Source organism: Impatiens glandulifera, chromosome 7 (genome assembly GCF_907164915.1).
Source record: "Impatiens glandulifera chromosome 7, dImpGla2.1, whole genome shotgun sequence".
Lineage (NCBI taxonomy): Eukaryota > Viridiplantae > Streptophyta > Magnoliopsida > Ericales > Balsaminaceae > Impatiens > Impatiens glandulifera.
In genome coordinates, this window is record NC_061868.1 from 47,322,869 (window position 1) to 47,393,234 (window position 70,366).

The 70,366-nt window shown below is 30.6% G+C and overlaps 13 protein-coding genes and 1 non-coding gene across 15 annotated transcripts; 7 read left to right on the forward strand and 7 right to left on the reverse strand.

Annotated features, from left to right (window-relative positions):
* The first annotated feature begins 10,157 nt into the window (after positions 1–10,157).
* On the forward strand, positions 10,158–14,055 carry LOC124945232 (BTB/POZ domain-containing protein NPY1). The gene is made up of 4 exons (XM_047485627.1): positions 10,158–10,792; positions 11,448–11,517; positions 11,731–12,909; positions 13,344–14,055. Exons 1-4 carry the CDS (start codon positions 10,731–10,733, stop codon positions 13,863–13,865), a joined length of 1,833 nt encoding a protein of 610 aa, XP_047341583.1. The 5' UTR covers positions 10,158–10,730; the 3' UTR covers positions 13,866–14,055.
* TRNAL-UAA lies at positions 11,284–11,366 on the reverse strand. Its single transcript has one exon. It is a non-coding gene; the product is annotated as a tRNA-Leu (tRNA).
* An 855-nt stretch (positions 14,056–14,910) lies between the features above and the next one.
* Positions 14,911–18,542, forward strand: LOC124910483. 2 transcript variants are annotated; one of them, XM_047451125.1, is made up of 4 exons: positions 14,911–15,215; positions 16,307–16,522; positions 16,647–16,751; positions 17,675–18,542. In XM_047451125.1, the coding sequence occupies exons 2-4, from the start codon at positions 16,363–16,365 to the stop codon at positions 18,355–18,357; spliced, it is 948 nt and encodes a 315-aa protein (XP_047307081.1). In that variant the 5' UTR covers positions 14,911–15,215; positions 16,307–16,362; the 3' UTR covers positions 18,358–18,542. The 2 variants fall into 2 exon arrangements, with proteins under 2 accessions (XP_047307081.1, XP_047307080.1); XM_047451124.1 differs by having other exon boundaries at positions 14,912–15,215; positions 16,326–16,522.
* Positions 18,543–18,615: 73 nt separating this feature from the next.
* LOC124910270 (protein POLAR LOCALIZATION DURING ASYMMETRIC DIVISION AND REDISTRIBUTION-like) lies at positions 18,616–20,022 on the reverse strand. Its single transcript, XM_047450897.1, has 3 exons — positions 19,627–20,022; positions 19,126–19,469; positions 18,616–19,055 (listed from the first exon to the last, which is right to left on the reverse strand). The coding sequence occupies exons 1-3, from the start codon at positions 19,970–19,972 to the stop codon at positions 18,756–18,758; spliced, it is 990 nt and encodes a 329-aa protein (XP_047306853.1). The 5' UTR covers positions 19,973–20,022; the 3' UTR covers positions 18,616–18,755.
* Positions 20,023–25,400: 5,378 nt separating this feature from the next.
* Positions 25,401–26,730, forward strand: LOC124945812 (zinc finger protein CONSTANS-LIKE 4-like). The gene is made up of 2 exons (XM_047486311.1): positions 25,401–26,227; positions 26,334–26,730. Exons 1-2 carry the CDS (start codon positions 25,442–25,444, stop codon positions 26,631–26,633), a joined length of 1,086 nt encoding a protein of 361 aa, XP_047342267.1. The 5' UTR covers positions 25,401–25,441; the 3' UTR covers positions 26,634–26,730.
* A 420-nt stretch (positions 26,731–27,150) lies between these two features.
* LOC124945573 (2-hydroxy-6-oxo-2,4-heptadienoate hydrolase) lies at positions 27,151–28,908 on the reverse strand. The gene is made up of 5 exons (XM_047486029.1): positions 28,382–28,908; positions 28,193–28,304; positions 27,839–28,122; positions 27,678–27,747; positions 27,151–27,612 (listed from the first exon to the last, which is right to left on the reverse strand). The coding sequence occupies exons 1-5, from the start codon at positions 28,891–28,893 to the stop codon at positions 27,301–27,303; spliced, it is 1,290 nt and encodes a 429-aa protein (XP_047341985.1). The 5' UTR covers positions 28,894–28,908; the 3' UTR covers positions 27,151–27,300.
* A 50-nt stretch (positions 28,909–28,958) lies between these two features.
* LOC124945574 (probable glycosyltransferase At5g03795) lies at positions 28,959–31,922 on the reverse strand. The gene is made up of 2 exons (XM_047486030.1): positions 31,037–31,922; positions 28,959–29,436 (listed from the first exon to the last, which is right to left on the reverse strand). Exons 1-2 carry the CDS (start codon positions 31,795–31,797, stop codon positions 28,959–28,961), a joined length of 1,239 nt encoding a protein of 412 aa, XP_047341986.1. The 5' UTR covers positions 31,798–31,922.
* Positions 31,923–33,367: 1,445 nt separating this feature from the next.
* On the forward strand, positions 33,368–35,927 carry LOC124944878. Its single transcript, XM_047485225.1, has 3 exons — positions 33,368–33,640; positions 34,080–34,964; positions 35,577–35,927. Exons 2-3 carry the CDS (start codon positions 34,108–34,110, stop codon positions 35,614–35,616), a joined length of 897 nt encoding a protein of 298 aa, XP_047341181.1. The 5' UTR covers positions 33,368–33,640; positions 34,080–34,107; the 3' UTR covers positions 35,617–35,927.
* Positions 35,928–38,120: 2,193 nt separating this feature from the next.
* LOC124910079 (protein starmaker-like) lies at positions 38,121–39,997 on the reverse strand. The gene is made up of 2 exons (XM_047450702.1): positions 39,626–39,997; positions 38,121–39,545 (listed from the first exon to the last, which is right to left on the reverse strand). The coding sequence occupies exons 1-2, from the start codon at positions 39,995–39,997 to the stop codon at positions 38,121–38,123; spliced, it is 1,797 nt and encodes a 598-aa protein (XP_047306658.1).
* A 3,762-nt stretch (positions 39,998–43,759) lies between these two features.
* Positions 43,760–44,157, forward strand: LOC124910488. The gene has a single exon (XM_047451133.1). The coding sequence runs from the start codon at positions 43,889–43,891 to the stop codon at positions 44,090–44,092; it is 204 nt and encodes a 67-aa protein (XP_047307089.1). The 5' UTR covers positions 43,760–43,888; the 3' UTR covers positions 44,093–44,157.
* Positions 44,158–44,852: 695 nt separating this feature from the next.
* LOC124910081 (NAC domain-containing protein 92-like) lies at positions 44,853–46,023 on the reverse strand. The gene is made up of 4 exons (XM_047450703.1): positions 45,843–46,023; positions 45,498–45,772; positions 45,206–45,412; positions 44,853–45,113 (listed from the first exon to the last, which is right to left on the reverse strand). The coding sequence occupies exons 1-4, from the start codon at positions 46,021–46,023 to the stop codon at positions 44,853–44,855; spliced, it is 924 nt and encodes a 307-aa protein (XP_047306659.1).
* A 5,001-nt stretch (positions 46,024–51,024) lies between these two features.
* Positions 51,025–51,390, forward strand: LOC124910737 (flowering-promoting factor 1-like protein 2). Its single transcript, XM_047451418.1, has one exon. It carries the CDS (start codon positions 51,025–51,027, stop codon positions 51,388–51,390), a length of 366 nt encoding a protein of 121 aa, XP_047307374.1.
* Positions 51,391–57,704: 6,314 nt separating this feature from the next.
* Positions 57,705–58,058, forward strand: LOC124910810 (flowering-promoting factor 1-like protein 2). Its single transcript, XM_047451489.1, has one exon. It carries the CDS (start codon positions 57,705–57,707, stop codon positions 58,056–58,058), a length of 354 nt encoding a protein of 117 aa, XP_047307445.1.
* A 3,996-nt stretch (positions 58,059–62,054) lies between these two features.
* On the reverse strand, positions 62,055–67,148 carry LOC124945174 (probable protein kinase UbiB). The gene is given in 26 exon segments (XM_047485562.1): positions 62,055–63,147; positions 63,217–63,310; positions 63,388–63,513; positions 63,516–63,575; positions 63,657–63,729; positions 63,819–63,850; positions 63,852–63,977; positions 64,072–64,204; positions 64,265–64,331; positions 64,409–64,466; positions 64,549–64,596; positions 64,694–64,822; positions 64,922–64,962; positions 64,965–65,042; positions 65,174–65,342; positions 65,501–65,560; positions 65,562–65,602; positions 65,669–65,814; positions 65,880–65,917; positions 65,919–65,969; positions 66,140–66,184; positions 66,186–66,227; positions 66,298–66,338; positions 66,341–66,524; positions 66,609–66,698; positions 66,988–67,148. Coding segments are annotated over 25 exon segments (2,625 nt in total). The 5' UTR covers positions 66,690–66,698; positions 66,988–67,148; the 3' UTR covers positions 62,055–62,485.
* Between the last annotated feature and the right edge of the window lie 3,218 nt (positions 67,149–70,366).

A 70,366-nucleotide genomic window follows, 5' to 3' on the forward strand; every position in this document is an offset into this window, starting at 1 on the left:
CTCCGTACTCTGTTCATAGCAAACCTACGCTAAACATTACAAACTAGGGGAAATTGGACTAAATGACCCTAAAGATAGGGGTATTTACCTCTGTGGTCACCATATAATTAAAATTGATCTGGTGACCACTTTATTTTTTTTAGACGAAATTACCCTTTTCGCGTAACGCGAAGGGACTTCGCGAAACGCGAAGTGACTTCGCGAAACGCGAAGTGAATTAGGTTAATATAAATACTTAAAATTTTCATTTCCTTCATTTTGTTTCTCTCTCTTCTCTTTCTTCTCTCTCTTCTCTCTCTTCTTTCTTTGTTCTTGTTCGGCGACGGCGACTACGACTATTCCCCATTAATCTACAAAGATAAGAAACCTTAACCTGAATCGATGTTTATAATACAGATTTATGTTCTTATTTCCATATTTCCATTTCAAACCCTAACCCTAACCCAAATCGATTTATGTTCATATTTCCAGTATCTCAATCTGAAAACCCTAAATCAATTTATGTTTTTATTGTCTATTATCTTCATTTCAAACGATTTATGTTGTTCTTAATCAAACTCTAACTCTTAATCAATGAAATATGTTCATATTAGTTTATATTGGTTTATATTGGTTCATATTTGTTCATATTGGTTCATGTTGGTTCATACTGGTTCATATTGATTCATATTGGTTCATTTTTTTGTTCATCTTATTGTTCTTATGTCGATGATGATATTTGCAGATCATATAGGTTCTGTTTTGCGAAGGGCTTCTCGTTACGCGAAGGGCTTCTCGTTACGCGAAGGGCTTCTCGTTACGCGAAGGGCTTCTCGTTTCGCGAAGGGTTGGAGGTGAAGATGTAAATAAAAAACAATTGGGGAGGTAATTGATTAGGATGTCTTTTACTTTCACAAGCCTCTTTAGAAACTCTATGTGAATTTTTTCTTTATATGTTACCTTCTCAATGTATTTGCTGAACAACTTGAGTTAAATTTTGAAGAGGAAAGAATGCAATGATGGTTGTATATCTAATAGAGCTTGCATCCACTACCTATAACAAGTAGACAATATGAGATCTTTTAATCTGCATAATTTTTATAATTTTCTTCACTTTCATTTCCCATCATGTGTAGGGAAAAATCCCGTGAAAATGGAAGAGATAGAGAGGGTGATAGGGAGAAATCTCGTGAGCGATCTTATGAGAAGCCAACGGATCGTGATGAACCGGAGGATGAAGTGGAGGGATTGTATGAACATGAATGTCGTCAACGACACCATTTCCTCCATTTTTTGTTTTTTTATAGCTATATGTATGATAACTCTCTAGTCTAGTTTGAAACTTCTTGGTGAGTATGAATGATAAAAACATTCCATTTTGGTGAGTTTTATCTTAAATTTCTATCCCAAATTGTAAATAACAAAAATATGTTTATCATTTAATTTCTTTAGGTGACAGGATGAAAGTATAATATTACATTAATAATTAGAAAAGTTTCATATATATCTGATTATAAAAATAAAACAGACAAAAGAAATGAAGCTTCCTTTTAATTAGAGTATCTAAGGAAATGAAGCTTATTTTAATTTCCATTAGGATTAGGTTTAATAATGCAAATTGGATTAAAGTCCCTTAATATGAAGGGAAGTTTATCCAAGTCCAATCTCAATTTCTCTATGTCTCCCCCTATCAAAATGCAATTCTACAAACAAATCCTTTAACATATAATTATAGAACACCTAAATGAAAACAACTCAATTGTATTGACTATTGAGAAAACCCTTCATCCATAACGTCGGCACTTAGCCAGTTTTCGTCTTGCTGTAAGTACTTCTTCACTGAATTCCGACCCATTTCTTTCAATATCTTCGCCCAAGATTAGATTCGTGAAGCCTTCGCGAAACGAGAAGCCTTCGCGTAACGAGAAGCCCTTCGCGTAACGAGAAGCCCTTCGCGTAACGAGAAGCCCTTCGCGTAACGAGAAGCCCTTCGCGTAACGAGAAGCCCTTCGCGTAACGAGAAGCCCTTCGTGAAACGGAACCCATATGATCTGCAAATATCATCATCGACATAAGAACAATAAGATGAACAAAAAATGAACCAATATGAACCAATATGAACCAGTATGAACCAATATTAACAAATATGAACAAATATGAACCAATATTAACAGATTTAATTGATTTAGGGTTAGGGTTTCATTAAAAAGAACATAAATCGTTTGAAATAAAGATAATAGACAATAAGAACATAAATTGATTTAGGGTTTTAGATAAAGATACTGGAAACATGAAAATAAAACCATTTGGGTTAGGGTTAGGGTTTGAAATTAAGATATGGAAATAAGAGCATAAATCTGTATTATAAACATCGATTCAGGGTTAAGGTTTCTTATCTTTGTAGATTCAAGGCATAGCCGAAGTCGCTGTCGCCGAAGTTTCGCCGCCGCCGCTGTTCGCCGCCGCCGACGAACAAGAGCAGAGAGAGAAGAGAGAGAAACGAAATGAAGAAAATGAAAAAATTTGAGTATATATATTCACACTATTTCACTTCGCGTTTCGCGAAATCCCTTCGCGTTACGCGAAAAGGGTAATTTCGTCTAAAAAAAATAAAGTGGTCACCAGGTCAATTTTATTATTGGGTGACCACGGAGGCAAATAACTCCATTTTTAGGGTCATTTCGTCTAATTTCCCACAAACTAGTTGCCAGCCATTAATGAAAATTGCACAAGCTCAAATCAGGAAAATGAAAAGATAAAAGAAGAATCAACACATGAGAATTTTAGTTCGAACTTCATTGGTAAATTTATCTTGTCATAACTATCTATACATCTATTGATACAGTCTCCAAAATAAACAATATATAATATATAGAAAGATTAATTGCACAATATATACCATTTTTAATAGTTTTTCATTTAAATGAAGAAGAAGATGATTTCTTAATATGATAAGTTAATTAGTGATCAATCAAACTATGAGCAACTCATAAGTTGTCATTTGCACCAATAACATTGATTAGAATTTGTTGTGTCCTTATGTTTATTTGTTTATTAATATGTGGTCTAAGATTTTTAGTTTATTTTTAATATCAAAATTATTTCATATAACTTATGCTTTTGGGGAAGGATTATTTGAATAACTTATTGAGTTATTTAAATATTTTAACATCATTTTACCTATTTTTATTTGTTTAATTAATATTAGAAGTTAGAATGAACTTACATTCATACTACTCATATTACTCATATTTTTCAATTAAATATAAACGTGTTTTAATTGAAAATCAATAGAAAGATTCAATCTCTTAATTAAAAACTACTTTTTTATATTTGAACTATCGGTTCATCTCACATATATTTTAATTGCACCAATAACATTGACTAGAATTTGTTGTGTCCTTATGTTTATTTGTTTATTGATTTGTTGTCTAAGATTTTTAGTTTATTTTTAATATCAAAATTATTTCATATAACTTATGCTTTTTTGGGAAGAATTATTTGAATCTTATTGGGTTATTTAAATATTTTATAACATCATTTTACCTACTTTTTATTTGTTTAATTAATATTAGAAGTTAGAATGAACTTACATTCATAATACTCATATTTTTCAATTAAATATAAACGTTTTAATTGGGAATCAATATTAAGATTTAATCTCTTAAAAACTACTTTTTGATATTTGAATTACCGATTCATCTCACTTATACTTTTATTAACTAATTTATCAATCAAAATACTAAATATCATTTACTTGTTTTTTTTTATAACAAATATTTTTTAATTTTCTTTACTAAATAACCCAAATTTTCATAATTTAATATTAATCAGGATTTATAGTTTCTTCAACTATGTAAAGTCTTCCAGAGTCTATTTGATCTTAGGTTTTCTAAGATCCCTATAAATTTATAAAATATAAATAAATTATTTTATACAAAATAAAATAGAGGGTTATTTGAGTGATTGAAATCAATTATTAATTATTTTTTAGAATTAAAATTTAATAAAAATATTTATAAGAGTTAAATGTTGAATAGTCCTTAAAGGTTTGAATATTAGACTACTTGGTCCCTGAACTAAAATAATAGAACCCGTTAGTCCCTGCCGTCCAAAACTGCTAGTTAAAAGCCTTTTGACTGTTAAATAATGACCATTTTGCCCTTACCTTTTTTTAAATTAAAAACAAATTAAATTAAATTAAAATCTAACCTAACCTAAATCTAATCTAACCTAACCACAATGCAAGCGATCGGGATTTAAAATCAAACAAACCAAAGAGATCTCCCGTCGAAGCCAGTCGAACCCCTTCTCCCAAATCGGGATTTGAAGACGAATCCACAGTGCAAGCGATTGACGACGACCTGGGCGACCTCGACTGAGCGACTGAGGCAAGAGAACGATTGGTGTTAATATGAAAGAATGCAAGATCTGTAAGTAATCCAAGCTCGTTCGGTAGATAACCGGCAATGTCACCATGGTTGAGATCGATTTCGGTGACTGTTCTTATGGAAGGATTGTCTGAAGGCGATGCACAGTACACATCGGTGTATGTACAGACGTTAGATCCAACCCAGTTGGCTGTGAGATTGAGAGGATCTGAGAGAATGGTGAGCTTCAAAGCTTGCAAAGCAATGTACGCATTTCGGAGTCGAGGATTCTCGAAGGAGAGAGATGGGTCTACTGATGTTACATTCTCAGCTTGAACGTAGGTGGTGATGAAGAAAAAGAAGAAAAAAGTAATGGAGCTGGTTTTCTTCATCTCAGATTAGACATCCGACGCTCCTACGAACCACCAGCGACTGAAGGGCTCCTCTCCGGCGGAGGGGATATTGATTGAAGAAGGTAGCTTTCTTTGTGCGATCTCGACTGGGCGACTGTGGATTTAGGTTAGATTAGATTTATGTTAGATTAGGTTTTAATTTAATTTAATTTGTTTTTAATTTAAAAAAAAAATAAGGGCAAAATGATCATTATTTAACAGTCAAAAGGCTTTTGACTAATAATTTTGGACGGCAGGAACTAACGGGTTCTATTATTTTGGTTCAGAGACCAAGTAGTCTAATATCCAAACCTTTAAGGACTATTCAGCATTTAACTCAAAATATTTTAATATTTTTATTGATAAATTAAATAATTAGAATAATATTATACTATATTATTCTAATTATTTTTACATAATTCCATAAAAATGTCTAAGAAACGAAGATGAGTTATTTTCATTTTTTATAAAAGTGATTAATAAAATAATATAAATCAAGCAGGTCACACCTTAATTGAACTGAAAAGTGAAAAAAAGTAATATATATAAAAGTTGGGAGTATTCTATAAATTAAAATATGAGCCGTCAGTTGAAAATGACTATGGCCTGCACCGGCCCAACCAACCCACTTACGGTAACCCAAGAAGGTTGGCCCACCAGTCCGCTGCTATTTGGCTAGATCTCAAGCTAAGCTTACAGAATCGGCTCGGCTCATTCCTTCACCATTTTCTTCTTGATAATTTTGGATAAACAATGATCATTAAAAATATTTTTTATTTTTACTTTTATTATAGACAATTAAGACAGTTACAATTACTTGTATCTAATAGACCTGATAAGAACCTAACAAATAATAGTTTTAGTTTTATTTTTTTAATTAAAAAAAACAGTATAATACTATTCCAAAATCTTAACACTAATATATTATATTATATTTTAACAATTAAATCTTCACAAACTAAACAACTCATACACACAAATAAGTAATAAATTATTATAATTAAGATTTCAACTCATCATCATCTACTTAGACATTAGTTATTCTGTTTTAACACTAAGAATTTATTTGATGAAAGTGTTTTTGGATTTTTTTTTTAAAGTTACAAAATCTTTGTATATTATTATATTTAATAATTGTGCTGATTTGACTAATTATAGTAAAAATATAATAAAAAAATAAAAAAATGGGAGGATTGTCATGCATAAAATGAGGCATTTTTATGATATGATGGAGGTTTGAACGACATCTATGGACATGATGAGACGTGATGGTATCTTATTAGCTCTTCCCTTTTTTTTGTTATCATATCATATTGGACTCCTTTTCATATATATTATTATTATTATTAATAATATTCCAACTTTTATTTACAGGGGTTTGTTTGATTTGAAACATAATTAAATTGTAATGGGAGGAGTTGGTAGGGAATAAAAACTTTAGAAGAACGTAAAACCTGGAGAGAATCTAGAAACTTATGCCGTCTCACATCCAAACGTCACCTTCCTTTCCTTTCCTTTCATTTCTACTTATAATTTATTTTTTAACAATATCAAACTTAAATATGTCAAAATATAAATAAATTTGTCACTCACTGCCACTTAATTATAAAAAAAACAGTTCAAATAAAAATACATGATTTCTCATAAGTTTATCAAAATAACTCAAACAATAATGAAAAAGATAATAAAAAGAAACTTAAAACTAAAAAAAATAAATCAATCGCCGTACTACAGGCTTATAAACTTTCAAAGACATAAGTACACAAGATTGATATTGTTTTTTTTAATTGGTTTATTATTAAAATATATTTTTATATTTAATAAAAATAAAGTAAGAGTGTTTTAATTGATGAAAATAGTAATTTGATGGTTACAAATTAATATAATATTTTTTTTAAACTTGAAAAAAATACAAAAAGAAAAACACATATCAAACTAGCTCTAAATTAGACCGGCAAAATAACAATGAGTTGTAACATTATGAAGGGTCACATATGAAAGGTCACAAATGAAGCAAGCCACTTTTGGACCCAAATGAAAGTTCACCTCTTCTCTATTGCCTATGATAAACCACATTTTCTTATATATTTTCAATTAACAAAATTATTAAGACAACAAATAATAAAGAAAATAATTATCCCTCTAATTAAATTGAAAATCTTCATCAACTAGCTAGTAACATTCACCAACAAGTGAGGACTTGCCAACAACTAATAAAATTACAAAAGTGCCTTCCGAAAAGATGATTGAGAGATTATAAATTAATTTTTAGATGTTTTTCTGAAAAAAAAAAGGACAACAAATTAAGTATGCAGCCTGCAAACATATTTAACCAAGCGTAGAATTTATCGCATGACGGGCTTAAACCCAGGAACTTAGAGTTAGTATCCACCTCTAATTGTCGCTAGGCTAGAAGAGAAGATTAATTTTTAGAGGTTAGAGCTAAGTTAAACGAGTGAACAAATTTAGTTTTTATCAATGTATTTAAAATAATTCTATATAATCAAATATTATTTTATTTATTATCAGTTAATCAAATCACTATATTTATCAAATAATATATTAAAATATATTTTATTATTAAATATTAATCTTTTAAGTATTTCTTTTTGAAAATCAACACCAATCAATTTTTTTTTAAATAATTTAAAATTTATTAAAATAAATTCAAACCAAATAATTGGTTTTGATAAATATGAACATTTTTATAAATAAGTTGAAACCCATCGTTCTACAAATAATAATATATATATAATAATTTAGAAATAAATAAATATTAAATGGAGAAGAGAGGAGAAGAGAGGAGAGGAGAAGAGAGGAGAGGAGAGGAGAGGAGGGACCATTTATTATATAGAGTCTCCCTTTCATCATTTATTTGTTGATGGAATTATTGTACCCACGCCTATAAGGCCACCATTGACCTAATTCCCCTATCTATCTCTTCTATATAGACCACACCTTCTTACCAAATAATGGCTATAGGATATAAATATATACATTTAATACAATAATATCTTATATTAGTTTGATTATAACTATCAAAAATATTATAAAAATACTTTAAAAAACAAGTTAAAAATATTATCAACGAACAAACATGTTACATGAAATATAATGTTAACAAGCCTGGAGATCATCGAGAATATCAATGAGTTCAATGACCTCCATCGATTTTCCAGAAAATATCTCCGCATCGTTATAATAATAACGTTATAGAGTAAATGAATTAGTCGATCACGATCATTTAACGTTGTAGGTTCATTTTGAGTCAAATAGTTCACTAACAAATAATTGAGATATAGATTAATCGACTCAATCCAAATGAGTTTGCAATTTTTATCCAAACATTTCAACAACCGACAATTGACTCATTCATCACTCATTTAATATCAATAATGCTTCAAATTGAACTAATCACTCATTTACAATGCAAAACAAATGATGTGTCGTTCGCAACACATTCTGCAACGACTAATTATAATACACATTTTCAGTCTAACATCTTTACATAAAATACATGACATTTAATAATAATAAAATGAGATTTTAAATGATATTAATAATATTAGTTTTTATTGACAATAGGATATGATAATATTTTGATCTTACCTTTTCATTAATACAATAAACTTAATCCCCGTGGTGTTGTCTTAAGATTAAATTAAATTAAATGATATATATATATATTTCACTATCTTTCTCTATTATAATTGGAGGGTTAGTGGGCATCATACTAGTTCCATAAATTAAGAAAATAATAATAATAATAATAATAATTAAATGAATTTAATTGTACATACACTATTTATAATTTACACAATGCACAATATATATTGTAATGACCATGAGTGGACATTCCTAATGAAAAAAAAAGTTAAATAGTTTTTGAAAAATGAGACTAAATAAAAATATATATAGATAGATATATATATTTGAGTGGATATTAAAATTTGAAGGGATTATTATTTATGAATATTTCCTAAAGTCATAAATGTGCATGCTAAAAAGCATTGATATGCTGATAATAATTTGGATAAAATAGTGCACCGAAGTTTGATATTAAAACTATTATTGCCATTTTCGTCGTGCCTATGATTACATGGAGATTGCCACCACCAAATCTATTAATAATATAAACCACTTTACTAATATTATTCACAATTCATTTATCTTTTTATAATTTTAATAAAAAAAATATTAAATGTTGTACGTGATTTGTAAATTTCAGACCCACTAGAATATATATTTTTTAATCTATATAATAAAATATTAAATTTTCATCATTTACATTATTATTTTTATTAACTAAAAAAATATTAATCAAAATTTTGAAATGGAAGGTTTATTCAAACTAACTCAAACCCAAAAAAAGAAGAAGTTCAATAACAATTATTTTAATTAACAAATGTTAGAAGATATGAAGATATTCTTTTTTTATATTAGTATAAATATTAATGTTATTATTACCATGATAAACAAATATAAAATATATATCTAAGAGTATTAAAACATCTTAAAATATATATGATGATTTTTATTAATAATTAAAATATATAGATTATAAACTTATAATCAAATTTCAGTTGAGTTTTTATTTATTTGCAAGTTATTCATACAATTAAAATCAAGGAAATTAGTTTATCTTTCCTTCATCAAAGACCAAGCTCAATATCAAGTCAACAGTCAACGAGGGCAAAACACAAAATGCAACAAAGATGAGATTGAAAGAGATAATGTCTAGTTTGGTTCAGCTTAAATCGTTTAAATAAATTATGTCAACAAATATAAACTATCGTAAATAAATAAAATCAAAATACTTGAACGTCTAACTAATAAGCCTAATAATTTAAAGTAAATAAGAAGAATAGACCAAAATATTAAACCTATCAAATAGCTTAACATTTCAAATAACATAATACGAACATTTAACTATAAATGATTATAAATTTTATTCAAGTGTAATTTTAAAATTCAATAGTTTCATATCTACTAAAACAAATTCATAAGTCTAAATGTGATTTTTTACTTGAAAGAATATCTCAATCATGCTTAATCTAACCATTTATATAAACTATTTAAAAATAACACAATTTCAATAATAAATTAAAATATAAAAAACCTTTAATTTAAAATTTTTAATTATACAAAATCACCAAAATAATAAAATTATTTGATAAGAATACAAGATGAAACCAATAATGACATTTCGGTTAAAAGGAAAAAAAAGACCAAAAAGTGCATACGCTCGAAAATGATCGCGTGGGATGAGTGAAGAAACGTCGTCGTCATCCTCCTCCACGTAAGAAAAGGGCAATTAGGGTAATAAAAGAATAGGAAGGGACAAAAATGTCCTTGCAAAGGGTGGCGTGCTTTAACGGCATAAAGGTTCCTTAAAAGTCTCTGTGGCCACCCTGTAAAATTACAGTCCCCTACTCTGTTTAGTGTTTCATCTTCTTCTTCATTCTCTCTTTCTCTCTCTAATTCTGCGTTCTTCAGAGGGAGCTATAGAGAGACAAATGCAGCAGAAGAAGATACAGGCTACCATCATTGATACGTATGTACATTGAATTGAAGATAGAGATAGAGATAGAGATAGAGAGAGAAAGAGAAAGAGAAGCAGATATCTCGAGATGTGCTCCCTGACCTGACCTGACCTGGGAGAGATCTTCGCGGATCAGTGGCGATTAAAAGCAAAGGCGGCGAAGAAGTTAAGTAGAGAGAGAAACGAACAAATATATTGAATTCGTACAGACATAATTTGGTTGTTGAATCATAGCATCTTGAAATAAATGAGAGAGAGAAGAACAGCAGTCATTATTATTATTATTATGCTCGCTCCTTCCTCCATTTCTGTCCCGTTGTGTTTGTATTTGAGCTATTAGCAATGCCTGTTCCTTTCGATACAGACTTTTACTACTAGTGTTATTATTTATCCTATTTCCAACAACTGCATCGATCGCTCTTTCCTTCTCTGCAATTTCTCACGAAGATGAAGTTCATGAAACTCGGTTCCAAACCTGATGCCTTCCACACAGAAGGAAACTGTATAAGGTACTCTTGCTTATTACTCTTTCCTTTCTTGTGTAAATGTTTACTTATCTGTTTCTTCTTCCTCTGCTAAGAATTATTAGGTTAGGTTATTTGAATTCCTTTCATGTTTGTGCTTGAATTGTGTAACTGCTTTTTATCATTTGATAGTTGGATGAAACTTGAAGAAGATAGGAAGGAGGAGGATATTTTCTTATCTATTCAAATTGGTTATGATTTTATTGTTTGTTTTGATTGAAAGCCATCACACTCTTTGTGTGGTCAAGTTTGTTATTTGTGTGGTCAAGTTTGTTATAACTGTTCATAGATTTGGACCACCTAAAAGAAGAAGTTAACCATTTTTTTATTTTCTTTAACCTAGATCTTTTTAATAACATATTTTAATGTATAATTTTGTTCAAGATATTTTTATGGTTACATATTTGGAGTTAATGGGACCACACCACCATTGTTAAACTTAATTTTTAGCCCTGGTTGAGCTAAAAAAAATAAATTGCTGGCTATGGGGTTCGAACCCATGCGCACTGATGTGCAGAAGATCTTAAGTCTTCCCCCTTAACCTCTCGGGCAAACCAGCTTATTGGTTGTCAATTGTCATGTTTAATTGCTAATCTTGAACTGAGTTATTGAGTTGACTAGGAAAGTTATATTCTTGCAGGTTTGTTTCAACCGATCTGATATCAGATGTGATAATAATTGTTGGCGAGGTCAAGTTTCACCTTCATAAGGTAATTCTTAGTTACTCTGTAAATTGTTTTTTTTATAATGTATGGACTAGTAAAAAATTAGATTTAGCGCTTAACATAATATTATGAAATACAATTTTCTATGAAACAATATAATTGGGAAGAATTGAACTCATGTTAGAATAGTCTATTATAAATTTTGAATAGATAAAGGTTTAATAAGTGAGTATATCAATCTTCTTGATTTAATTGCAGTTTCCACTTATTTCGAAGTGCAATCGCTTACAAAAACTCATACACAAAGCGAATGAGGAGAATTCAAACGAGATATGTTTAGTCGACTTCCCAGGTGGTCCCAAATCATTTGAGATTTGTGCAAAATTCTGCTACGGGATGACGGTTACTCTCAGCGCATACAATGTCGTGGCTGCACGATGTGCGGCAGAGTATCTAGAAATGACGGAAGAAGTTGACAAAGGGAACTTAGTTTTCAAAATTGAAGTATTTCTCAACTCGACCATATTTCGAACGTGGAAAGATTCCATTATCGTCCTACAAACGACCAAGCCTCTTCTCCCGTGGTCGGAAGAACTAAAGGTGGTGGGACGATGCATAGATTCCATTGCCTCGAAAACGTCTGTTGACCCATCGAATGTTACGTGGTCGTATACTTATAACCGCAAGTTACAGGAGACGCCTGATAAAATAACAGAGATCAGGCTGAAACAACAGCTAAATGATAAGATTGATTCAATTCCTCCTAAAGATTGGTGGGTTGAAGATATATGCGATCTGGATATCGATCTCTATCGGAGGTTTATGGTTGCGGTTCGATCAAAGGGGAGAATGGACGGTAACATGATAGGCGAGGCCTTGAAAACGTACTTAACACGTTGGTTGCCGAATTCTGTTGAAGTTTTGGTTTCCGAGTCTCAGCGGAAGAGACAACGAGGTTTGATAGATATGATTGTTGGCCTATTGCCTTCTGATAAGTCGGCTTGTTCCTGTGGTTTCTTGTTGAAGTTATTGAAATATGCTGTTCAAGTTGGAGTAGAGGATACTGCCATGGAGGATTTGATGAAGAGAATTAGTATGAAATTGGATGAGGCTTCAGTTAATGATCTTTTGATGATGACCCCTCCTGGGGCGTCGAGAAGTATGAAATACGATGTTGAACTTGTCCATAGCCTAGTTAGTCGTTTTATGACTAACGATTATGTTGAAGACGAAACGGAGAGGAATGCGGGTGGTGGTTTTGGTTTGGGATGCGGATCTATATTGGATGTGGGTAAACTGATTGACGACTATCTTGCGGGAATTGCTTATGATCCTAACCTTCCTCTTTCCGTTTTCGTCGAATTGGCTCGTTTGATTCCATCGTCGGCTAGGCCAATTCATGATGGTTTGTACAAAGCCATTGACATCTATTTGAAGGTACAATTCATGTTGGTTTATACAACTTGTTTGAAGTAGGTTTTTCTTTTTGGTTGAAATAATCAGATTTTTTTAAAAAAAAATTACTTTATTGGAAAATATATTTTTACTTAAAAATGTTATTAAAAACAAAATATTAGAGTTTGTTCCTTTTTGGAATTAAAGAAATAAACAAGATTATTTGACTATAATCTTGTTTGATCCTTTTTAAATGAACTGGTTGTTTTTCTTTTTTATCAACCTATCCTTAGCTTTAATGATTTTATTTGGTCATTTTAGTTTCTAATTTGATTGAAATGTGATAATTTATAGAATGTTATTGAAGTGATTCACCATGGAATATGTAAAAATCCAAATAATCCTTCATCATACAATCTTATAATATACACTTATCTCTTCCAATGAATGACCAACCATTTTATTTGGTCTAACAGGAGCATCCAAATGTGACAAAAGCCGAACGAAAGAAGGTTTCTTCACTTATGGACGTAAAGAAATTAACGGCAGAAGCATCCGCACACGCCGCCCAAAACGAGCGTCTCCCACTCCGAGTTGTAGTCCAGGTCCTATTCTTTGAGCAAGTTAGAACATCTTCTGCAATTCAGCCGAAAAATGATTCATATTCAGACTGGGAGAAATCGGTTGTAGTAGAAGACCGAAGGTCATTGAGAAAACAACTGAGCCAGGTTAAGATATCTCGCAGCGAGGAGACGACGAAATATGGTAAGTTGACGAAAAAGGGTAGCAATGGTCGAGAAAGTGGTTCTCAATTGTTGCCTTCTAGGTCAAGACGGATATTTGACAAAATTTGGATGACTGTTGGAAAAGGTCACGGGAATAGAGAGAATTCTGAGACGTCGGGCAGTTCTCGTAGCCCGACAGCTTCTATGGTTCAGGTGGAGGCGAAATCGTTTAGATCGTTATCAACTAGAAACAGAAGGAATTCGATTTCGTGATAAGCTTTACAGTAGGTTCTTTATGTGTTTGTTGTTAAATGTGCATATTTTCTTCAGGGAGGAATTTGTGTTTTGTTGAACTCTGTTTCTTTCTTTTAATTGTATTTTTGTCACAATTTTATTATTAACTTATTTTCTTTTCCCACCTAATATTTGAATTTACAGTTCAACTGACAAAATTAGAGGACTTCAGAGGAAAAAAAATGTTCTTGTTATTTTATATATTTTGTGTAAAATTATAGAAATATTAGAGTGGTATCATATATTAAGTAAAGTTAGATGAGTTGAGAGTTTTTAAATTCGTAAAAATTTATAGTTTATGTAAGAGTTTAATTTCAAAAAATAATAAATATATATTATTATTATTATTTATATATAATTAAGTATTTTATACTTAATTAATTTTAAAAAAATTTATATATTTAAATATAAAATTAATTAAAAAATAATAATAAGTAAATAATACTACTAAAAAATTATAATTAAAAAAATAAAATTAATTTATTTAAATAAAAAATAACTTTATTTTTTAATTTTTAAATATAAATTTGTGTTTTTAAACGTAAAATTGTATAAAATCGTAAAATCGAAATTATTTATAAACTCGTAAAATTTTATTATCGTAAATTTAAAATCGTAAGAGTTTACTTTTTTAAAAATTTACTTAAAACCAGACTCGTTAACCTAATGTGAAATCGTAAAATTATAAGATTTTAAAAGTTAACTCGAGATTTTAACCACGTTAAATGAGTTTGTTCAAGATCACGCGGCTAAATGAAATTATAATTTGATTATTTTTTATAAAAAATATTATTTTATATAATTTAAAAAATAATTAAAAAAGAAAAAACTGAAGTAAATCAGTAAATGCCATCCCAATTGTCATCCATAGGAGGCTGCTTACCTAAAATTAGTTTTTTTTTATTCTAAAATATATGGAATAATGGGCTTGAGTTATTGGGCTTGAATGGTTTTAATTGAAGACCAGGATCTTGACCATTAGGCCGGTTGAGGTTTGAATGGAGGGCAATGACCAAAAAAGGAAGCCGGAGATTAGGAAATTAAGCTGAACACTTTAGCTTAGGTCACCTTTCTTCGTCCTATTTTGCCTTCGTCAATACTCAATGCGAACGGTTCTCTCTCTTTTCCATCTTTCTACAACATAAAACAGCCTGGCGATCGATCGATCAAAGACTACTGGAGCTCTATTCTCGCCAAGCTCAGACTGCATCGGAACTTCTCCGCCACAGTATTACTTATTATCCGGCGACGATGAACAGTGTTGTTCACATTTCTGAAGGTACTGCTTCGAATTGATGAAGTTACAGTCAACTATTGAGATCTAGACAGGTTCGTCACTGTTATTTTTTTTCCATAATTTGTCTTGTACAATATATGTTTTGAAACTTGAGATTATTGTTTATTACACCGAAATGAGAAATTCATCGATGAAACATGACATGTATAAATCTGAATTGTAGCGTGAAACCTCCATTGGGCATGTTTCTAATGGATTTCAAGTTTTAGTATGGCTTGCGAATCATTTACTTGATAGACAATGTATTATTCGCTTTGCGTGTCATTTCCTCCAGAATTAGTGCATATCCGTATCCTAATCTATAGTTAAGTCATATTTTGAAAGTCGACTTCTTAATTTGTAATCACATTCTATTAGATTGAAGAGTGGATATCGTTTATAAGATGGAATTTGAGTTCACGAGAGTATTCTTGGTAAGAAGCAATCTGGATTTATTACAATGGTGCTTAATTTTCTACTGAGAAGACATTCTAATGGAACTTTCAGCTTAGTGGAAGCTAACATCAGATTGAGAGTTTGTTTGACTGAGAACATCATAGACATGAAAGATAATCTCAATCTTATCCATAATTACTATAAAATTGAAATTAGGACAGAAACAATCATTTCTATATTATTCAAGTTGTGAAGAATCATTGATTACACAAGTTATAATCATATCATGTACTAAAGTTTCTATAGGTTTTAACATCTGTTTCCTTGACTGCTAAGGATACAGGAATAATCCTATCATGTATTTGGTTAAGTGGTTGATTTCGGTTTGGGTATTATGTTAGCATTAAAATGCTTTACGAATCACCAAACCCAAAGGTTGAGCTAATAGTCTTTTGCTTGAAAATTACAAATGAGATTTCTGAACTCATATGTGTCAAGTTGTAAGAAAATAGAATAGAATTTAAAGATGTGAATAAAGCTGAGGGGTTAAAGTGTAAACAATAGATAGCATTCGGATGAATTTACTTAATGAGTACGCTTAAAATCCTCAAAGCCGAATTCCAGATCAATAAAATCGATTCTTGAAATACATAGTTTTGCGTTCTCAAGTTTGTCTTCCAATTGCTTATCTTGACTAAGAAATCTTTGATCTTCACACACGTCCCCTTTTGTTTATTATGTCTGACAGTGATACTTTTATATTCTAGCTCTTATCTTGATGCTTGGGAAATAAGAAGACTGAATATGAAGCAAAGGACCTCTCATAACACAAAGGGTCAGATGCACAAACAATTCCAAGGAGATGGAACAAATTGGATACTTATTGCTGGTGGTGCCTTGCTGAGTAGTCTATCGATTAGATTGGGATACAAGCTGAAGCAGTCCCTTGATTCAAGGCAACAAGGTAACAGTTGCACTGGTTTGGAAATCATACTTGTAGTAAAGTTTTTTTTTTTTGTATTTTTTTTTTTTGCATATTTTGAGTTCATAGACATCGTCATCTTTCCAAAGTTGATGAAATGATTCAGGCTCTGAGAGTACTGTTGAGCGGAAGAAGTCAGGAGGACGTCGCTTGCGCTCCAACGGATATTGTGTATCACAAGAAGATGACGAGTCTTATAACTATATTTCAGGTCCTTCCCTTGGCTCTACTCTGAAAGAATGTCTTTGTTCGTTACATACTTACATTTCATCTTGCTATGATTATCAATCCTCTATTTTCAAATTTGAACTTTCAACATATTTTAACTTGTCCTCTATTTTTTAATCATTTGATGCCCTAGAAAATGTTTAAGATATTGTTTATCATAATTTGAACTCTTATTCTTTTCACCTAAACTTGGCAGTATATCAGCTATATACCATTCAATAATAAAGTTTATGATACTTGAACTACAACTTTTTTATTTTGTTTCTGAAATTGAAACTTAAGGCTTTGTTTGATTTAGGGATTTGAATGACTGAGTGGTTATTTTCACATAAACGTGTTATGATACTAAACTTCAATCTTCTTCTTTGTTTTTGTTTCTGAATTGAAAATAAAGGCAGCTTTGTATTGATCTACGGTAATTTGAATAACCAAGTGGTTATTCAAATAACCATGTTTGATGTAGGTTGTTTAATATATCTAATAAGTGTATTATGGTAGATGATGTAATTGATGAGTAAATTGTTGATTGGATAGTAGGTATCTAGAATTAATCACAAATAACCTACATCAAGAATTTGTTTGATGTAGTTTTTTTTTGAAAAAGGTCTTGCTTGTTGAAATGGATTATTCGGAATGACTAAAATATCCTTTGAATTTTACTTAATAAGGGTAATTTGGTATTTTTGTTGATAATTTGTTTTATTATTTGGATTAATTCTAATAACCTACTATCTAATTAACCATGGACTCATCAATTACATCATTGACCAAAATACTCTCTATTTAAAAAAAACATGGCCCAAATGGGCTTAAAGCTCGAACTACGATGTTATGGTTATGAATGAGCCTTCTCCAACTGTTATATTTGTTTGATCTGATTTTCCCTGAATTGGATTATGCCAACAGGAACTCCTGGCAGGGTAGAGATAAAACATCAAAACGGTAACCAATTTTCGACCGAATCCGAAATGGCACTGCCTCTAGCAACAATTCCCCCATCCGATTACAACAAAGATAACGGTGTAATGTGGGCATCATCACCCGACCGTCTGGAACTTCCTCAGAAACCATTCCACCATTCAAACAGTTCTGAATCACCTTGTGTATCTGAATCGGGTTCAGACATCTTCAGCAAACGAGAAGTTATTCAAAAGCTTAGACAGCAGTTGAAGAGAAGAGACGACATGATAATGGAGATGCAGGATCAGATTGTGGAGTTACAGGGTTCGCTATCGGCTCAGTTGTCTCATTCATCCCACATGCAATCTTTGGTGGATAAATCGAATCTAGATCTTATGGATTCGGAGAGAGAGATCCAACGGCTGAGGAAAGCAATTGCGGATCATTGCGTGTCACAGGTTAGTCCGAATGGGAATGTGTTTGGAAACGGGCATTCGGGAATGGAAATGGAATGCTGTTCTTCTTCTTTGAAAGTTGAAATGCTGAAGAAGGAAGTGGTTGAGTTGAAGGAAGTGATTGAAGGAAAGGAATATCTTTTGCAGAATTATAAGGAACAGAAAACCGAGCTTTCTGTTAAGGTTAAGGAATTGCAACAAAGGTTAGATTCTCAACTTCTTAATATTTTGTAGGGTTTATGTACATTCTTGCTGCTTTGTTTTGCCTATTATTATTATGTTGCCTTTTTTAGGGTTATGTTAAAATTAAAATTTTGGTAGTTTGGTTTGTATGTTGTGTATGCAAAGTTTGAATTGAACCTATATAGTCAGGCTGTTATTTGTTTGATTTTATATTACGGATTGTTTTTGTTTAAACTTCACAGTTAAGGTTGATTTTAACAATTCAATTTGGAGAAATATATGGATTTGCAGATTCACTCTCCAAGGGAATAAACTCAAAACAAAAACTCTGGCATTAAATTTCAACTTACACCACAAAAGTTGATTTAAAAGTAAATTTGAAGTGATTCTCAAACTTTCGAATCTCTCCCAAAAAACATTAGAATTAGGGATGACAATGGGTAAGATTATCACCTAGACAAGCTTTGGGAATTGGGGACACGACGAGAAACATAACGGGCAGCATATTTCCAACGATAAATCTCCTTTTCTCTTTCGGAAATCTTTAGCTTGGCAGACTCTAAAGCAGCTTCCAAATGATGTATTCTTTCTTTTTGTCTAATCTCCAATAGCCCATACAACCTTCTCTCAAGCTCCATTGGACAAACAGCAAAGCTTACTTCTTCTGCATGATCAACAACTCCTCCTCCAAAGTTCACATTCACTATGCTCTCTTCTTGATGATGATCAGAAGCATCCCCAAAAGTCATCTGAAAGATTTAAAACATATTTATTTGTTTCAGAAAAAGACTCAAAGCAGTATTTAAATGAAAATCTAACCTCCATTGATTGTTGTTTTTGGTATTCTGATGATGTCTCTTCATCATCATTATTCAAATGGAGCTGCATAAGTTCCATTTCAGCTTTAAGTTCTGCCTCAAGCACCACCGATCGATCATATGACACAGAATTTTCCGAATCCACAATGCAGTTTGTTGTTTCAGACGGTTTAGTGAGAATACTGTTCTTCTTCTGGCTAGATTCGTCTTTCACATTTTGAAAAAGCAATTCCATCTGAGTTCGCAATTCAACCATTTTGTTGAGTTCATTCTTGCTTATAGATAGAAGATGAAGAAAACCTAGACCTACTGCCATGTTGAAACAGGTATCCTTCCCATATTGTCCTGTACAAAGATGAATTGCAGGGATCAAAGATCCAAGCTCATTCTAATCAAACTAACAGCATATGGATCAAACAATAATAAACACTCGAGATCAAATCAATGTTTAACATTCATAATCGCAAGCCATACGGAATTGAAGGAAATTCAAATAAAGTACCTGCAACTCCGATGGAGTCGAGATCTTTATTAGATCTAGATTCTTCAGGCAAACATCTGATTTGGTGTTTACTCTGATCTCTATCCAGTTCTTCTAGCTTAGATCCTTGTAATTCCTCCTTGATCGTTTCTACTTTTACATCTTCAACCTTAGCCAATTCTCTCTGCTTCCTCCTCCGCCTGAGCAACTTAGAGAGCATCAATCGCGGCGACAAGCAATCGAGACCATGGAAACTATCATTTCCTTTCATTCTCGTTGTTTTCCTGCTGGTTTGAAGCTGATGGACGAAAGCTGAACCGTCCGCGTAATCATCGTGACCATCGGTTACCGCATTGGCAAGATGCATCTTACGATTCCAGAAATTGAATTTGATTTGAATTCAATTTCTCCATCGGCTCGTGGCGATATATATATATATATATATGGATGAGTGAGAAACTGATCAATAAATGCGGAGGCATAGCCGTCAGGATCTATGAGATGGAAATGGAGGGAAAAACTGTTAACTGTTCTTCTTCTTCTTCGAATTACAATGATTGAACTCATAAATGAGCTCACGAGATATCCATGAATTATTTAGACAATTTTTAAAATTTGCAATAGTTCCTTTACTATTTTGAACTTATTTGAAAAATGTTAGGTAATATATAAGTAGGACTAAGTTTGTAAATAATTACATCATTCAAATTGTGAGAAATTGCAAAAACGAGATCCGGGTCTTCTACAAGTCCTTAAACGAGCCAGAAAAGGTCGATTCGGAGCAGAGTTCGGGATACCTCCTAACAAACTAGACAGATTTCGTAGAAAAAAATATCGAACAAAAACCAATTATATAAGTGAATTTTAGTCGATATTAATTAAACCTATAATTCTTTCTTCAATTAACCTGACCAATCATATAAGTGGATTTTGGTCAATATTAATTAATATTAATTAAATCTATAATTCTTTTCCGGAAAATAGACTCCAAACTGATTAAGAGAAATCAAATTCATTACGATTTTAATTATCATTTTTTAATTTTAAACTCAATAATATTTTAAGAAATTAGTAAATTTAATTGTTTTTTTATTAAATGGATCGTCCTTTTTATTAAATGGTGACTAAATAAATTTATTTTCAAAATTTTTCAGTGATTCTTAATGTAAAGTCCAGTCAATAAAATGATTAGTAGAGTATTATTTTAGAGTGTGAATATTTTATTAAATTTTATAATTAATATCATTAAGATCACTATATATTTATGAGACTTTTCATGAATTGCGATGATATACAAATTGTGTTACTATATCTTTTACATGATATTTTTTCGTTAGTATAAAAATTTAATAATTTATAAATATGACAATATTATGTTGTTATGGATTCATATATTTTTAATTTAGTTTAATTCATTTGTCAATGGATGCATTTTGATAATTAGATAGAGTCCAACCGTTTACACCCTACCCTTAACTAATGTGATTATTATATTATTTATGTGATAATCAAGATTTAATAATAAAATTAAAATTTATAATAAAAAATTTCGTTCGTTATTATATTTTATGAATAATGAATTCATGATGTAAGAGGTGATAAAATGAGAAACTTTAAGAAAGAGAATGAGTTAAATTCTGGAAGAAAAAAAAAAAAAAAGTGTATTATTCAATTTTTTATTACAAACAATTATTTATTGTTTATATAAAAGTTTCATTAATAACTAATTAATTACCATTAAATAAATTAATTAAAAAGTATTAAAATTATTTAACACTTTTAGTTATTAATTAATTAATAATTTATTAAACTATTAACATTATTTTTACCTTCTTCAGATAAACGTAATAGAAACAAAGTTTCAATTTGACAAAAAAAGTCAATAAAACATTAAACTACGATGATGCGGTCATTGTCTTCAGCAAACCCAATTCGGCAAACTCTATTTTTTTTGAACTAATCAATACAGAGTTCAATCTTCGTTAGTCTATCCATAACAATCGAATGATCTTTTCTTCATTAGTTGTGAGCTTTCATCCTTTTTGCAGCTTTAATTTTTTTGTTTTTATTTTTAAAGAAAGTCAATTTAGCATTCTTTTTGGTATTTGATGAATAATATCGATAAATCATTTTCGACAATTGCAAGAGAATCTTACTCTACTGCTTGAAAATTATCAAAATCTCATTTTGATTGACAAGCCGTCTTCACATCTACAATAATTTTTCAAAGAAGTCATTTTAGCATTTTTTTCATTTTTATCGATGTCAGTAAAATTGATCTCTTAGATAGTTTAGCTGAAGAACACTTCTCCATCAATTGTTTTTGAACTTCATTTCTTTATTTCTCCTTAACCTAGTTTTCAAAAATTTAGCATGATATTAAAACTCCAAAGTTAAGGATCTTGAAGAGTTTTCCGCTGTTTCTATCGGTGGTTGGAGCAGCCATTGATAAAGGGCTTTATTTATTATTACTGTTGAAAAAGAAGATTTACATATGAACAAGAAGATAATGGAGGGATGTCGAAGCAGACGGATGAGAGCGATCGGACTTCCCCATCATATGCGAGGATGAGAGGATCGGACTTCCCCATCATATGCGAGTCCTGTCTAGGTGACAATCCGGACTTCCCCATCATATGCGAGGATGAGAGGATCGGACTTCCCCATCATATGCGAGTCCTGTCTAGGTGACAATCCGTACAATCGAATGACAAACATATTATGATACGGAAGACAAGATTTGTACGAGGCTCTTTACTGTTTCTATCAAAGATTTGTTTGAGGAGAAAAATGTATGTATATTGTATTATTCAAGTTGCTTATTACAAACAATTATATATATTCTTATTACAAACAATTGTATATATTCTTTATATAGAAGTTTCATCAATAACTAATTAACTATAATTAATCAAACTAATTAACAACTATTAAAACTAATTAACAGTTTTAATCTAACTAATTAATAATTTATTAAACTGTTGTTATTATTTTTACAAAATGAGAGTGGTAAGAATAAGTGTAATAAAAGAGAGAAAATAGAAATTATTTATTTTTTCAGCCAATTAGATTGCGCTACATTATTTCCTATTTCAAATTTCTCACTCAATCATTTCTCATATAAGAATGATTTTTTATATATAAAAGAAGCAGAATAAAATTCTGAAAGTATGTGACGAAAGTGAAATTTAGATTTAAGACTTTAAGAAGTATTCTTAGCAAAAAAATTCAATAAAAAAATATTTCAAAATAATTGCGAGAATATTTTAAAATAATTGCGAGAATACATATTCAAGTGCATTATTGATGGCATTTGCGTTGAAAGAAAAAATATGAGGAAAATTTGCCTCTTTTAAACTTATTTCATCGATACGCCACAAATCTTCTATATAATTACTGACTTTATCACTCATTTTCATTTCATCGACATCTTCACAGATCTTTTATCCTCGTACGTTTCCACAACATTTTGCAGAGTAAAGTTAAATCTAGTGAGAAAAATGCGTTTGAAGAAATAAAAACATAGTTGCCCGCTTCGAATTGCTTTTTTCCGCTATTTCGGTTCCATTTTATTTATGATATTTATTTATCATAAATAATTTATAATATTCAATAATATTTATAACATCTAGGAACGAAATCAAAATTCATTCTCGTTTTACATATCAACTTGATTATTCTATTGCGTGTGACCCATTATGACTTCTCATTTATTACCGAGTGATCTGAGTTGGGTTGAAAATCTAAGAGGGTTCTCTACAATCCCTCTTAATCCGAATTTTGATTCAAGATCCAAAACTTCACTATATTTGAATAGAAGAAATATTTATCATTTGAAGTCTGAAAGTGACCCTTGCTCACTCAAAAATTCTTTTTGGATGTTGTAGTTCTCCAAACACGATGATTAGACCTTTTGCATCAAACTAAGACACACTCCGAATGAATGACACCGGTCTCAAGTTGTCATTTAATGTTTAGATACCTTCCACGTTGATACAAACGAATGCATGAACACTCATTTGTCCCATAAGCCAATTGTGATATGTTCCACTTAATTTCTCGTGGCCATTACACGGGACCATTTTGAGCCCATGACCTACAAAGTCTTGGTCTTAACATTCATTTGATATCAAGCAGAACACATCATTTGACCTACAACTCACGTTAGGTTAGGTCTTTCGTAAGCAAGGAAAGTTATTTTGGAATGAAACCTATGAGAGTATATTATTTGAATTTGTCAATGAATTTAACCAACTATCTTTTAGGAATTCTTTAACAATGATCCTACGTGACTAGGTAAAAAAAGATTAAAATCGAAATTTCATGGGCTGGCACTTTATAAATACGATATTGAGATTAGTAGAGTGCATTTTGACTGGATGATATTGGCAACAATCATTCATATTCCTGCATATTACTTCTCTTCCTAGAGTTAACAATTGGATCAACTTCCTGTACAATAGTACCTCGAGAGCCTTCGACGGTGACATTCTTAGGTCATCAAACTTTCTACGAAGCCCATAAGTAGTGGCGGTCCTTTGTTGTGGAGGTGACTGCATGAGCTTGGTTAGGAGGGGCAATCATACGTCGTTTCGAGCATATGTTTAATATATATACATATTTTTTTTTTGGTAGATGCAAACAAGTAAGAAATTGTGAACACCGAATTCACATTGTCAATCATTGTTTAAACTATTCTACATCACATATCCATACAAACATGAAGCTATGTCCATTGTAGAATTTTTATTATCACTTTCCATTCTCAAAATAGTTCATTAAAATTACTTCTAAATGTTTCCCCCGAATTATCCTATAAGACATAGGGAACTAGAGGATTTGGGAGGCCGTCCTCTTTACAGGAGCTAGGGTATGATATTTATATAGTGTTGTAAGAAAATTAGGTTAAAACTTCAAGCCTATCCCATGAAATTCGATATTAATCATTTTTGACCTAAATGGGTTAATTTAAGAGTAGTTGTCCTTATAGAAACCATGATTAAAACGTGTTTTATTTATTTAATGTTAAAATATTTTTATTTTAATAAAAATGCACATAGTATTAACATAATTTTTTGTTTTTTAATTTATTGAGACCGAACTGTTTTTGAATTTATTGAGACCGAACTTATGACAAACTGTATACGTATTCTCAATAAAAAAAATAAATTTTATAAATTTGAGGAAACAACTCCTCTCGATAATAGTTAACTTTGAAAACTGCTAATCAGCTCAAAATTTTCTGTCGGCCGTTGATGAAATAAAAATTTAATATGAGAAATAATATTCAAATTTTTATTTCACTTATGCAACGATACATAATTTTTATAAAAATATATGATAAAATTCACAAAACATAATTAAAATAGATATTTATGAAAATTTCAAATGAAAAAATAAATTAACCTAATTTGTCCCGATGTAAGTAATAGAAAACAATAAATAATTGAGATTTCTAAGATAAATTGGCAACCACAAAAAGTAATTATTTGAAATTAAATGCACGAATAAGATAAATAGTACATACGGTCCCCCCTCTTCCTCACAGACAGTATGAAAATGGTTCGTCTATTATTACAAAAATGCCAAACGGACCTCCTCCTCCTCCCTCACTTTGCACGTCTCTCCATGAATGGACGGGACAGGACCCACATTCAACCTAAACGGCATCGTTTGTTTACTTATTTGGGTAAGGTTACTCCACCTGTTCGTCTCTCATTCGTCCAATCTCAGATCTCCTACGGTCCCACCACTTCACTCATCATCATGAAGATCAAGATAGGACTCTGAATTTTCTTGTCATTCTTTTAGAGAGAGAGAGAGAGAGAGAGAGATTATGGGAGGAGGAGGAGGAGGAGGAGAGAGTTGGGCTATGGCGGGGAAGTTATGTGATTCGTGTAAATCGGCGACGGCTACGCTATTCTGCCGACCGGATTCAGCCTTCTTATGTGTTCCATGCGATTCCAAGGTCCATGCCGCAAACAAGCTCGCTTCACGCCATGCTCGCGTTTGGATGTGCGAGGTCTGCGAGCAGGCGCCGGCGTCAGTCACTTGTAAGGCTGACGCTGCCGCCCTATGTTCTACCTGCGATCGTGATATTCACTCCGCTAATCCACTCGCCAGACGTCACGAGCGGTTCCCAGTCGTGCCGTTTTATGAACCGGCCGCCACAGCCCCCAAGTACTGTTGTGCTGGAGAAGATCGGTATTGCTTAGATCTGGAATCTGGTGGTGGTGGAGAGGCGGAGGAAGCAGAGGCGGCTTCATGGCTTCTACCGAATCCTACACCTAAAGTCTTGGATAATTCGGAGCCTAAACCGACTGACTACAACAACATCTTCTCTGTTATGGATCCTTACCACCTGGATCTAGATCTAGATCTCATGATGTCAGATCAAAAGCATCAGAATCATCAACTCAACAACAACAACAACCACAACAACTCTTGTGCCGACGGTGTTGTTCCTGCTGTCCACCAGATTAAGGATGACGACGACGACTTACAACACCCTTCTTCTGATGTTCCTTCAATCGTCGACGGCGTTCCATGCTTCGAAGTAGACTTCTCCGGATCCAAACCGCCTTACCTCTACAACTTCACTTCTCAGACAATCAGTCCAACTGTAATCATCATCGATCCATTCTCCATTCAATTAATAATCCAACTATTCAATTAACATATCTATATGTCTGTCTGTCTGTCTGTCTCTTCTTATCGGATAAATATAGTTGTCATCATCATCCATGGACGTTGGAGTGGTGCCAGATCACAACGCCGCCGCCATGGGAGACGTTTCCACCGCAACCTTGCCGAGCGTACCCTTGACCGGCTTGGACAGGGAGGCCAGAGTTTTGAGGTACAGAGAGAAGCGAAAGAATCGCAAATTCGAGAAGACAATCCGCTACGCTTCCAGGAAGGCATACGCTGAGACCCGGCCTCGTATCAAAGGCAGATTTGCCAAGCGAACACCAGTTCTCGAACCGGCCATTGCAGACACTGGATACGGCGTCGTTCCATCATCCTTCTAGTTTCATTTTTTCACTGTGTTTTTTGCAAAACTGTTTCAGGCTATATGTACATAAAGTCTTCATAATTATAAAACTTTGGGTTTAACCTATTTTGATATATTTATTTTTCCTAAAAAACACAAAAGTAAACTAAGGGTAATAAGCTGAGTGATCATGGACCCTCTTCTAGTGGGAGACCATGAACCCTTGACATTTTGGTTTGGTCTCAAGACCATGAACCCTGACATTTTAGTTTGGTTTCAAGACCATGAACCCTTGACATTTTGGCCTCGAGACCATGAACCTATATTTTGACCATGATCGGATTTGGGCTATTAATATAACTTATTTGAAGATAATGATGGTATGTGATTTTGAAGAGATATAATTTTTTTTTGATAAAGTAATTCAAAGTTATTAATATATAATGATAAAATAAATAATAATTTAAAATAAAGAGTAATATAATATAAAGAAAGAGTGAAAAAGAAAAAATAATATTATTATTTAACATGTTAATTTGAGCAAACTTTACCAACAATTAAAATGAACATTCTCACTGACCAATTTGAAAATTTGTCTAAAATGGTTTCAAGTATGTATAATGCCATTATAATAAATAAACACAGATAAATATATGCAATAGTAAAACGAATATTTAACCGGTTTACCTAATTTCAGTCATCTTTCATGGAGCATATAGCTGAGCAAGCCAAGGTAGCAGTTTTTCATGAACAAGCTCCGGCCTATCATCATGAGGACAATGTCCAACTCCTTCCAAAACATGAAGCTTTATATTTTCCCTTTGCGAAGGTAGAGACAAAAAGTATTTCCCAACCGGCCCATCGAGCGGGGTAAATGGATCTTTATCGCCCCATAGGAGTAAAATAGGTAAGTCGATTCCGGGCATTAGCTGAACAGGATTAGGTCCGGCTGGTCCAGTCACAATCGATACAAAAGCCTCTAAAGCCCCTTCCTCCATCGCAGGTTTCCGAATTATCTGCAAAATATGCCATTTCATTTTCGGATAACATCTTTTGAAAAACTACTTCCTTTTTTCTTTACCTGCACTAAATCATCGTCGACGGATTCCTTGTTCCCATAAACAGACAATAAAACGCTCCTCAGATTCTCTCTGCATAGAAAAATAGAATTTTTCCAATATCATAAACGTCCAAACACCAGACACTGATTAATTATAGAAACAAACTAGTTAGTTTACGTACATTTGCGTGACGCGATTGAAGATTGACGAAGCGATCTTCCTTTGCTTGAGAAGGAAATCAATCAACAAAAACAAAGGGGATAAAAGTCGAATTCTCCAATCATCCACTATTGCTTTGTTATTCATTCCACCAGCACAGTTCAACAGAACAAGCCCGTTAACGAGGCTTGAAGTTGACGAAGACATACCTGATGAGGCAGCAATCACGCAAACTAGACTTCCTATGGAGTTTCCAATTAGAACAGTTGGCTTTTGAACTATTTCATCCAGGAAATCCAATATCAACTGTTCATAATAGATATGATCAAACATAGAAAAAGCATATATATATGGAATGGAATTAAGATGTATGTACCTGTGCCCAAGCTTCAGTTGTGTATTCAAAATCAATTGGCTTATCAGAAGCACCAAAACCTAGAAGATCAATTGCATACACATTGTATCTTTCCGCAAGGATAGGAATATTCCTGGATGGTATCAGTTATTTACATAACCTAAGTTAGTGTTTGAAATAGAGAATTGATGAAAACTAGATCTAGATTACCTGCGCCAATGAGGAATCGAGGCACCAAATCCATGAACAAGAAGCAGAGAAGGATTATCTGAATTGGAAGAAGACGATTGAACAAGGTAATTAATGGTGTATCCTCTCCAATTCCACTTACTGCATCCTTCTTCTATCTCCCTAAGCCCTAACACCAGTTCATCGTTACTCAAACCTCTCTCACTAATCTCGCTCCCTTCATTCGAGACTACAGAGGCAGAAGCAGACACACTTCTTTCTCCACAGGCATGAAAACCTCCATGCCGCCGTTTTAATGTAATTGACAATGAAGTAGTGCAGTCCCGGCGGTGATCGTAGGAGAGAAAAGCGGAAGCGAAAGGCGGCGATATGATCGCCGGAGAAGAATTCGAACGGCGCGTGGACCGGAGAGAAGGAATGAGATGGATCGAGACCATATCGTTCTGAGCTTGGAAAACCACATCTTCATATTTTGGTATCTTCTCCTTCCCCGCTTGAGAGAGACGTAGAACAATGAAGAAACCAAAGTTCATTCTTGTCCTTGGATTCTATATAGTTACTCAATTCTGAACTTAAACTTTCAAAATGATCAAATAATCTAGTAATGAGAGTTCCGTCGCAACCACAATTGGTAGATAATCATATGAAATGAATCATATCTTTGTGGCTTCTCATTCCATCTAAAATGTTTCCTAATGATATTTAAATTATTATACATTTCTAAGTAATTATTATCACTTATAGATAATAATATTTTCTTCAATAACGAAATATCTTCTTGCCTAATAATAACTGCGAACTTGCTCCAATCAAGAACATTTGCGAATGGTAGTTCGTAATAATTTGAAATTATGACAGGAACACACCCGTAATGTATGGCGTCACAAACCCTAGCTGTATTTACTTCGTACCCTTTCACATGGAGGCAAAATCGACTCCTTTTAAAACCTTCGAGATAAGGAAGGGATTGATTTAATGTGTTTATATACATGTCCCCGTCGTTCTCCCACATGGCAAGTAAGTCTTGCCTCACTCGAGAATTTTGCACACGCCCAGAAAAGAATACCAGCTTTTCTCTGTGGTTTAAATACAAGGACCAAAATTAAATTGCAAAACCATCATACATGAAATCTATATTTAGGGATGTAAATGTGTAGAGCGGATCGCGTCGAATCTCGGCTCGGTAAAAAGCTCGTTCAATTCTTTTAACGAGCTTGTTTAAAATATTGAAAATTTAAAGTAAGCAAATTAGAACTTTTAAATATTTGACTTGTCTGTTTGCGAACATTTAATTTAGAGACTTCGTTAGTGAGTTTGCGTTCGTTTAGAAGCTCGTTAAAAATATTGTTTAATATTTATTAATATATTATTGAATGAAAAATGATTGAGAGCACGACTTTGGGGAGCGACTCGTACAACGAAAGTGACATCGCTGTTATACGAAAGTGACATCGCTGTTATACAAAAAGAGACTTCGTTGTTATACAAAGGGACGAGGTCTCTTTTGTATAACAGCGATGTTACTTTCGTATAACACCGAAAGTGACCTCGCTGTACGAGTCGCTCCCCCAAAGTCGTGCTCCCTATCCTTCCTCTTATTGAATATATACTGAATATTTGAATTTTCTTAATACGTCGACCCTATATTTGTTAAGACTCTTTACCTTGTAGGATTTTGTATCTGCTGAGACTTATTTAGAAATTCAAGAAATTTTTGCCTAAAAAGTATCTCTTTCAATTCAATTATGTATTTATTAGGGCTTCAAACTATTGGGAATCGATTATTATATAAACTCGTATTATAACATAGACGATAATGATGTAATATTTATTATAATCTCTTAAATAATATTCTCTCTTCTAGGTGGACGTAACCAGTGTTAAATTTGTATTTTTTCTTTATTATTTTCGTCATCTTTCGCAATTCGTTCTAATATATATTAATATTTAATAACTCAAAAAAATGTGAAGAACTTCACCCTGAGTTTGTTTGATGTTTAGTTATTAGAATAAAACTCAATTTTTATCACAAAACACAAACATCGTATCAACAATTTAATCAATAATTTTATCCATTTAAATACCAAAATTATCATCTAATTTTATCCTCCCTGTAACCATTCTTTCACCTAAATTATATTCTCAAAACACAAAGGGTTACAATTTTTAAAACTAATTTTTTCATAATTTTTATCAAACAAGGGTTTTAGGAGAAAATACAGTTAAAACCCAAAAAAACTATTTCCTCAAACAAGCCCCTAGAATGAAGACTTCTTCTAAGTTATAAACGACATTTTCTAACAACTATATACGAACTCAAACAGCTAGTGAGTACAACTAACTACGTGTGAGTCGAACTCAAACTCCGAACTATAAACGAGCTCAAACAGCTAGTGAGTACAACTAACTACATGCGAGTCGAACTCAAACTCTAATATAAAAGTTTGAATATATAGGAAACGTGTTGTGCTTGAGTTTGGAACGGTTCGGCTTCAATTGCTCTCTACGTAACTATATTTAATCTGAGTGCCTAAACAAATTAAGTAATTTATTTTTATTTTATTTTTTCCCTAAGATTACTTATTTTAATATTAATAATGCTATAAGCCAATTATTCCTATATTATAAAATTGTAATAAAATAAAAACAAAAGCAATAAATAGAACATCTACTTACCTTGCAACGGGAGGATTCAGAAGAGTCTCCTCCGGCCGCGGCCAAATCTGCGGCAGTGCGACGTCTTTATGAGGAAGAAAGAACCTCTGAAAATAGCTAGACGAGCAAGTCACCTGAATGGCGTTATTTCTCAGCTCCCAATTCTTCGACGCCGCTTCCCGCCCTACCGAATGACAGCAAACAAAGAAATGATCCGCCCCTCCCGACTTATTCCAAAACCCTAACTCCGAACCGATTTTACCGGCGTATCTCGCCACGAAATCAGAAATCGACGACTCCGAATGCAGCCTCCGATCGTTGCGCATCGCGTTCACGGAGAACGGCATGAAGAATAAGTCGGCACGATCCGGATCCATCGTGACGAACGAGCTCCGCATAAGCGAAGATTTGAATGCGTGCTCGCTGTAATAGTTTCCTAGCTTTGGATTCGTAGGGTTTGGGATTGGAACGAAGATGTTAGAGAACGGAGAAGACGAGTTTCCGTAGATATCGGGATACACGAAGATCTTTAGATTGTTTAGCATTTGCTCGTAATCGGTTTCGAACAGGCCAAAATTGTGATACGGATTACCGATCTCGTCGACATTTAGTGGACGAGGTTGATTATAGGGTTTGGTAGTGATGATTTTGGTTGATGATTTGATAGTGGATGTAATTGAGAGAATGGATAAGAGTAAGGATAAAAGGACGAACAAGATGCACAATGGAGAAGCAGGATGGAGTCGCCGCCGGGAAGGTGGTTGTTGTCTGAGTACCGCCATCGCCGCCGTGGCTGCCGACGAGTGAGGAGTGGATAGAAGAAGACAAAGGTCAAGATCTGTCAAGTATTTTCTCCCTGTCTTGTATATAAACGTCGGTTATTGAATTGACTGTCTGATACTCTTTCTCAATATTGTTTTAAACGATAGCGTTTTGTAATTTAGCATTCAAACAACAAATCAGATACATATTGTTTATTTATTAACGAACTAATAATTTATTTTTGACAATTCTAAGCAAAACAAAAAATAATAATAATATATTGAGAAATTTTTTTGTGTTTACTTGTTTAAAAACATACATATATATATATATATATATATTTATATATACTATATTATTATAAATACCAATCCAATTGAAATTTGGTGACACTTCTTTAAAATTTGGCTCAATAAATTAAATTGTCTAAATAAATTTTAAATTAAGTTAATTTATTATTTATCTCACATCTATAAATAAATAAATAAATTGTCACTAATTTAAATACAAAATTTTATCAAATTAAAAATTTTAACTATCAATTTTTTTACAACTTGATAATCAAAATAGTTAATTCATCAGTTAAATTAGTGATATTATCGGAGTTTGAAACTATTAAGAAAAAATTGTATTTTATTTTTAAATTTTAACAATAAAAAAAATTAAAATGGTGAAATTTGAAATAAAATGTCTAAAATTTTAATTATTCTCACTAACAAGCCCCAATTTATAAACTTAGAGTAGTTTAACAAAAAAAAAATATATATATATATATATATACTGAGATTTTTTATTACTAGTTTTTATCACTTTCACACAAAATAAAATTACAAACAAATCTGTTTGAAAAAAAAAACTGTGATCAACATAAATTTATGTAGCATAATAAAAAATTATTAAAATATCATTTTATATATTTTTTTTATTTAAAATATTTTCATCCAATTTAATTATAATTTTTATATAAAATAAAAACTTTACTTATCCTTTTTACATTGTGATTCTAATTGTGATGTCAGTGATACAAAAAAAAACTTTGTATTAAATAAGATGGGTATGAATATTGAATACTCCAACAATAAGGATATTCTTAACTAAAAAAAAGTCAATTATAATAAAGTCAAATAAATATTAGGTTTTGTACTTTCTATCTAAATTGTCATGTTTTGAACCATTTTTTAAGTTTGACAATTATGTCTCACGAATATTAATAAAGTCAAATAAATACATAACATATAAAAAGATAATGTTATCATTGAATTTTTGTATTCATAAATAGAGTACCAATTGACTCGGTGATAATTTTTTGAAATCAGCAATAGCAAAATCTTTCACTTCTATCCATTTATTTAAAAAACAAGATTCAATTTAATCCATCAAAAACTTACAAAAATATAAATAATAGTATACTTAATTATTAACTCGGCCTCTAATACTATAAAAACATTATTTATTTAACAATTTATGTATTAAAATTAATTTAAAATAAAATGAAAATAATTTAATACAAATTATATTAGAGAAGAACAGACAATATAAACAACAAACAATTGATTGACCTATTTTATTGGCTATGTCTTTGTGGCATTCTTCTTTTAGCCCTCCCCCTGAATCAGATCTGACCTCTTAATCCATTTCTAAGCACTTTTCTTCACTAGTCCAGAGAGAGACGACGACGACGACGACCACGATCTTCTTTCGAACGATGCATTCACGTGACGACGACTTCAATTGATTCATCCTCTTGCGACGATGAATCACCGATCACCCGCCACAAAGATTGAAACAGATATAGATAGACTAAAACAAGGATCGATCTGATTCTTCCAACGCCCAACCCTCGACCTAGAAAACCCTCTTATCGTGAGTTCTTTTATTGCCTATTTTAATTCAATTCAGGCACTGCATAATACGGATGGATAGAATCATGTAATTTAGGCTATTTGTAATTCTCTGGGACTTCGAGTAGATGAATTTTGCTAATAGTATTGATTGTTTAAGTGGGTTATCTGTAAATTTGTATATTATATGAGAAATTTTGATTCTTTGGAGTCCAATCAGAAATTTAGAAGCCTATTGGGTATATCCTCCCTGTATTCAATCTCTTATTCAAATTCATATGCTTCACATGTCCACTGGTTCTTCATATATGATCTTGATTTGAAGAACATGTTGTTTCTAGTTATTGGGTAATGCAGAGTTCGAATTGCCTAGCTTGTGTCTGTAATAATTCGATTTGTTACCTTTTGTGTAGGAAAATTAACTAGATACATCTTTATACATGGGTTCTGAGATTTTGCAGGAAACAGGTTGAAGATATAGTTTCTACAATGGATGAAATTAAATTAGATACCAGTTGGGAGGATATGTTATGTCCCATATGCTTGGAATTTCCCCATAACTGTGTGCTCCTTCAGTGTTCTTCCTATGAGAAAGGATGTCGAACCTACGTTTGTGATACTGATCATCTTCTCTCTAATTGTCTGGACCGTTTTAGAAATGCTCATGGAATGTCATCTGGCTTACATTCACCTGAAAGTTCTGAATCCAACTCACTGGAAAATAGATGCTCATTATCAGAAGTCCATGAAAAGCCATCTTGTCCCTTGTGCAGAGGAGTAGTTACAGGATGGATTATTATTGATGATGCGCGTGCACATATGAATGAGAAGAAAAGATGTTGTGAAGAAGACCAATGCGCATTCGCAGGCACTTATTCGGAACTTCAAGAACATGCTCTGCAACAACACCCTTATGCATGCCCTGCGAAAATAGATCCTGCTCGACAGCTTGATTGGGAGAATTTTCAACAGTCGTCAGAGATAATCGATGTTTTGACGACTATTCATGCTGGAATACCTCATGGAATTGTTCTAGGCGATTATGTTATTGAATATGGGGACAATGATACTGGAGATGAGTTGGATGAGTTTAGAAGAGATGAAAGGAATTGGTTTACGTCTTGTATGTTGTATCAAGTTTTTGATAATTTAAGGAGTTCCAGAAATAGAAGGAGGTCGAGGGCGAATAATTCCAGAAGAAGTAATCAACGTTTAGATTCTGAAAATATAGACTATGATGTGGGTTCTGTGGTTTCTTTAGGCTCGCCTGATTACAGAAATGTTCAAATGGAGAATTATTTTTCAAGCCAGAGTCGCCATTCTTGGACAAGAGTTGGCTTCCGCAGGTCAGAATAGTCTAGATGTGCATATAATTAAGTTTTTTTTTTATTGAATTGTTAATTTGGTCATATTGAGCCCTTGCTAACCACTTCCATATAACCTTGTTTGAAATAGGTTATCGAAAATTGAATTATTTGAGTAAAAAGACATTAGCTATATAATATATAATGAATATATTCTTGGTCAATGATTTGAATGATAAGATTATAGATCATTGTTTATATACCCAATAGGCTTCTAAGTTTATGTCCTTCAGTTAATCAGTAATTTGTGCTGTGGGATTGCTTGATCTAGGATTATTTGAATAACCTTTGTTTGACGTAGATTATTGAAAATGAGGAGGTTATTTGAATAAAAATATATTAGTTGATAATTCGAAGAATGTGATTGTTGAGTAGTTGTTTTGCAGAATGAGTTATTTGAAATAATCTCAGATAACCCATCAAATAATCTCCTATTTATGCTTGTCAATTGAATCAGTTCTTATTTATCATTGGTCAAATTCAAATTAAGGCACACTCATATCCAATTATATTTTCCATTTTGAGTATAGATGAAGTAAATTCATTTAAACAAGTTATTGTTGGTATAATCTTGTTGTTTTACATCATTAACAGTTCTCGAAGAAGGAACTCCTCCCGCTTCATTGACGGTTAGACACAATACAACAGAAGATGGATTTCGAATCTGTAAGATCTTGATTGCTTCTCATGGCTTTCTCTGTTCTTTTTTTCTATGTTAAACTGTACTTCTGAGAGTTAAGCTTCATGTAGATATAGATATAAAAGGTCTTCTTCTTCTTTTTTTTTTCTTCCCCCATTTTAGTTACATGTTGAATAATAAAGGGAGGTCAAATGGGGTAAAAAATAATGTCATTTTTTGCAGCTATGTTCTCTTCTTCCATCCCTGCTCAGATGATATGTACTGTAATTTTCATTATATGAAAATGGGGTAATGTCTTTTGTATCAAATCTCAATTTTTCTTTATTTAAAAAAAAATATCCTCACTGTTTCTTAGTATAATATATTATTAAAATAATATTATTTGAGTAGTCATATTTTGTTCATTTTTGGTATAAGCAAAACTCCACATATAAAAAGTAAGCATAAAACTATGGATGTAATTGAGTTGAGTTGAGTGAGCCGAACAGGGTTAGGCTCGAGCTCGTTTCGAGCTTTTACAATTGAGCTCGGCTCGTATGAATTTAGTTGAGTTCACAAGCCGTTCGTGCTCGCCTCATTTAGAAAACACGTTTAAAGCTCGTTTAGATCTCCTTTAGAAAGTTCGAACTCGTCTAGTGAAAGATTGTTTACCTAGTTGTATAAAAGTTAAATTTATAAATTCAACAATGAAATGAAATATTAAAATTAAAATTATAAATATAAAATATATATATTTTTTAAATGAGAGTATCCCTATACCCATACATAGGTATAAATATGTGTCACATCAAAAATAAATTATATCTATCAATTTATACCTCTATTCCCCAACAATCTCAGATACAATTTTACTATTTCAGAGTCCTACCATATAATTCATACAATATTTTTTAATTTAATAATTTAAGTAAATCTTGTTTCATTTTTAATTATATTAATTAAAAAATATTAAAAAGCAACAATTTTACATTTTTAATTAAAAAGTAAACAACATGTCAGATGGGAACCACTTTTTGGTTTGCTTTTTTTCATTTGTATCGGTAGTAAATATTTGCTCCTCTCATTTTTCTCTCCACAATTATACCCATACTCTCATTTATATATCCAAGTACAATTTGTCTCCACATCAGATTTCCACCCACCAATGGGGATACTTTGATAAGAGTAACAAATTAGTGGAAGTAAACCTTCGAACAATAAAACTAGCCAATAGCATAAATCATTTCGCTCTCACTTTTTAGGGCAACCTATTTATTAAAAATAGGAAGATATTTTTATTAAATTTGTTGTAATTTTAAACCTAAAGTGTTATAGTTTAGTGGTTAAAGATAAGAATGTAAATTTTATTTAGTCATGGGTTCAAATTTCATCAAAAAAAGCAATTATTTTTATCAATTTTTTAAATTAGACCTATTACAAAAAAAAAAATATCGATGTTTTATCTACCGAAGGTTGGGCAGCCCAAAATTCAGGGCAGGCTCCGGCAGTATACTTCAGAAAAAAAGGCCAAAAATACTTACATATTTAAGTGCATTTAAATAATTTTTTTTAATGATTTACCAATTATATTTAAACGATATTATAAACGAACTTGTTTGTGAGCCTATAACGAATATGTTCGCAAACCCATAAACGAGCCTATAAACGAACATGTTCGCGAGCTTACGAGTGGAATATTGAGAAACTCAAATTCGACTCGTTTAAATTTTCGAACTTTTAAATGAGCCTGAGCTCGACTTTTAAGACTAAAACGAGTTCGAACGAGCTTTTTGCCGAGCCGAGATTCGAATATCCCGTGAGCAGCTCTTATAAACTTGTTTACTTTAAATAGTAATAATTTTAATTAATTAATAATAATAATGAATAAATGACATTAAAATTTACAAAATTATTTATATAAATTTATTTATTTAAATAAGTAATAAGATTCTTTTTATAATTTATAAATATAATTCTTTTCTTATAATTTAAAAAAATTATAAGAATTTAACTAATTTAATAATTTATCTAAATTAGAATAATTATTATTCTTTAAAATTTTAATTTTTTTAAGGAATAAAAGAGAAATATACAATTTATGTCTAGGGATTTAATTTGCTTGACTTTTCACCATCTCCCAAATTGAAATGTTCAAATATATTTGGAAAGAAAGTATATTCATAACCCAAAAAATAAAATAAAAGTCAAAAGAGTATACACATATATTAAAAGAAGCTAAAATTTTATTAATAAAGTTGATACTAGCAAATAAAAAAATCAAATAAAGTAAAAGAAAATAGGGAATATAAGAAGAAAGGGAATGGGGAGATGAGAGGAATAAATCAAAGAGTATATCCTTTTCATAACACTATAATGATATCTAAAATTGTCCAATAAAATCACACACTCACAAAAAATAACTTATAATAAAATAACACAACAATCCAATTTTTTTTTTCTTTTTGCGACAATCTAATATGATAATGGGCAAGCCAATATTTAAGATCATAACTGAGTTTTCACTTTTTTTGCCCTTGGTCGATGGACATGACAGTTTCAAAGGCCCCAACGAGTGCCAACACTTTGTTCTTCCTGTCCTGCAAGAGCTTTCTCTTTGTCTCTTCGATCACATCATTATATGCCATACTTGTCTCTTTTTTATTTGTTACCATTCGTTTATTGATAATCACCTCCTCTTTCACCTTCTTTGTTTCTTCGGTTACTATAATCGAATCATCATTTACTTGCTCTTTCGATATCTCTTTCGAAACATTGGCAGAAGTAATCGCGTGTTCTTGATCATCTTGAGCTTCAATAACATTGAGATTGTCTTGTTCTTGTTCTTGATGTTTGGTATTGATTTCATCAACATCGGAACCTTTAACCTCTTCAATGATATCTAGATTTGTGGAACAAGTTCCACTATGATCACCCTCTTCAATATCCTCTTGTTTCTTTTGAGTAGGAGGCTGATGATCAAGAACATCTTCTTTAACAATTATGACATCTTTCTCGTGTTCTTCCTCGGCCATCACTTGAAGGACTTCAATAGAGTTATCCACGACGACTTGATCGTGGTTATCTGCTTGAACAATCACGAAATCCTCTTTGTCAACACCTTCAACAATCGAGGGAGGAATTTCATCAGAGTTTTGGACTTGACAATATTCATCTTGTTTTTCAAATTGAACAATTGCTATATGCTCCTTGTCCTCTTCAACCACCATGGGATGTATTTCAGTAGTGTTCTTAATATCATCGTCGTGTGGAGGATGGATTTCATTCGAGTTCTCGCTATCATCATGTGGAGGATGAATTTCATTCGAGTTCTCGCTATCATCATGAGGAGGATGGATTTCATTCGAGTTCTCGCTATCATCACGAGGAGGATGAATTTCATTCGAGTTCTCGCTATCATCATGTGAAGGATGAATTTCATTCGAGTTCTCGCTATCATCACGAGGAGGATGAATTTCATTCGAGTTCTCGCTATCATCATGAGTAGGATGTATTTCATTTGAGTTCTCACTATCATCATGTGGAGCATGGATTTCATTCGAAGTCTCGTTATCATCATCATGATTACCTTTATCAACCACCACAATATGCTCTTTGTTGTCTTCAAATGTCACGGGAGAGATTTCATTATCACGGTTATAATCTTCAAGCAATATCATAGCTTGAACTTCATTGAAGATCTCATCATCATGATGATAGGTTGGAACAACCATGACGCGCTTCTTGTCTTCAAGTGCGGGAGGTGGATCATGACAAAAGCTTGGTGTCAATGATTCTAAATGATTATCTCCTCGATCTTCAATCCTCATTTCTTGCTTCGCATCACCATCGGGTGAAGCAACACGACTACTAGTTATTGACAATGACAAAACCTTTTTTTCACTATCATTCAACTTTATATCAAGTGATGATCCTCGTTTGTGACCCTATTTGATAATAGTAAACACTAAATTAAGATGTTTACATAAATCACAAAATAAGATTTTAAAGAATTAGTATATAATACCTTGGACAAATGCGATTTTGAAGATTCAAATACTGGATTTCTAGATTTTCTTGGCGAAGAAGGAATAAGAAGTTGCGAGTGCTCACGAGATAAACTTAAATTTCTGCTTATACGCGGACATGGAGATGCCATAGGCTTGTCTAGTGACCTTCTTCGGCTTGTTAGAGTGTCCTCCGGAATCATAAAATGATGAGAAGATGAAGAAAAAGAGCGACGATATTGACCTAAAGACGAACTTATAGTAGGTTTCATGTAATTCGGAACATGTTTGTGTTTATCTTCGGGGGAAACCATAGTTGATGATCCAGGTTTTGTCTTGGACATTCCTCGATTTCCCTTTTCACTAACACGCGGTTCTTCTTTACCAGACATAGTCAAATTTAAGAAGATCCTACATCAATATATATAATATAAGGTTATTCCATATAAATCTATGCAAGAATATCAATAGAACAGTTTCAATTCATCAATTCATGTATACCAACTAGGGTTGCTTATTTGTGATGACTCCAGAAACCATATTTCAAAATAAAAACAAGAAGTTTGATTGCTTAAAATATAAACAGCTAGTTAAAGAATCCATATAGATTATGATCAACAAAAACACAGTAGAAATGAAGAGAGATCTAGAGAGAGAAACTTACCGTTTTGTGAGTTGTAGAAAGGGAGAAAGAAATGTAAGATGTTTTTTTTGATAATCTGAGATATATTGACGATGGCTGAGAGAGAAGACGGGTCAAGATTATATGAATGAATGAATTAGTAAAAGTAGAAAGAAAAAAAAAAGTATTAATTACGAAAATATATAAGCCAGATCATGCTTTTGATGTTTTCTTTGAAGAATGGTATGAGCACGAAATCTTAGATGAACAATTATTTTATTATGTTTATGGGAGGACACTAATGCCCAAACTATATATTAATTTAAATATTTAATCAAATAATATACATGGTCCATCTAGTTAATTTATTAGTAGCCTACATGTAGTCAACTAAATAAAGACTTAATTTATTTAGAACATTTTTTGTTTGTTTTTGTTAGTAACTCAACATTTAGATCTCTATTATATATTCAATGAGAATTAAACTTGTAAAAAAGCTTAAGATAGTAAACAATCTTTAATCAAAATATTTTGTCACCAAGCTACTAATTAATTGTGTGAATTTAGAATTACAAAACTTTACATATGTATCTAATGCAAAACTTGTGTGATCTAACATAAAGAGCCTTTATTTTCACTATGAGATATTTGTTGTAATTTACAAGTCTTTCCTTATTTTTAGATTGATTTTTTATGTCTATTTCATGTTGTCTTTTGAAAATTAAATTACATCAATTAAGTATCGACATGTTACTTTATTTAGAAAACAAATACTTTAAATTGAACTATGTACACAATATATATACTGTATGTAATTAATGAAATTGAGACTTATAACTTAATATGTGTTTGAAAAATAAACAATTTTTGATATAAAAGGAGACACAAAAACAATTTTGTAGTAAAAAGAACAAAATAAAATATACTAAGTATAATCTTACATGAAATTTAATGAATCCCCCAATATAATCAGCTTTATAATTAACATAAGTGAGAAAGGAAACAAAATGACAAATGAAACACAATCAGTTGAATTGTTCAAAACAAATGAATTTCAATGAAATGGTCTAATATAATTATATACTGGCTAGCTATCTAGCTTTAAGAGATTATTTTGTAATTTGTAAGGTTTTTATATTTTATATATGTGCATTGTTTTTGTGGGTGGATATATAGATGATGTCATATTAAGGATATTAATAAAAAAAATTAAAGGTTGTGAATATTTGAATAACTATTTAATATGTATTATTATATAAGTATTTTAACAAATATTTTATTAATAATTTTTTGACATTTGAATGATCATAGAAAACATAAAGTAAATTATATCAATATTTATATTTATATTTTCTATAATATTATAATATCTCCTTCACATTGAGTTTGCAAAATGAGATTGAAAACCATATATTTAAATTATGATAATCTTAAGTAATCACATCTTTGATCTCATGATCTAAGTGAAAGTTTTATTCCTTTGATTGTGTTTTTTCCTGATTAGAATGAGTGAGGGGGCATAGACAGATAAAAACAAAATTAGAATAAGAGGGAACTTGATAAAAATTATTTTTCAAAAATATATATTGATTGGACTTAAGAAAATGAATGAAAAAATTAATAATATGTAACTATAAAGAATTGAATCAAGAGTGTGATTTCAAAAAGATTGCCACACTAAGCCACTTGGACTCAACTAATATAATAATTATTATTTTTAATAGTGTTACTTTAATATTAATTATTTTTAAAAACTAATTATCTATTGTAAAATATATAAAAAATAAAAAAAAAAACTTGAGAGATAAAAAATACTGATCATACAAATTATAAATACATTCAAATGACCCTATCAAACTAAATCTAGAAAAATAACTATCATGGTAAATTATTAAACAAATCTTACAGGTCTATCTCAAACAAACATACCCTAATTAAGCCCCACAGCCTAAGATCAAGAGTGGTTCCGTCTCTAAGTAAGGGTATGTTAGAAGAGTAGTCATGGAGATTCATAGATTAGTGTTATGATTTTGAGAATTCAAAGCCTTTAAAAAAAATATTAAAAGAAAAAAAATCTTCTTTTCACATAAAATCTTGAGATTTTTTTTTTCTGGAATTCCAAAAAGTTATGCCACACACAAATCTTTTTTATAAAATATTAAAAAAAAAAAATTATATATATATATATATATATATTTATAGTGAATTAAATCTAAATATAAAAATAATTTTTTTATCTTTTTCTAAAATATGTTGAACTTTTTTTTATCACTCAGAATTAATTAGTGTTGTACTTTGTTCAATATAGTATAATATTGTTTCATTTTTTTTATAATTAAAAAATATTTCTAATTTTAGGTGTGTCGTTTACTTCTCATACTTATCAATTATCTTGGTACTCGTTTCTCGAGTTTGTGTTAAACCATTTCTTAACAACAATAGTTAACAACAATAGAGATACTTTTACATGTATCATCTATTAATTGGTACAAATTTATCGGTATTTCAATTATCAATATAATGGATGATTAGTTATCACTTGACATGATCTTTTACAGCGTTGTTTATCAACCCACGAACATATAAAAATTTCATTATTGCTCATAATATTTGATATAGATTTTTTCCAAATTGCTTGATTGATTTGTTCGGTTTGTTCTACTTCCTCACCCATTGTCATGGAGCTCAGCAATTATTCGGAGTCACACATGATTTTTTTTTAATTAGATCTTCTCCATTGATTTTTTTTTTTTTTTAATTTGACATAATATTTAACATTTTTATAGATATTATTTTATACTATTTACAAATTATTGTAACTCTTTATTTAAACTAATGAGAAAGCTTTAGGAATGGGCCTAGGCCCATAACTTGTTATTGAGATATTACTTTGTCTTTGATAGCAAATTGTGTTCTAATATGTTAATTCTTTATTAAAATAAAATATTTAAAGATAAAATTAAGATAATTTGTATTTTTCAACTAAGTTTAAATTAAACTTATATAAGGGTATTCATTCTATAATTTACATTAGAACTCTCACATTTCATCCCTTAGATTGTGTGCCTTTAATAGGCCTAGCTAATTTTTCATATAATTAATTACAATAATATTGTTCGAACTACTAACACGATATTTAAGTTATATCATGAAAGTGGTATTTTCATATTGTCATGAAAGTGGTATTTTCATATTGTCATGATTCTATAAATTGTAACAAGTTTCATATTAAATTTAAGCATTGGTGATAATTAGTTCAAAATGAAACAAATTTGAATCTGAAATTATATTTTTGAAAATGAATTGTCCGAATTGAATATATTTAAAAGTTTAGAGCCCCCATTTGGATATTTTGACCAAAAATCATGAAGTTTCCAGAACCGCCGCTTGCATCATCACCACGGCAGTAATATTAAACTGGAATGTTCTGGATTCTCGTACGCGTTTTCTCCTGCGTTGATCTTTCTCTTTTTCCTTGGCAACGAAACAATTCTTTCCTTTATATATAATTATCTGGTGGTTGGGATATTATATATATAGCTAGCATCAGATTCGCAATAATACAAATCCCCAGCAGGATAAGATCGGTGGAATTTGAATTAGTTGATTGTTATTATTATCGAGGGTAAATAATCTTGTTGGATATATAAGTGAAATAGAGATGTGTCTGGTTTTTGTTTGCGACGAGGAGGAGAAGGTTATGGGTCGGCATCCGGCGCCGGGAGCGTGTCCGTTCTGCGGAGGAAGTGTTCAAGCCATGGATGTGGAGAGTCAATGGAGATTCTGCTTCCTTCCTTTTTACTTTAAGACCAAGCGCCGTTTCTTTTGCACTCTCTGCACGCGCCGCCTTGTCGTCCCTAACTAATTCATACATATATAGAGCTGTCTGACTTCTTTTACTACAAGAGACTTTGTATCTATGTTTGTATTATTATTATTAAATAAATTTGGTTTATTTCCCTAATTAATACATATGTTTCTTCCAATATTCATATATCTTTCTAAACTTCTTCAAGTACATCATCAAGCTTGCTTTGAGGATTATAGAGTTTATGTATAAATTTACAAATATTTGCAATAATTTGTTTTTGTTACCTAAATAAATCATTCTTTTGTAAGATGAGGGTACAAATTGTACATAAATAAGTCATGAGACCTAAATAAGTCATGCTTTTGTTATAAGATTATGGTACAAATTGTACCTAAACAAGTCATGAGGACTTATTTCTACCTTCAAAATCAGTACATCTTTCAGGATAAAAGGGTGTTTTGTAGATTGTTTTGGACTTGTGACACTAAATTCATTAGCCATTCAATAAAATGTTTTTTAATTGTACACCACCTAAACCTCTAAACCTACCCGGACAAGTTAAATATTAGAAAACAAAATAAATAATTGTATGAGAAAGTTGAAGGCTTAATATAATAATAACATTGAAAAGAGGCAGCTTAATTGGTTTGATGCCACCTTAACCAAACTTAGGAATCATTAATCCAAATTAAGAAACAAACATATATATAAATATATATGTTACACTTACGGGCTTACTAATTGATTTGATCATCTAGTTAGTACCGAGTGCTTGTTGGGCTTAAACAAAGTCCGGCCCAATAGACAGGTCCAACTAATTATATGGAGGGACCGGCCAGTAATTGCTCATCATGAGATCCTCCTCACTAAACTGATGCCTATAATTGCCCGAGGAAGAACACACGGGCAGCCCGCCACCGTATAAGCTGGTGCCCGATGACGTCACATGATCTTGCTGATGTGTCACCGCCTGCCGGTAAATATTACCACCACCAAGGTTTAGGTTTGATATAGTAAAGCACCCGTTTGGTCCTCCTGGTGCCACCGCATGATAGTTGTTTAAAATCTCGGGAACCTTAAAAATAACAAACAAATATTTGTACAATCAAAAACAAAATCCCTTACAAAAAATTGTTCAAAATCTTCAAAATAAAATATTTAATGTACCATAACATTCCTAGACGATGAGATATTTTTGGGCACGTCGATTATAATATTATTATTATTGATGCGGCTCCATGTATGATCTGCCTCGAGGCTGTAATTAGGGTTCAGCAATATGGTGGTCGAAGTTGGGTGATGGTGGTTTGATGTTGTGTATTTCTTTCCGCCGCCACTCTTTTTGAACACGCGACAAACCACCCATGCATCTTGCTGAGATTAAGAAAGATAATTGTAAGATGATTTTATTTATCTTCAAAATTTATACAAAGTAAAAAAAATGTAATAAAAATGTGACCTTGTTGATTCTAAAGGTAGACTTGGAATGAATACGATATTCATGCATAACCCAATTGGTCTTCTCCCCTCTCGGAGCTCTTCCTCGATAGAAAACAAGTGTCTTCTTCAAACCTAGGCGCTCAGACATAGCGTTGCTACTGAAGATCTCCTTATCTTTGCCCGTAGTCTTCCAATATCCCGTGTTTGTAGCTCGATTTGTTCTAATTCCGGTTGGGTATTTTCGATCTCTTAGGTTAAAGAAATACCATTCCTTCTCCCCCATCTTTGCTTTCCCTATTCATAAACAAGAGAAAATTTATTAAACCTAATTTTTAAATGATCAAATTAACACAATTCAACTTACCAGGAAGATCCCACGGCTCACATTTATTGAGATCTACATCAGCAACTGCCCTTTCTGTAAAGTTAGCATCCAAGATCTTATTCATGAGATAATAAGTTATCAACTCCTCATCCGTTGGATGGAACCTAAAACCTGGCGGCAGTGATGATGTTTCTTCTTTCTTATCTTGTTCTGCTGCCATGATCGATCAAAACTAGCTACAACACATGCACAAAACATCATGATCAAGGTTTACAAAATATAATTCAAAGTGAAGATTAACATGATATATAGTTGGATCTAGGGCTAGCTAGCTAGTTAGATCTCTCTGGAGACTATTTGTTTTTTAGGGCACAAATCTATGTTTAAGGGAGATATTGATGATGATGATGAAACCCTAAAACAGATTTCTTGCTAGACATGCAATCGCAAGAAGTTGGGAAAATAATTAAACTTGTCAAGTTATACTTAAGGGATTAATAATTATAATTAACAAGAATATGAAGGAGTGTCTCAAAGAAGTTCTCACCAACTTTGGATCTTCACATACATGGCAAATTAATTAACACCTTGCAATGACTAACAATTATGCAATGACATATTTATATAAAGACCTAGATAATATGCATGACTACTAGAGAATGGAAAGTTATTTGAGTTGAAAACGTCAACACAAATAATATAATATATATATAATGTCACGATCTACTAATTTAATTATCAGGTTCACTTGTTGGCCAAAAATGTGAAAGGTGTTTAAACAAGTACGAATTGTAATTCCGTATTTTAGAATTGAGATGGTGTACATCAAATAATTATCTATTTTCTAGAACCTACAATATAGAAAATATATTTGTTTGAAATTATTGTGACATATATACTTATTTTTATCATAAATTGAAATCTTGTTCTTGTCATAGTTGATTCGCTTTCAAGTTTATACATTTTTCTGTCCCAACTTTAATTTAATTATTTTTTGAATTGAATTAATATCATCATCAAGAATCAAGATAGATCGCTGCTTATTGAAGATGATTCAACAACCTTGAAGTGTGTTTGCTATTATATATAGTATCGTTAAAGTAACAACAAATGTATTACATGAAAAATGCGGTGAAAAATGAAAACAAATGTGAAAATAAAAATGCATAAATTATCGAGCACAAGGATCTTCCAAAAGAACCATGAGATCACCCGTCGAGTCCACGTTCTTACTGGATCTCACCTCAGCCGACGTCATGATAATAACGTTTTAATGGACCTCAACGGTCATCTATAATTATTGAAGGTTCTTCGGTTCCACTTAATAAAAGTCCACCGTCACCACTTAATAAAAGTCCACCGTTTTAGACCAGCCAATTTAACTGTCTTCACTCATACATCACAACAACTATTTTAGACATAACTCATTAAAAACTTCAGTTAAAGTCCAAGAAGGCTCCAAATCCCAACCACAGACTTACAATGCAAAAGGAGGTGCGCAACCATCTCCTCCGCGTAACACACATTCGACACGACACGACTTGCCATAATAAAACTATGACGCTTAATTTTGTCATCCGTTAAAATAAATAAGTCATTTTAATTCTAATTTTATTTTATATTTTATATATAAACCTAGTCCGATCCATCTTTTCAGGCATATATATATATATTGACTAATGACTCTTAAGTTAGTGTGCTAATTGATCAGATCATGAATATATAATCAAGCTAGCTAATCCGTTAATATCACAATATTAGAAGCTACCTAGCTAGCTTATTTTTTTTTGTTTAATGCAATTATATGTATATATATAAATATTTAGAATTGATATTAATTAATGGAGTACTGTCTAATCTTAAATAATGTATTAATTTCTTTTTAAGGATATGGGTCAAACTGAACAATATTCTTACCCCATTCTCATTTTCCTGTATTTCCCTATATAATATTTTTTTTGACAAATTAAACCATATCATGATATATAAAAAGTTAGATAAATAACTGTCTAGATTTCATATATAGAATGTAAGGTAACATATATATATACTTAATTAGTTACACATTTAATTAACAGTATATAAATACTTTAAAAATGTACCAATAATTGAAATATTAAATAAAGGAGGACAATTGCTAAACAAGAAATATAATGCGGGATTTGTTTGTCCAGCTATAAGTTGATTCTTACAAGAAATTGAATTGTCATGAATTGATATTGATTGCAACGGAAATAACAACAACGTTATTAAATAAAGAATTATATCATGTTTGCGTGCTCATCTAGGTTAAAATCCTACTAATCTAATAAAATTATGAATAATAAAATACTGAGACTCCCAACTAATATTGTGGACTTAAGTTTTTTTTTTTTTTGGAAAAATTTGTGGACTTCAGACATTGACAATGATGGTGGAAAGTAGAGTAGTTGTAGAGCCACTATCAATGCGGAATAGGATTAATTGAATAAATTTTGGATTATTAAAAAAATTATCTGTGTTAATTTTAAAAATATATGTTTTTTTTATATTTATAATTTTTTTAGTATATATTTTAGTTAATTAAGAGAGATTGAATGAAATATTTTTAATTATTTTAGATAAAAAAAACAATTAAGGCTAAGATTCAATATATGAATCACGGGTTATTTGAATAACATTGAGAGAAGAAATGATGATTGATAATGATTTTGAAAAGATGATAATGTTTTTTAATAAATGACTAAAAATGTATTAATATATATAAAATATAATAAATAATAATAATTTTAAATAGAGAGTAATTTTTTTTAAGTAAACGACATAATGTCATTAAATAAAAAGACTTAAGAGGGTAAAAAGATTACAAGAGTTCAGGATTCAGGCAGAATAAGTCTTTGTAAAAAATGAATGAATCAACAAGATGAAAATAAAATAAAAAAAATAACCAGAATGAGAAAAAAGTGAATGACATAAATAACGAAGCTTAGAGCGCCTTAAAATCAGAAATAATTGTGACTTTCTCATATGCAATGCTCCAAGGAGACTCATTTATGCGGAGAACTTACCCCAAAATTAAGGAAGCAAGTGGACAGTCCCTAAGGAGATGGTCAATTGCAATGATCTCCTCATTTTTATACAAATGACCATAGATACAAAAATGGAAACGGGGAGACGAAACTAGCCAAAAAAAAAAATTAAGATTTTCTTGTTATATATCAAAAGGTTCTCGCTCAACGTCGTAGACGGATATGTATTTTTTTCGATATTAATCAATCCAACTTGTTGGGCCTCATCGTTAGGATCAATACAAAATATAGTTGCAAATCTCATCTTTAATTTCAGTAATTCAACTTTATTATAACGATATTTTTAAAATTCATTAATTAGGTGATTTTATAATTAAGACACATTAATTAGGTATATTTTCATCTTAATTTCTTTGCCAAAATTTTGTAAAAACATTATTTATTTTTAATAAAAATGGGTTGTGTAATATATATATATATATATATATATATATATATATATATATATATATATATATATATAGATATATATATATATATATATATATATATATAATCCAAAATGATTTAAATAGAAGCTAAATTTGGGACCACGTAGTCACATGTGAAGCCACGTGGGCCAATCCGAACCTGTTCCTTGACATGGCAAAGCAAAAGCAAATGCCCAACATTCAGATGAATGTGTACGGATAGACAAAATCTTAAAAACAAAAACACACACGAATGCATGCATTGCATCTTCTCTTAATTTGCTGTACAACAATATATAGTTTAAAAGTTATTGCACTTTCAACAATTTTTTAATATCTTAACATTTTGATGAGGAGACTCTTGGATTGAGTATTTTAATAAAATATAACTCCATAAATAAATTAAAATGGAATAATTCTATCTCAAATAGTAAAGTTATATTTTCATTAAAACTATATTAAACTGGGGGTACTAAAAACATAATTTCTCAAGAATTTAATTATCGAAATAAAAGGATGGCACATAGTTTAAAAGTGCTCAGAAATAAAAATTTAAAATTATTGTAACATTGATTATGCACAATCAATGAATTGGTATATAAGAGTACTTCAAACTAATTCATTTGCTTGAGCTTTTAGTGTAATTTTAATGTAATAACTATTAAAAATGGTTAACGTCATTCTATAAGAAATTAAGATGTCATTGAATTAGATTAAATTTGTTTAAGTAAATATGTACTAAAAGAAAATTATTTTAATAAAATTTTTAAATTATGTGATATAATTTTTTATTTTATCATAAAATATAATTTTTTTTTAAAATGATACATGTATACAAACACAAATTCACGACCATTTAGACATGAAGTTCTTGTTTGGTTGGGTTTCTTAAAATAAAATCAAACCATAATCCAACCTAATTTTGTCCTCTTTTTATTAATTATATTACTCAATTCATTAAATAAATATTAAAATAACCTCTCTTTTAAAAAAAATATATTTATCAATATAAATTAATACCATTTAAGTAAAAAACATTAATCTCAAAATCACATATCCATTTTTTTTTTAAATAAACTCCAATCGAAAAAGGTCTAAGTTATGATTCTCCAAGTTTAAACTTTTGAAAAAAAAAGAAAACCATGAACTAAATAAGCTAGTAATGTATAATTTTTCTATAGAGAAATGAAGTGAAAGAATGTTTTAAAATAGGGTGTCCTTTATATATATCTCTAGCAATCACATGATAAACACGGTGAATTATGATTCATGAAGGGTACGTATAGAGAAAGATAGAAAATGAACCAGCTCAATCAACGTCGTCATTTTCCCTGCTAGATTCTTGTTTTTATATATAGAAAGAGAGATTTAGCAGCTGGAGAGATTCGGAGATAAATGGGCCATGAGCACACGGTGAAGGAATGGCGTTGCGCCCAAAAGCATTATTGTACAAAAGGAATCCATATATATTTAATTAGCTAAACAGCCTGCCCCCACATGAAATTCCGGCCAAAAGCTATACAGAATATCGAACTACAACAACCTTTTCATGAATCAAACTCTAGCTACCTATCTAGTTACGTGCATTCATGCATGCATGCTCTCATATCCTATGTAATATACCTCCTTATAAATTCATCAATTCATCAGAGTAATATCAATCCATTCATTTCTCTCTCTCTTTTTCTATCTATCGAATCAATTACCTAGCTAGGACAAACAAAGAAGATTATTATCATCATCATGTCAGGGATGTTGGTGTTCCAGAATAATGGAGTGGTTCGATTTGGTTCAGATAGCAGTAATTACTTGGATCAAGAACAGGCCGGCGGCAGTGGAAGGGCTGCGGCGACGGGGAGCAGGAGGAAGGCGTTGGTTTACCTTCCGACAGAACAAGTGGTGTCGTCTTATAGATATCTGGAGCAGATTCTTGTAAGTTGTCTTGGATGGGAAAGGTACTATGGGGGTGATTCTGATCTCATTCAGTTCCACAGGAGTTCCTCCATTGACCTAATTTCACTTCCCAGGGACTTCTCCAGGTTCAACTCCATCTACATGTATGACATCGTTGTCAAGAACCCTAATTTCTTCCATGTCAGGGATCTCTAATCTCTATTCTCCAATCTCCGATGCCTTGCATCTCTCCTCCATCATATGCATATGTATAATAATATATTATATTGCATGTCTAATATATATATATATATATGAAGCTGTAATTATTTTTTTCAATAAAAACCTCGTCTTTAATAATCATGTTAATCCCTCGATCTGTTCCGCCTGTTTAATTACATGATTAAGCTCAATCGTTGTTGTGTAATAATAACGTTTTGTTACAAATGATTTTAATTAAAAACAAATAATATCAATAACATTGATATTCAAATTCTTACGACGGGCCCTTCTTGTACTTCAAAATGCATGAAAAGGATTTAATTGTTTGGAGAATATTGACTGATTCTATGATGAAGAGGAGATTTTCAATGAACTTGCTAACTACTTAAATGTGGATCAGAAATTATAATAAAGCTAAATTAATATGAAAGAGAAATATGTATAAACTAGATGTGATGTGATTTATAATTTTGAAAACACACAGATTATGATCCACAATTAATTTAGCGTCTAAAATTTATTTTGATTACTCATTTTTTTAATTATATGTTCATTATGTTAACCTATATATTGTCAGGGGCGGAGCCACCAAGGGGGCTAGGGTGGGCTCCAGCCCCACCCAAGTTATTAAAATATTTTTTTTATTATGGTGAGCTCCACCCGATGAAATTAAAAAAAAAAAACAAAGTAAATAAAAGTCCCTCTAAAGAATATCAAACTTTTCAATCGGTTAAAATATTTTTTGATTATGGTGGGCTCCACCCAATTAAATTAAAAAACATCCGCGGTTATTGTTATATTATTATATTATATTATATAATATAATATATTATTATATTATATTATATAATATATTATAGTTTTTCTTATAAAGATGCCCACAATTATTTTTTTTTCTTAAATGTTTAATACATTCATCAAATCTTTTGAGCATATCTAGTAGAAGTCGTTCTTGTCAACAAAAGGATTCGATTACAGTTAAGCACCACTATCAATTTGATGTATTTGTTGCTGCAATAGATTTTCAAATTGAAGAGCTCAATAGTAGATTCAAGGACGAGGCAGTCGAACTTCTTACGCTCAGTGGTGCTTTGGAACCTAAAGACAACTTTAAACTTCTTAATGTTGATCACATCTATCAACTTGCTGAGAAATTCTATCATCTAGATTTTGATGCACAAGATTTGCACCACTTGAGAACACAATTGGCTCACTATGAGTTTGACATGCCCGTCAATGAAAGATTTCAGAATTTATCAACTATTTCTGAATTATGTCGAAGATTAGTTGAGACAAATAAGTCAAAAACCTACAATTTGATCGATAGGTAATTTTATCATTTGTTATAATCTATGAAATATAGTTATATTGTTTACTTATACTAATATATTTATTTAATTGACAGGTTGATTCGTCTTGTTTTAAACTCTTCCCGTTTCTACAGCAACAACGGAACGAGCATTTTCAGCTATGAAGCTCGTGAAAACAACTCTTCATAACAAGATAGAAGAAGAGTTTTTAACAGATTCTATGATCGTCTATATTGAACGAGAGTTGTCCTGAAACATTGATAATGATACAATAATTAAAAGAATTTATTTCTAAAAAGAATAGAAGGGCACAACTTCAATAATGTTGTTTTTAAATGTTTTGAATGTATTATTTTCTTTCATAATTTCATAAAGTAAATGTTCATACATCTTTTATTGTATATGTTTGAATTTATTAATTTATTGTATCAATTACATGAAAAAAAAACCGAATATAGAAAGTTAAATCCGAGGTGCAAGTTGGAGTCAGCCCCAGGTAACTTTCATCCTGGCTCCGCCCCTGTATATTGTACATGTGATCTTCAACGGATCACCTAAAGAAGTTAGTTAATAACTCGGTCCTTGTTTAATAGAGGGTTTTTAAATAATTTAGGAAGTATTTACAAGATTGAGGGTGATTTTGACTAAGTAATTATTATTTTTAGATAAAATGTTTGAAGAATATTAATAATTAATGATAAAATAATTTTTTAAAATAAAGTATTTTAGTTTATGTATTAGTAATGTGATTAATTAGATTTAGAAGTGGAATGATATTGTATTATTTAAAAAATTTCAACCAAACATAACTTTGTCCTTATAACAAGTATTTTGTCTAGTTTTTTATTGAGAATAATATTAAATTTGTCTAGGAACTTGATAGGATGTCTCAAATATACTCATGTATATGAAATATTCTATATAAACTTATAAACATGTCAACATATTTAAAAAATTAACATATATAACTTCTTTACATAGATTTTTTATTAGTATAATTTTGACTTTGACTTGTACACAGACTATTCAAATTCAAATGAAGACTTAAAAATTGCTGCACCAAGTCATCGTATAATTAAATATATTTAATTTAAACTATATATTCAAATTCAACTTAAACTTTTAATTTAAAGTAATTCACTTATTTTAATCCTCAATCTAGGCTGCATCTCCTGAATTGAATTTAGGTAAAAAAAATATTATATTTAAAAAAAATAAAGTTTCATAGTAGATGCGGCTTAACATTGATTTTTAATTTGAATGGGCTTAACCTCATCATAGTTTATTTTCCTAAGATCTCATATTCATGATTTCATTTTATTCTTTTCATAAAAAATCGAAATTGATAAGGTCTTTTAGGCTTGAATTACCTAATGATATTAAAAGTCACTTTTTTCACGCTAAATTATCTAGTGGATGAAATTTTATCACTGAAATAAAATAAATCATGTAAAATATATATAATCCAATAAATTTCTTTCATTTTTTGCTGCAAAAAATTATTACTCCATCCCAAATATCACATTGAAGCACATAAGCAAATATTAAAATCATAGAAGATGGAAAAAATAGTGATAATATAAAAGACTAAAATGTCTTTAATATTTAATATTTTAAATTTTATAAAAATAATAAATGTGGATAATTGATAAGTAATAATGATGAAAATCCTCATGTATTTTGAGTTTATATTAATCTAAATAACCCTTTTTTGTCAAACAAGGCCTAATATTTTGGGTTAATTGGAATTACAGATTGTGTACATCAATTTAAAAAGCTTCTTTATTTAATGTTGATTGTTAACTTCACTATATAAAATAAATTTGAAAAAAAAAAAATTGCTTATTTTTTATCTGTTTTATTTGAATATTATTTTTAAATAACTTAAATAATATATATTTTTTTAATTTTTTTTAAGAAGGTCCTATTAATTAAAAATCGTTGCATAACGGCAAAATATGACATGAAAAGAAAAGAAAAACAACGATAACTCAAAAAGTTATCGAGCTCATAAATATCAGTCACATTAATTCAAACTTCTCAAGTAAACTACTTAAAAACTCAGGTATCACCCAATAATTACATTAATACTCTACAAAAGACTTCAAATACTAGTCATCCATCGTCAATACAAAAATAAGTGAATTGTCGATTCAACCTCTTTGTGACACATACGACAACGATTAGCCAAAATCAAACATTTTTTTTATAAACATATCATCCGTTATAATTTTACTATGATAATATATTATCAAGACATGGATTGTTTTATTTAGACATTGTTATAACTTATTTAATGGTTTGTTTTAGTAAGATGTCATTAGAAAAAAATTCGTGTGATTTTAAGATTAAGGTTCCCTTCTTCTTTTTTTTGTTGGGAGTACATGGATTTGACGGACAAAAATGAATGAAAAATAAATGTATTATATATAGTCAGTCGTTAAGTGAATATGTCTTATGAAAGTTGAATCAACATCTCCACATTTTGATGGAAATGTCGCGGGGCATGTCGTGTTCTATAGTCTATCAGGTATGGTGAGGTCTAATGGATTATGTTCGAGTTTCTCGATAGTTGTTAGAATGTTTGGAATTGGAGTCATCATATAGACGTGCTCTTTTAAACGTTGGTTCAATGTAATTATAATATTTTGATGAATTATCTAATCAAAAATAATCGTTATACTTTCAGTTATTATATTCAACTTTATTATAACATTTATTAGGTTCATTCTAAGAAGTTTTGGAGTCAGTATGGGGGAGATTATCGTCTTTCTTGAATGTTAATTTTTTAATTTTCATGAATTTTAATTTTATTATCATTATTGCTTTATTAAATATAAAAAAATTATAAAGACTCATAACTAGTGGTATAACACCCATGAACGAATGTCTTCTTAGACATGAGTTCGAGTTTTAAATCATTTTCAAAAAATAAAATTATACATGTAAATATAATGTCATTCATTATGCTTTTAAGAGTTTCTTTTAGTAAACACTAACATTAGTTTATCTAGATCATTACAAGTCAGTGGGTGGGCCATGAGGTGGGGTTAGGCTTTAGGCAGCTATAACAAGAGATCTAAAAAACCAAAAATGGACCGCAAATCCCATGTGATGGCTCGTGCCACAACATTATCCCTGCTAAAAAAAAGCAACTACTCTCTTCACACCAAGAACCTGTAACTTAATTTATACACACAAATAAAAAAAAATATTCCCAAAATGTTGACAATAAAAGACACAACTAACTAACTAACTACAAAAAGGACATAACCTTTCTGGATTTCCAGCTAGGTTGTTTAGTAGTTGCCAGCTTATCAAGAAACTTTAGTCCAGACTATCAACATTTGATATGTCATCAATGCTCTCTTAGTACTTTTGCTAATATTCCTTTATTTTATTTGTTTTTATTTTCCTTAGTCTTTTACTTTATATTACAAACTAAATATGATTATTTAGTAACATTTATTTTAGATTAATAATGATACATAAATTAATTACACTTTGTATTAAATTAAAATGTAATAATTAACTATTTTTTTCAATCAGAATCCAAAATAACATATTAATCGGAAATTATAGTAATATTTTAAATTAATACATATAATACACACTACATATTACACACATTATCATGAAAAAATAAGAATAAGAGGTGTAAAATAACAAGTTATTATGCCCCCTAACTAATAACACTGACTATAGATTTTAATTTTACACTTAAAAAACATAAATAATAAAAAAAATTTAAACAACGCAAAATAGCAAAAAGTACTCATTTGATACAATACATGTCATAATATTTCAATCCCAGTATATATTGTCATTTTCACCTAAAAATACCATGCATCGTAATTATAAAGGAAAATAGAGTTTGCCTTGGGCCTGTATGTCACCATCGCCTAGACATGAAAACCTGATTAAGTTTGTGTCGTGTCGTGCAAGTTATATATTATTCACGTTTATAATTCTGATATCATGTACGGCTGACGCTGTACAACCCAACCGGCTACAAAAATGATTTTTTTTATATCGTTTAAAATTATGAATGTAAATTCACATTACATTTAAGTCCATATTCAAATTAAACTTAGCTTTTGATATGTGCTTTGATTTATAATATATAATCATAAAAGATATTATACATTTTTAAAAATCATATTAGGTCGTGTCGTCACATGTTGTACGTGTTCGTAACTCATATCAAGATATTAGAAAATGTCACGTTCATGATCGTGTGTTGTACTTCATGTCGGCACGGAAGTCACACCCCAAGTACCCAATTTTAGGTGAATTATTTTTGGGATTAACTAAATCACGTCACTAATATTGAAATATTAAATTATTTTATAAGATAAAGATTAATTATAATGGAGAAACTTAAAATACTATAAGGAACATAAAACCATTATTATGCAAATCACTTAATTTTCATATATCAGCAAATTAATAACTTCATAATATAATAAATAGGAGCTAATTAACAACATCACAAAGATCAATGAATCACATGTATAACACGTGATAAAAGTGGGGACAAGAAATGAATTTTATACTAAATATTGACTTTTAGATTAAATTAAGACTTCAGTCAAGTCCCAAAGATTCTTGTCGGGAGAGAGAGTGAGTGTACAAACAAATACTGTAGAGATTAATTCTCCTCTTATATGACACATCATCATAAACTCAAATAGATGATATTGTTTATGTCTCATAAAGTGCAGTTCTTCTACAACACCTCCATATACAACTCATATGGCTCCCACAATTCTAAATTGCACACCATAAGACAGACAAAATATTTTCACAACTATTTTTATTAATTTTATTTCCATGTTTTTTTCCAGCCCAAGTCATTATATAAACCTTCCAAAACCAACATCAAACCCCAGACAATCCAATCATTTTCTTCATCTTCCTTTCTCTTTCTTGTCAAAGAAAATAAGATAGAAAGAACATTACATTTTATATTAGTGTAGCACATAATAAATATCAGAGATGTCGGGTGTATGGTTATTTCAAAATGGTGTGATGAGGCTCGATAATCCAGAAGACCGACAACCAAATGGTGATAAGAAAAAACGATCTAGTAACAGTGCTGGAAAGAGGAAGGAATTGGTGTACCTTCCGACTGGACAAGTGGTGAAGTCTTATCAATCCCTCGAGCAGTTACTCAGAGGTCTCGGTTGGGAGAGGTATTATGGTGGTGATGCAGATCTCATTCAGTTCCACATGAATAATAACTCAATTGATCTCATCTCTCTCCCTAGGGACTTTTCGAGGTTTAACTCCATATATATGTATGACATTGTCGTAAAAACTCCTAATGTCTTTTATGTTCGAGATGTCTAGTCTTACATATTTACAAACCTAGCTTGGTAAGCATATGTCATCTTGATCTTTCTATTGATCAAGAGTATCCCTTCTTGTCTTTACCTTTCAATTCCTCTATTATGTGTACCTATGTCTTAAATAAACAAGTTATCATACTTGTAAGGTGTTACTGATCTTATGTTATTCACTTTTTAGTACTTCTTGGTTTCTTATGTATATGTACCAATGTGTATTAAAAATCTTTTATCACTTTATGATGATTGAATTGCAATGTTGCATTCTCTCTTTACAAAAATAAACTTATAATTTTGAGATGCATAATCTTACATATTTACTAATCTTTCTAGAAATTTCATATTGATATTTAAATTTATGTAGTACTTTTACCTCGTGTCTTCATGTTCGGTTAATAAACGAGTTTTTCATTCTGAAAAGGTTTCATCAATCAAAATATGTTATTCTATATATATGCTCAATGTAATCTTCTATCCTTTGTTTAGAAGAATCTCTCTATGGTACTTAATTGGAGGAAATGTTTGATAGTAATATGATGTTGTGCATTAGATTATTGTTTCCATATGAAATAATAGACTTGATTTTTAATTTTTATTGTTTTTAGGTAGAACTCAAATAGTTTCTATAAATTAGATTTTAAAGTAAGTTGAACTTATCCCAAATGTTCTGTATTTGTTTTTAAATGAGTCCAAATTAAGGCAGTTAAAATCATCGAGGTTTATTTTAATATTGGTGACTATTTGTAAATTAAAAAAATCGAGAGTTTACTTAAAATTAAAATTGTAAGAGTTTATTCTTAAAAAAATATTAGTTATATATAATAATTATTATTTATATATAATTAAAAATATATATATATTGATCATTTCAAAATATATATAATTAAGTTTAAAAATAATAATAAGTAAATAACATTATAAAATGTTATATTTATAAAATTAAATTGTTTATTTGAAAATTAATAACTTTTTTATAGATAAATATAAATTCATTTTTTTTAAATTGCATAAAATTAAACTTGTAAAGTTTATTATTATACACTTAAAAATGGTAAGAGTTTGACTAATTTAAAAATTTTATCCAAATTATCTCAATATTTTAAATGTTATAGTTGAAACTTAATTTGATTGTATTAATAATTTGTACTTTAAAGAATGAAAAAAATTATGTTTGAAATTCTAGGTGGATTTTCAAATAAAAATAAATATATATATATATATATATTAGAGTCAGATGACTAGTATTTGAATAAGTCTTTTCAAATATTGAATTTTTCTAAATTTGTAAGAAAGAAAATGGAGAATCCCTAAATGGTCCTACAAACACTTTTATTGAAGTTCACAGTACAAAAACATGTCTCCACCCTAAAAAAATTATATATATATATATATATATATATATATATATATATAAATTAAGATAGTTTGATTATAATAAACAAAATAATAAAAAATATTTTAAAAAAAAGTTTTCCAAGTTAAGGAAGTCCTAGTGTTGTTCGGATTGGAATTTTTTTAAAAATTTAGAGAAAGAAAATATTAATGTTTATTGATGATTTTGAGGAGATAATAATTATTTTTGGTAAATGACTAAAATATATTGATATATAAATAAAATAAAAATTTATAATTTATAATTTATAATATATAGTATTTTAATATTTGGTTAACGAATAAATGATAAGAATTTGTAGAGAAATAATGAATTGAAAATTAATTTTTGTTGATTTTTTTTTTAAACCTAAAGGAATTGCCCGCCACATATAATTATATGTACAATAAATTAGAAAAATATAAACTGTATTAATTAGGTATAACTTATACCTTACAAAGGAGTCTAATATTATACCTACTTACATTGGTTACAAGAATGCATAAACAATTATAAAACATAATATTCTTATTTTACAATTAATTTGATAAATTATTAAAAATTTAATTTCTTTATTATAATTTAAAATGTAGTAATAATAATAAATTATATCTAAATATTAATTTAAATTTAAAAGTGTTTAATTTTAAAATTTAAATAATAATAATAATAAATACACAATTACTTATTTTTATTTGATTTTTTTAATTTATATACTTTTTTATCTCTATAGAAAAAATTATTTTATTTTAAGTAAAAAGTTTTAATGTGATAACTTTTATATATAATTAAATATAATTATTCTTTAAAAATAATAACAATGTTAATTAAAAAATAATAGTCATATATAAAATTAATTTACAAAATAAAATTATATTTTATTATTAATAAATAATATTTATAATTAATTATATAAATTACTGATATTATTATTATTATTAATCAATACAACTTATATCTATATAATTTATTTCTAAAATTAATTTATAATTATAATATTCTAATTTCAAATATTTAATAATATTTTATTTAATACATATATTTATAATAATACATAAATTTCAAAATTAAATATTAATTAATATATAAATAAGTTTTATTTATATAATTATATAAATTAAATTCTAATGAATTATATATAAAATAATGTAAACCATATAATAATATTATTTATTTTAAAAATATATTTATAAAATAATTATTTATTATTTTTTATAAAATTCCATCTAATTAAAAATAAAACTACTTATAATAAACATTAAGATAATAATTTTAAAAAATATATAATGTTAAAAGATAATCACTACTCTCTTAACTATCACCTACTAATATATTCTTATAACTTATACCCCATATGACTAGTATATGGTAGTGTTTATTACAACATTGTAAATACTAAGTAGTAAATACATACATCACTGAGACATTCTAGACGGTAGACCGCGTACGAAAAGCCGTCATTCTCCATTCTCGAGAGGCAATAGACAATAACTCCCCAACATAGCTTACAAATTATAAATCACATATATTCAACCATGTTAAAAATCTTCATCAAAATATTAAAAGTAATAATAAAAGACTTTGAATAAATAAATAAAAATAGTTGAATGGTTGGATTGAAACTTCTAAGATTTTGTTTTAACGATATTAAACGTAGTTAACTCATTATTTACGTGACATTTATAAATAAAAAATATTTTCACTAATGTAACTTTCAAATTTTAACAAATTTATAGTTTTATATAAAATTTCTGAAAATCGATATTCAAAAACTCTTAATTCCCTAAAATTACGTAGTTAAATTAGTAAAATTAATATTTTATTTATTTATAAATATCACATAAATACAAAAAAACTAATGATGTTTGAAACCAATAAGATAAAATTTAATTTTGTATAACTTTAACACTAAGTTATAAAATTGTGAGATTTAAAAAAGGTCTGAAATTCAATTTCTCATCCATAAAGATCATCAATCTGAACATTCTACCATAAAAAATGATCATCAATCTGAACACTCTACCATAAAAAATGGCCAATTAAGCAAACATCATTAAAGAAAAACAGGATTTTGAAGGAAAAAAGTGAACTAACTATCTTAGAAAATAAACTAAATTTATAAAAATTGATTTTTCTAACAAATTATGAACTCTGGCTTATTTGCTTCTATTGGAAGATGAACCAGAGCTTCTTGCTATCCTAGATCTTGTTTCATTGCAACCCAATCGATTATGATTTGATTGGTTAACCCGTCCCGTATATATTGCCAATTTGATTGTTCAATTTATAATTTGAGAAAATAAATAATTTGATTTACCCGGTATGCATATCCCGGTCCCGTTTATGGATCAAATCAATATGCTCTTCTTATACAAGAGGAACATATCTTGTGTACTAATTATCGAATTAAGGAATAACCACCCCACCTATCATTCTTCCCTGGTTTGTTCGGTATGAAATTTTCAAATAATTCATACAAATCAAATATATTTCATTCATCCCTTATCAATTGTTAATTTTATTTATTTATATATATCAATACTCTTTAAATTTTTTAACCCAAAAAATATAACACCTCCTCAAATATCATCATTTTTTTCTTCTCTAGGCCTAATGAATACCCAAACAAAGACATAAAAAGTGTTGTCAAAATGAGAGCCAATATGATGAAGGTTTGGTGCACATAAAAAGTGATAAGAGAGGATGATGATGATGATAAAGCATTGTACGCAGTGATGGACCAAAAGAAGCAAATGGAACGATTGGGGTAATCACGTGTGTGGGAGATCATCATACATTGTATGTATCTACGTGGACTCTAGAATCTATAGACAGAATTTTTTACTACAACCCCAAAAAATGAGAATTATTATATCATCATCATGTCCTCATTCATTCATTCATTCATTCATAGCTTAGCTGCCTTCCATTTTCCTACTTTTCATCACTCACAAAATATGTAATATGATTTTTTTAAGCTCTCATTTAGTAGAAATTTAAAATGAAACATTTGATAAGAAGAGTAGTTATTATTATTCTTACCTTGAGATGGAGCAAGCTCAGTTGATCACACCAGCTGATGCATCATCAAATCTGACATATTCAAATGGCACTGGGATTCCAAGTTCTGAGCAAACAAGATTAACTATTTCACCACTAACTCCCCCCATTGACAATTTGTTTACGGTAATAGCAATTGCAAACCGATTATTTATGTCACACAACCCCACTGACCCACCGAACCCTGCATGCCCAAACCCCACCAGTGTCGACCCATCCTTGGCGTATGATCTCTTAAACCCGAGTCCAAATTTCCCATCTTTGAGACACAAATGCTCATACTCTCTTATGCCCATAAAGGCATCGTGAATTGCAGGGTTCGAAAACAAAGACGGCTTAGTACTGGCTTTCATGTCTGAAATTGGGCTCTGTTTCTTCTGACAGGGTTGAGACGACGACGACGATGAAGATGGGATTAGTCCACCGTCGACAAGGGCGGCGTAGTACCTCGCTAAGGCACGGGCAGAGCAGTGTCCGTTTCCAGATGGAATAATAGCTCGTCGGATGTCCATGGAATTAAAATGAAACGGGATAGAAGTTATCGTCCCTTCTTGTATGGATTTGGATAAAGAGGAAGGTACGTCTGGATTTTTGCTCAATGCCAAAAACTTACTCAGATCATCTCTATCTAATGTCACTGTAGCTAATCGAGATTCCACACCTATATATGTATGGTGATTTATTGATCAGATTTTGCCCATCAAATTTGCTACCATTACATATAATATACCTGAGGGAATTCCAATATATAGCTCGCCTTCAATTTCTAGTGGATCAATGATAGCTTCTTGAAGAATCTCCTGAAATTTCTTGCCTGATACATGCTATTCAAAACAATAACAAAAGGAAAAATGTTGAGAAACAAGCTTTATAAATAAATCAAAACTAATTCAATGAATACCTCAATTATCCCACCACATAGAAATCCAAAAGAACGATGATGGTATAGCTCCACACTACCAGGCTCAGTTTCTGTGACAGACTTTGCAATTTGATTCAGACATTCATTCCAATCAACCGTAGGATTTCAAGGCCTATAGTTCCCAGTGCATTGTGAAGACCAGATGTGTGATTCAAAACATGATGGACCTAAACAAATACAATAATACATTACACTTACACATGATGAGAAAACTAATTAAATAGTCTCCTCCAGCACAAAGATCACACCTTTACTTGATCCTTTCCATTCGTTCCAAATTCTGGCCAAATATTTGTCACATTTTCCTCCAGCTTCAGTTTCCTGCTCAACAAATCAATACACTTCTTTCTCAATGCTTGGTTGAATGTAAGAAAAAACAGTGTACAAATTAACACACTTGAATAACCTACCCAGTTTCAACCAGCCAATGCATCAAACCGGCTTGTAATGCCCTTGGTGGCAGAAAATACAGTAAATAGGCTATCAGGCTGAACAGGACGAGGATCATATCTACCCATCATTCCAGCAGCTGTATCAATTATTACCTCTCCATCTTTATAGGCACATACCTTAATTAATTGTAATTCTTTATATTAATCAATCACCAAATTACAACTTTGCTTTTTACATTATTATATTACACTGAATGAAAACTGCACCTACCTGGATACCAAGTATTTTGTCAGTATGCCCCAACTCAACAAGGAGCTGCCTCAACTTGGCCTCAGCATTAGAAAGGACTGGTGTTTCATATATCCATTGAGGATTTAGTACTGTTGCCCCATTGCTAATATTTCTGACACGGATAAAAATATATAAGCTATCACTCGATATATTTATAAAATGACTGACTTACTCTTCCAAAACAGACTCAGCAAAAGGTCTCATGATTTCCTGATGTGCGTTCATTGTGGATGAGAGCCCTAAATCCATGGTGATGAGTTGACCAATAAAAAAAATCTTTAGCATAGTCAAATTGTTGGTTTCATTTTTTAGTTACCTTGGAGGAGATTCAGAACCCTAGTCAATATGACAATATCGACTGGAAAAGTATCCACCTGGAGGATTGAACATTTTCACCCCAATCAAGTTTATCCAACTATAAATGGATTAAATGCAGTTTTGTGTACAAGAACTTACAGGATTAAAACGTTTAGCTTCTTCTTTTGGTTGTGATTTCATCTTTTCCTAATCAAGAGCAATTATTAATATATATATATATAGTATACATTAACTTGGATAGGGTAAATGATTGATTGGCCTAAAAAATAATATGCATACTTACTGAATCTTCATTCGCATCTGTTAAACTACAAAAGAATACATTGGAAATTTCAAGAGTTTGTTCAGGCATGTCCGGACGTATCCTAAGCCCCATTTCTGCAAACGCGGATAAAAGTGTCACATGGCTACCCTGCAAGCAATAAGTACTATTAATAACATCATCAAGTAAAAGAAAAGTACATGTATGCATAGAAGCACATTTCTCTATAAATAAAATATCTCAATAAACCTCTATAGATGCAAGGAATATCTTTGCCAAAGAAGTTTTGTGGATCCAGATAGTGACTTTGTATGCCCAAAATTAAGCAGGATGGGACGATGTGGCGACTCCTTACTGACTAGAAAATTTTCTAGACACATGTAAAAATTTATGGTTAGAGAAGGCCACAAATCCACCCACCATTGTTGCAGTACGAAATCAAAATGGACAGAAATTAGAATATGGAGATCTGGAAGAGAAGAAGTGATGCAGAAGTACTACCAAGATGAGGGTCACCATTGAAAAACCCATCCACAAAAATTTGGTGGGCATACGCATGAGTTATCTCTTCAACAAGCTTTTGCTTTTCCACACCCAAAGCTTCCAGTGATTCGTTATCATTTAAACAAATCCCATCCATATATTCTAAAATCAGCACTTTTTCAGTGGACTGCCCAGCACAAGGATTGTGTCAGTAAAAGGATTCAGGAATTCCAAATTAATAATCCTTGTCCAGATAAAAGGACAAAAGATGTAAACAAATTATGAGTGTGGTTGAGGAAAACCCAATCTAATAAAGCATTTGTTGAATGCAGAGTATTGGATTACCTGAATAACATCTGGTATGAGAACATCAACATGATTGAAATGGTTCTTTTCATCATCCCCAGTTTTTGCATCCGAGATTTCTAGAGACTTTCTTTGTATTTTCTGCAGGCACCCAAAGAATTTTCTTTGAAAAAGCTATAAAGGTATAATTATTCTTATGGAGATTACCTGCTTCATGGTTGAAATCCAATTCTTTTGGTGCTTCCTTGCACCACTCATATATCATTGTGTTGAAGTCATATTGTGGTTCAGCCCATGCTATCCAATCTACTATTATCCTCGCATTCTTCAAGTCCTGTAAACAAAATTTCTACCTACATATTACCAATTTCCATAACTAATATCACTCTCATCCTATAATTTCAAAGAATTTTACGACCTTCATATTATTGTCTTGATGCCATCATGTTGGACCTTAAACAACTATTTCCTGTCCATTAAGAAGAGTTGCTCGATGAACTTGTGATATCTGCCATACAGAAAAATGTTAAATCGTGTCCAAAAGAGAATCAATCAATATTAAAGTAGAAATGGTTTTCCCTTAGAACTACATCATAAACATTTTGACACTTTATAGTTTATACAGTGCAGATATCCCTCAAACTCTGATGTTACAATCAAGATCACCCAAAACCTCACCGATGTTGTTGCCAGTGGCGATTTATCAAAATCTAGGAAGGAGATCATTCATGGACTTTCCCAACTCTTCCTCTATTGTTCTACAAACCTGCAATAAATAGTAAGGAAAATATTCCTCATATTCATACAGATATAAGAATTGTAAGTGAAGTATATACCTCTTCCAAAGGGCGAGGAGGAAGCGAGTCTTGTAGCTTTTCAGAAGGCGAATATAAGCCCTGGGAAGTACATCAGATCGTGTAGATAAATACTTCCCCATTTTCACCCACAATCCTTCCAACTCCACCATCAAGCTGAATACACGCTTAGCATTACGTTCATGAGCTTTCTCCCATAGAGCAGATTTCTTTGACTTGGTTATCCACTTCTCCCATTGCTGTAAAACCTTGTAACATATAAAATAACCAATGGTTTCCCTAAGTTAACTGATACAAGATCAAAACATATTAGCTTTTAATATGAAGATTACCTTGTAATCCAAGTAAATTACAAGAGCCAAAGAGAACAGTTTCCTGCGCCTTATGTAGATATTTCCCCAGCCCATGATCATCAGGTAAGACTTGGATCAAAGAAAAATATATATGTGTTCACGATCAGGACGAAAATGATGATACAAATACTGAAATAATCGAAACTTTCATTTATAGTCATTAGAAAATACTCATTACTAGCACAAACGTAGCCGATCATGATAAGTTGGATGAAAAGGATGATAATCACCAAATTAAGTTAAAATCTAATTGAACGAATGAACACTCTATGACTATGAATGATCATAATAGACATACATAAAGCAGAATTGAACTCGGAAGAATGTGAAAATCAGAGCGAAGATGCTGAATACATACATAATTATCGCCGCAAGATGGTGAAGAAAGAGAGCGAGGAAGACCTCAATTGTACCTCGATGAAAGGATCGGTGAATGGAGTCTTCTGAAGGAAATTTGAATTTTCCTAGGCTTTGACTGCTTGTTGGCCACTCGCTGCTCACTTCACTGATTAGAGAACTATTTTGACAATTTGACTCGCCCCGCCCCGCCTCGAGCAACCGCTTTAACTCCATTGAAATAAACTGAAACAAGGACCAGTATCGACCGATGTACTTACAAAGAAAGTACATCCTCAATAATATCGATTAACTTTTCTAACCGAATTCACCGGTTTTCGAAACGAGTAACGAATATCAGAAAACGTTAAAATAATTATGAAGATTTTCGAAAAGATCGATTAACTTTCAGACGGATGTCACCCGTTTCGGTTTTTGGAATGAGTAATGAATCTCGAATATAAAAAACGTTAAACATAATATATTATAATTATACAACAAAATAAATCCGGACTCCTAATAAAATATTTTATTATAAAAGAATTCCTACAAACTTCACAAATATGTCAATTTATTCAGTTAGTAGAAAAGCCAAACTAACTAATCTTACTAAATCATGAGTTGTGCTTTAATTATATATATTTACTATTGTAACTTAATGATTTAGTTTATTTATAATTATGATTTAATTTTAATTTTTTTAATAAAATTAATAATTCTAATATATATAACCTGTTAGGATTTTTTTTTTATTTTAATAATTCAACTACTACACTTAAATAATTTTTTAGTTAATAATAATTTTTAAAATAAATTTAATAACCGACAAATTGCATAATTACTAACTAACACTTTAATAATGATTTTTTAAAATAAATTTAAAACATATAAATATAGAAGGATAATTGCTTTGTAAAGGTATTTGTTTGAAAATATTTTCTTAGACAAATTTCCCTATTTTTGTTTTTTCTTTATATAATGCCATTCATAAAAATTTATATTTATGTTGCGTAAGAGATTATAGGTGACAAATTCAATTTTACTTAAGAAGTTAAAAGTGATCTCATGATTGTGAGGTCTACATTAAAAAGAAAAAAAAAAATATATATATATATATATATATATATATTTTTTTTTCAAAATAATAGTAGTAAGGGGAGGAAAGAGCCACTGGTTTCTAATCTTGTGTACAATTTGAATTTTTAAAACAATTATATATTAATCTTTTCTTGATGTTAATAGTGAATAATATTTTTTTGAAATGATATTAACTTTGATTATAGATTTGGCATTCTTTTTCCAATAGTAGTGTTTTTATATACAAACTTTTAACTTCTTCCTTTATTTTCTTTTTGAAAAGATAAAACCACAAACTTTTTTGAAAAGCAAAATAAATTATATTATTATTATGGTAAGTTGGTAACAACGTGGGCTGCCAAGTTGGTCATCCACTTCACTGTGCAAAAGTTGGGTTCTTTCAGAAAAGATAGTTGAAGATGAGCCATTTAGAAAAACAAAATTTATTACTGGGTATAAAAATTAAAATATTTACCAGATTTAGATAAATACTTATAACGTTTGAGTTTTTCTTTTATATTTTAAAGTTCATGAACTTGTCATATATTGATCAAATTTTAGGGACCATTTTATTTCTTAAGTCAATATTTAATACCAAAAAAAAGTGTACAGACTTCAAAAGTATTATGAAGAAATATTGGATCATGCTCTATTGCTTTTAGGAAAGAAAAAAATGTACACATCCATTCTTTCTAACTTTTTCCTTGTTTACTTATGTAAATTACAAAAGCTGCTAAGCAATCAATTATACATTATATATTATTTGGATTTGTGCTAAACATCTTTTTCAAGAGACACGTTTATATTAAATTATTTAGTTATTTTTAGAAAGTTAACCTAATACCTAGATGATTTCACTTCTATTTAAAACATTTTAAGTATATCAAAACATTCACATTTGGTATTTTAAAATGCTTGGTGTACATTAATTATGTGTTTCTTTTGTTTCATTTATTTTCATTTATGATTTGATGGTTTGTTCTAAGATACGCAATTTTTTTTAAATGTTTCATGTATATTAAAAATGATAAGAATCGTTTAAACACGACGACAAAATTGACATAATAATAATAAAATATACAAACACGTTACCCAACAGATAATCGAGCCTTATAGATCCTTAGAAGAACGAATAAATCTATGACCTAGTTCACATGTTTTTCAAAACGAATATCAGAAAACGTTATAATAATAGCCTTATGAATGATACGCATTAAAAGACTACGCTCGTGAAGATTCGACAATTTCTCTCAAACTACATGATCCACCAAAAAAATAATTGGAATGGTACCAATATGTATTCATGTCATGTCAGTCCGTGAATCCAACATTCACAAAACTTCTCAAAGATTCGGACTCACCTAGTGAATCACATCTTACTCCATAAAAGACTCCGGTATATTAGTCTATTGACAATGCAAAAGTAAGTAAGTCGCCGATTCCACCTCCTTATGGACACATGCGACAACGATTTAGGTAATGTAATTTTTCCATAATGCCACAGGAGTCCAACGAGATACCCCATATATAATCAGAGTCCTCCAATTACACAACCGCAAATTACATAGATCCCTTATATCTACTAACTCATCTTTTGAATTTTAGTCTCACTAAACAATATATGCCACAACCAAGAATTTTTAGTAGTGACTTAATGAATGCATATTTTCACATCTTCATTAAATTTATAAACGTTTCAAACAATAATATTTACAATAATTGATGAAATATAATCATTATAATCATTTTTCGGATTTGAGATATGCTTTCCCTCCTACATATAACCCTGTAGTAGATCATTTAGTTTTTTTAGTTGACAACATTGGTAATTGTTCGATGAAGAAGAGCTTGTGTGGACAGTATACCGGAAGAGTTGAGATCTCGTGCACATTGGACCTCACTATAGTCTTTAATTCAAAGACATCCCTCAAGGGAAAGTTTTCATTCAACGTCATATTATATGTCGAGAATTTCAAGATATTTTCTTAACATTATAATTTGACTTAGAATCCATTGTTTTCTTATCGGACTCATCGTGAATGAAAACTAACAATTAATTATTTTTAATTCACATAATAAATATTATAGTAAGGGTGACTTTGATTATATCTTTCACAGGTGACCAACATCCATTTTCTACCTGATCGATTGCTTCTTGCTCAGACAACATATCCGAAATAGGATAAAGGGTTGATGCCCTCAACTTTTGATACTCTACCACCTACTCGCACTCCCCTTTGTCGACATATAGGGTGGTTATCAAAACCTGAGGGTTGTAAAAACGGATACTCGATCTCAGTCTCAAGAAAACTCATAGAATCATT

Bases quoted from the DNA above. Each gene is read 5' to 3' on its own strand.
- LOC124945232 (XM_047485627.1), top strand. From the start codon at position 10,731: ATGAAGTTCATGAAACTCGGTTCCAAACCTGATGCCTTCCACACAGAA. The intron at 10,793-11,447 runs GTACTCTTGCTT...ATATTCTTGCAG, and splicing joins ACAGAAGGAAACTGTATAAG to GTTTGTTTCAACCGATCTGA. The intron at 11,518-11,730 runs GTAATTCTTAGT...ATTTAATTGCAG, and splicing joins TCAAGTTTCACCTTCATAAG to TTTCCACTTATTTCGAAGTG.
- LOC124910483 (XM_047451125.1), top strand. From the start codon at position 16,363: ATGAAGCAAAGGACCTCTCATAACACAAAGGGTCAGATGCACAAACAA. The intron at 16,523-16,646 runs GTAACAGTTGCA...GAAATGATTCAG, and splicing joins CCTTGATTCAAGGCAACAAG to GCTCTGAGAGTACTGTTGAG. The intron at 16,752-17,674 runs GTCCTTCCCTTG...TTATGCCAACAG, and splicing joins GTCTTATAACTATATTTCAG to GAACTCCTGGCAGGGTAGAG.
- LOC124910270 (XM_047450897.1), bottom strand. From the start codon at position 19,972: ATGCATCTTGCCAATGCGGTAACCGATGGTCACGATGATTACGCGGAC. The intron at 19,470-19,626 runs GTACTTTATTTG...ATCTTTGTACAG, and splicing joins CGACTCCATCGGAGTTGCAG to GACAATATGGGAAGGATACC. The intron at 19,056-19,125 runs GTTAGATTTTCA...TAAATCTTTCAG, and splicing joins AAAAACAACAATCAATGGAG to ATGACTTTTGGGGATGCTTC.
- LOC124945812 (XM_047486311.1), top strand. From the start codon at position 25,442: ATGGGAGGAGGAGGAGGAGGAGGAGAGAGTTGGGCTATGGCGGGGAAG. The intron at 26,228-26,333 runs GTAATCATCATC...GGATAAATATAG, and splicing joins CTCAGACAATCAGTCCAACT to TTGTCATCATCATCCATGGA.
- LOC124945573 (XM_047486029.1), bottom strand. From the start codon at position 28,893: ATGAACTTTGGTTTCTTCATTGTTCTACGTCTCTCTCAAGCGGGGAAG. The intron at 28,305-28,381 runs GTAATCTAGATC...GATACCATCCAG, and splicing joins TCGATTCCTCATTGGCGCAG to GAATATTCCTATCCTTGCGG. The intron at 27,748-27,838 runs GTACGTAAACTA...TTTTCTATGCAG, and splicing joins TTCAATCGCGTCACGCAAAT to AGAGAATCTGAGGAGCGTTT.
- LOC124945574 (XM_047486030.1), bottom strand. From the start codon at position 31,797: ATGGCGGTACTCAGACAACAACCACCTTCCCGGCGGCGACTCCATCCT. The intron at 29,437-31,036 runs GTAAGTAGATGT...TTTAAACCACAG, and splicing joins CTGAATCCTCCCGTTGCAAG to AGAAAAGCTGGTATTCTTTT.
- LOC124944878 (XM_047485225.1), top strand. From the start codon at position 34,108: ATGGATGAAATTAAATTAGATACCAGTTGGGAGGATATGTTATGTCCC. The intron at 34,965-35,576 runs GTCAGAATAGTC...CATCATTAACAG, and splicing joins ACAAGAGTTGGCTTCCGCAG to TTCTCGAAGAAGGAACTCCT.
- LOC124910079 (XM_047450702.1), bottom strand. From the start codon at position 39,997: ATGTCTGGTAAAGAAGAACCGCGTGTTAGTGAAAAGGGAAATCGAGGA. The intron at 39,546-39,625 runs GTATTATATACT...ATTATCAAATAG, and splicing joins CAAAATCGCATTTGTCCAAG to GGTCACAAACGAGGATCATC.
- LOC124910488 (XM_047451133.1), top strand. From the start codon at position 43,889: ATGTGTCTGGTTTTTGTTTGCGACGAGGAGGAGAAGGTTATGGGTCGG.
- LOC124910081 (XM_047450703.1), bottom strand. From the start codon at position 46,023: ATGGCAGCAGAACAAGATAAGAAAGAAGAAACATCATCACTGCCGCCA. The intron at 45,773-45,842 runs GTAAGTTGAATT...GTTTATGAATAG, and splicing joins TGAGCCGTGGGATCTTCCTG to GGAAAGCAAAGATGGGGGAG. The intron at 45,413-45,497 runs GTCACATTTTTA...TCTTAATCTCAG, and splicing joins CTACCTTTAGAATCAACAAG to CAAGATGCATGGGTGGTTTG.
- LOC124910737 (XM_047451418.1), top strand. From the start codon at position 51,025: ATGTCAGGGATGTTGGTGTTCCAGAATAATGGAGTGGTTCGATTTGGT.
- LOC124910810 (XM_047451489.1), top strand. From the start codon at position 57,705: ATGTCGGGTGTATGGTTATTTCAAAATGGTGTGATGAGGCTCGATAAT.